Source organism: Moschus berezovskii, chromosome 9 (assembly GCF_049115385.1).
Source record: "Moschus berezovskii isolate FMDL1 chromosome 9, NW_MosBer_1.0, whole genome shotgun sequence".
NCBI classification, from domain to species: Eukaryota; Metazoa; Chordata; class Mammalia; order Artiodactyla; family Moschidae; genus Moschus; species Moschus berezovskii.
Window position 1 is genome coordinate 99,434,814 of NC_142468.1, and position 70,750 is coordinate 99,505,563.

Genomic DNA, 70,750 nt, shown 5'->3' on the forward strand with positions numbered 1-70,750 from the left:
GAGCAAAGTTGTAAAAAAATTGAAGTTTATTTTGGCAATTCCAAATACCTCCTGTCTGAAATGGCAACCCACTCCAGTGTTCTTGCCTGGAGAATCTCAGGGACGGGGGAGCCTAGTGGGCTTCCTTCTGTGGGGTCACACAGAGTCGGACACGACTGAAGTGACTTAGCAGCAGCAGCAGCAGCCCTCTCTTCCGTCTGAACTGAGGAATCAATCTCACTCTAGCTAGCTGTTTTGCATCCATATCAATTCTCAAAAGAGTGTGTATCTTAAAGAAAATGGGATTGTAAGCATATGTCTGTGAATTGCAAAGCGTTGTCCCTTGTACTCTTGCCTGGAAAATCCCATGAATGGCGGAGCCTGGTAGGCTGCAGTCCATGGGGTCTCTAAGAGTCAGACAGGACTGAGCGACTTCCCTTTCACTTTTCATTTTCATGCATTGGAGAAGGAAATGGCAACCCACTCCAGTGTTCTTGCCTGGAGAATCCCAGGGACGGGGGAGCCTGGTGGACTTACGTCTATGGGGTCACACAGAGTCAGACACGACTGAAGCGACTTAGCAGCAGCAGCAGTAGTCTCTTTAAAGGGCTTCCTTGTTGTCTCGGCAGTTAAGAATCTGCCTTCAATGCAGGAGACACAGGAGACCAAGATTTGATTCCTGGGTCCCCTGGAGGGAGGCACGGCAACCCACTCCAGTATTCTTGTCTGGAAAATCCTGGACAGAAGAGCCTGGTGGGCTACAGTCCATGGGGTCACAGAGACTCGGACATGACTGAAGCAACTGAGCACGCACATCCCTTTAAAGGGGATGCAGAATACGAATAGAGACTTGGAGAATATTTTCCAAGCAGGAGGCTTTGGTTTCCTGAAATCCTAGGCTGCAACTATACTGATTCTGCAAGATGGTGCTTTCCAGGATCTTGTCTTCCTTATGACACTTCCCCAAACCCTGTGAAACATGTTTTCACTTCTGACTACACACACCCCTTCTCAGAAGCCATTGCCCTAATTATTGTCATTGTAATTGATCTTGATTTGTCATTAAGAATGCTATCATAAGGAGCTCCAGTTTTGAAATATTGTTTTAATCAGTCAAATATCAAGATTGAAGCTGCCATCACAAGAGTCATCCTATTCAAATTAGGGCAGAGAGCTGCTTGAAAAAGTCTCCCCTTTAAATTAGCTCTCTGTCTTCATTTACCATGAAGAGTATGCCTGATGCTGTGGAGTCTCTATTCTAATTCTCAACTCTCTGAACATGATGCCTCAAAACAGGCCTAATAATCCATCCCTCAGCCCTGTGAGAGTCTAATGAGATACACTTATTGAGAGCATTTCTGAGAATGTCAAGTACTATGCCAAATATAGCACAAGGGGTAGGTATCTTCTCTCTTGTGATACCCTATACCTGGCTCAAAAGGCCTAACCAAGATGGGAGGACCAAGATTCAAGGTACTTCAGTGTACAGTTGGCCCTCTGAATCCACCTTCTCTGCACCCAGGGATTCTATCAACCACAGACACGGATTAAAAATACCTCCCCCTCCCAATTTTTTTTCCCCAGAAAGTTCTAAAAAGTAACACTTGAATTTGCTTTGTGCTGTCAACTATTTCCATAGCATTTACATTGCATTTACAGCTATTTACATAAAATTTACCTCGTTTAGGTATTAAAAATGATGTAGAGATAAGTATATAGTTTAGATACAAACACTGTGCCATTTTATACAAGGTACTTGAGCATGCTTGCATTTTGGTATCCTGGGTATGGAGGATCCTGGACCAATACCCCATGGATACTAAGGGATGGTGATATTAAGCTTAGGAAGAGTGGGGAGAGGCTATAAAAACTGTATCAGTGAAATTGAATCCAGGTCATTAGTTCTCACAAGTTGGATCACTGTCTATTCTTGATCCCACCATGTTAATTTCCTCTTCCAGCATTCCTGGGCCTTTCCCTCTAAGCATCCTCAGCACCAGCCCTTCTAACCATAACTCACCCTATTTAGATCCAACACTCCTGTCACTGGTCGTAGTGGGGATCAGTTTATGGATGTGCAGAGCAGAGCGTGTGTCTTTCCCTTTTCCTTAGAGCCAAGAAGTCTGCAGCCGTGAAGGAAGGACAGAAGAGTGACAGTCAGTGGGAGGTACAGCCCTCCAACTGATTGGCAGTGGTTGGCGGGGAGGGGATAAGACGGGCTTACGAAAAGAACCAGTACTGCATCTTTTCATCTGGAACACTTGGGTTTACTCTGAGAACAGCCTGGAGCAAAGGAGTCAGACTTCAAAGCCTGACTTGTGGTGCTGGCCTTGGCCCGGTATCTGCAGTTGGGAGCCCTGGAACTTCCTGTCTCCCTGCAGTCTGTGACCTTCACTACATCCTCACGGCAGTTCATCCAGCCATTCTTGCACTGAATGTTGGTGGTGCTGCAGATACTACGGATGTTCCAAAGATCTTCATGAATGAAAGTGTTGAAACGCTTGCACTGAGGTGAAGTCATCATCCGTCTTTGCATCATCAAGTTGCAGTAGCTGTCATTGCCTCCTGTCTCATCAGGGTCCACGTGTTGCCGCAGGAATCGTTGGTACATGCGATCCTGGCCATAGGAGGGCTGTACCAGCCCCAACCCCAGCAGGGCCAGCAGCAAGAGCAGAAGAAAGGCCTGGGTCCTCTGGAGAGCTATCACTGCCTTGGAGATGCCTAGAGAAGACCAAGGGGCAAGAAAAGTCATCCCAGGTTTAATCGGAAGCGAGCAACCCAAAGCAGCAAGGAGAATTTTTGGAGCAACAGACAGGCCCTTTTTCTACACATCCAGTCTAAGGGTTAGGCCCAGCTGAGTTCCTAGTTTGATACATACAGTTACTACTGTCCTTTGTTTTCAAAGATGCTGCTTCATGATGGTGGATCACACTGTGTATGATTATAACGCTGATGAGGTTGCATCTTGTTCCACCTACAGCCTATTCTTAACAATAATGATCAGAATTAAGCATAACTATCATTCGTTTAAATGCCACCTTCTCAGTTCACAGCCACGTTTTGTCTGTGCACAGAAAGACCCAAAGCTCTATGTCACATTCCTGTTTCTGCTGCTGCAGATATGCGATGTGGAGTTAGGAGAGGGAACTGAAGGAGTTGTGGGAAGCAGGTTGGCAGGAAGAAATGATGCTCAATTTCCTCCTCACCCCAGGACCACTGGATAGAAATTCTGAAGATACACTTAGCACTTGGGTAAGAGCTTCATCACCACCATGTACTTTGTGTTGTCTGTCCCCAAACTAATTGTGCACAATTCTGTCTCCTTTCTCTCATTCTCTTCTTTGTGACCAACAACATGGTTTAGCAACACAACTAGCTACGGAGATTTTACTTTTTATACAAGAGTATGAATGGCCTCAGGCACAGTAACCAACTGACCTAGTAAGACAAGGGAAAATAATATGATCATAGTTCAATGTAGACATCCGTGGGTGTCTCTCAAGCTTCTGCCTACAACAGAAAATTAAATGATCCCCAATCCCCACAACACAAACTTTTAGGTTAGAGTTTGCACCAATGGCTTGCTCTGCTGACATGTTTAAACTCAGTAAGAACTTCTTTTGATATGGTTATCTGAAAGACCTAGTTTTACCACACTAACTGTATGATCTTGGAGAAATAACTTAACTTCTCTCAGTATATTTCCTCAGAAGTAGAATAAGCGTAATGAAAATGCTACCAGGACTCCCTTGTGGATCAACCGGTAAAGAATCTGCCTGCAATGCGGGAGACCTACATTCGATCCCTGGATTGGGATGATCCCCTGGAGAAAAGCTACCCACTCCATAGTCTGGCCTGGAGAAGAAAGAGTTGGACACAACTAAACGACTTTCACTTGTACTTCAATGTTACCGAGAGTGTGGGGAGTCCAGCTGCTCACCGTTTAGGAGGCAATAAGCAGGCCAGATTGGTGGAAAGGAAAGTTTGCTTTATTTCAGATGCCTGCAACTGTATGGGGAGGTTGGTGGACATCCATCCAAAGGCTGACTCCCCCTACCCCTGCAACCAGTGGGGCAAGAGCTTTTACAGACACAAGTAGGGGTGGGAGGCTACATGCAGAAACAGCATAGTCATCTCTGACAGTCATCTGCAGACTGGTTATTGGTGGTCTGACTAGCAACATGTTGGTTGTTTCAGGTACAGCTAGTCTTCAGTTCCAGCATCCATCTGTTCCCATTTCTCTGTGGCCAGTTCTCAGAACTGTGGCAGCTCATGTCCCTGGAACAGTCTGGTCACTGTGACGTTAACTTCTCCACCTGGTGTTTTAGTATCCGTAAGACAATTCACAGGTTGTGGCTCAGAATGTTATCTATAGCCCTTGAGAATGAAATAAGGGTCCTTGACTACATTATTATTTAGTCTCCTTTGACTGTTTCCCTTTGTTTCCCTGTTTCTCATTTCTCTCATTAAGCTTATTCTTTGACTAAAGTTTTCCACAGACGAAAGGCAGGCAGAGGACATGGTGTGGGGGCAAGGTCCATAGGGTCCTTCTCCTTAAAGGAATGTTGTAAAGAAGAAATGATAAATCAATGTAAAGTGCTTATTACAATGCCTAGCCTAAGTGTTCTGTAGGTGTCAGCAATGATCATTTTCAGGATTTCCATTTTTCTTGGTTTCCTTTGTTCCCTTCAATCTGATAAAGTACCAGCTACACTGAATTGCAAGCTTCGGAGGTGGCACTAGTGGTAAAGAATCCTCTCGCCAATGCAGGAGAGGCAAGAGATGTGAGTTTGATCCCTGGATTGGGATGATCCCCTGAAGTAGGAAATGGCACCCCATTCCAGTACTGTTGCCTGGAAAATCCCATGAACAGAGGAATCTGGTGGGCTGCAGTCCATGGGGTCACAGAGTCGGGCACAACTGAGTGACTATCACTTTCCAATATTCGTGCCTGGAAAATCCCATGGAGAGAGGTGCCTTGCCAGCTACAGTCCAGGGTGGCAAAGAGTCAGATGTGATCGAGCAATTAATACACACTACCACTGATTGGGATTCCCTGGTGGCTCAGAGGGTGAAGAGTTTGCCTGCAATGGGGGAGACCTGAGTTCAATCCAAGAGATGTGGGTTTGATCCCTGGGTTGGGATGACCCCTGTAGTAGGAAATGACAACCCATTCCAGTATTCTTGCCTGGAAAATCCCATGGACAGAGGAAAAGCCTGGTGGGCTACAGTCCATGGGGTTGCAAAGAGTTGGAGACGACTGAGTGACTTCACTGATTGGAGAACCAGAAATAAAAAATTCAGGTAGTCTATCAAACATTGTTAATACCTTGCTTCCTAAGGATTTTTTGATTTTTATAGTAAGACAAATTTTCCAATAAAGAGGTTTGGAAAATTCTTCTTCCTGCTCTGGAAAGAAATGACAATGTTTTTGCTTTTGAAATAGATGAATCAGTAACCTACTCTTCCATCCCTTCCTCCATAAATTGAATACTTTCAGTGAGGCTGGGCTCTGTGTGGCACCAAGACACAGGCCTATAACCCAAGTATTGAGGAACCGGGGCTTTTGGTCCATTTCAGGGCATGTAGGTAGCAGGGGAGGCCACGATGGGGAATACTGTGACCATGATAGGTATTCATAGAATGGCAGAACTAGCAATGCATAACTGTAGTTTATTAACTACTTTCTAAGTAAGATATCCAGGCATCTGTTGATGAAATTAGGTAACACTGAACTCATGGATTAATTAGCATATTTTACAGAGACTGTCTGTAAACTTAATCTTGTATTTATTTGAAAATATATCAAGTTGAAGAACAAAGGAAAAGCTTGAAATCTTTGTATGACCTTTCCAAGACCTCAGAGTTGCTGGATAACAGTTAATAAAATATGAAAGAGAAAATAATGTAGTAATCAGTCTTTTATCTTTATACGAAATAATCATGAGAATATCTTGGGAATGTTCCAGTCAAAACAATATCAAATTACTTTCTACTTAAGGTAAGAAGTGGCTACCCTGAATGGGTTTTGTTATTTATGTAGGATTACCAATGTGTGGGTGGGTGTGTTTGTGTGTGTGTGAGAGAGAGAGAAAGAGGGAAAGAAAGTGTAATTAATCTGTTGGTATTTAGTACTAAACTCTTCTTCCTAAGGCTTAACATTTGTAAAAGTAATATTGGTTTATTAGGTGACAGCAAAAACAATTTTCTCCTCCTAAAAATTCTGTTTAGGGACCTTTGGAATTTTCCCAACAATTTCTATAAGATGAATTTAACATTTTTACCTTCACAGAAAAGTAAAGTCCACTCCTTGAATGCCTGATCAGGAACTGACTGACAAGGAAAAAGGCATTGCTTTCCCATCCAACCCTTTCAATTGAACAGGGAAAATGGAGAAAGATCAATAGACCAAGAATCAGTGAGAAGACTCAGAGACATTTTTACTAGTGAAGTATATTCTAGAGCAGAAAAGAAAAGGTCAGCAGCTAATTTTCTGGATTCCTAGCAGTGAATGTTGCCGCGGTGTAAGGGGGAAATGCTATGAAGGAAGAGCAGAGCCGGCTCTGGACTACTTGCGTGGAGGGACAAAGGACTCATCAAAGTGGACAGGCCAGCCCTTTTCACAGCCGATAACGATGACTCTGTAGGCTTTGGTGGCTTTGTAATGGCATGGAGGCCGGGTGGACCCTCCTTTATGCTTGCAAATGGTGACCTGGAAGGGAGACTTGCTTATTCTGAGATTGCCTCTGTAAGGTTTTCCATTCTTATCTTTACAGATGTCCTTGATGTCGTTCTTGTTGCCGTGAACAAAGGTGTTGATGCCTTTGCAGGGTTTGGTCAGGTGTCGTCTCTCCATCATCGTTTCACAGTATTTGTTATCCCGGCCCTTTGGGCTGCGATCATAGTGCTGGGTCAGGAATTGTCTGTATCTGCGGTCATCCTTAGCCAGGGTCAGTGGGGTCAGACCCAGTCCCAGCATGAAGACCAAAAACAGGGGGCTCAGGACCATCACCATCTCTTCCAACAAAGGCTCCTGCCAAGGGCAAAAGGAGATGTAATAGCGGCACAGAACAGAATTGCCAAATTAGGCTAAAAGGACAAGGATTTTTCTCTCTGGCAGGGTGTCATGAATCAGGTATCCTCGGTCACTAGATATATATTTTTCTTTTCCTTTCCTCAGTAGTCTCGTATGTCTTTTCAATTAATTCCTTTGGAACATCTATAAAAACATTTCCTGAATACAACTTCCAAGCACAACCACTGTTTCCTATCACTGAGGATCACTGAAAATTTACCTTTCTATCAGTTGTTGAAATTCAAGATCCACTCACATTCTTTAATTCATTTATTAACTAATTTAATAATAAGCACTACATAAGCCACTATTGGGTACCAGGCACTGTGCTGGGTCCTAGAACACAAAGACCATTAAGACACATCCAGTGCCTCGCTAATCCAGGATGTAGCACCCATGGGGGAAGGATGGGAGTGCCAATTTACTGAGAAGAGACAGTAAGATTGTAAGAATGGGTTAGCATAAGAACGGCCATCTTAGAGACCGGAAAAACCAATTTTACTGAGTATGTGACTTGAGGGAAGAAGAACTAGATAAAACCTGGAAGACAAGTTAATCTTTTTTTTTTAAGTTAATCTTAAGTACCAAGAATGTGCTTGGCTGCAACACTGAAAATTAGGTAAACAGGTCTGATAAGTTTATCTCGTTAAGACACCAGGATAGAGATATGCACAGCTGTGTGTGTGTGTGTGAAAAATTCCTGTGAGTTAGGTAATTTAGAAATATCATGATTTGAAAATGCTATATAACCCCTTGGCTCTGAGTGCTCGGGGTCCTTGTTGAAACCCGCTGCGTCGGGCAGACACTTGGACCCCAGCTAGCTGGAAATAAACCTCGCTGTGTGTCTTGCATTATCGTGAGTGTCCTCTGTTCCTTTGAGGGAAGGGCGACTCCGGACCCTAACAAAGATATACTCTGAGAGCTAAGAAGAACTTTCAGGAAACCTTGAGCCCAGGGAAGGGCTGTCAGAGAAGATTGGTGAAGACAGGATTCCTGAACAAGTCAATCCATCAGTTGATTGTTTAAAGAGTAGTGAGAGCAGTTTCACCCTGAGGTGAAAGTAAGCAGACTTAATTCCCCAAGAAGTAGGCTTCCCTAGTGGCTCAGTTAGTAAAGAATCTGCCTGCAATGTAGGAGACCCGGGTTTGATCCCTGGGTTGGGACGATCCCCTGGAGAAGGAAATGGCAACCCATTCCAATATTCTTGCCTGGAGAATTCCATGGACAGAGGATATTGGTGGGCTACAGTTTATGAGAGTTGGACTGTGAAGAAAGCTGATCACCAAAGAATTGATGCTTTTGAACTGTGGTGTTGGAGAAGACTCTTGAGAGTCCCTTGGACTGCAAGGAGATCCAACCAGTCCATTCTAAGGGAGATCAATCCTGGGTGTTCATTGGAAGGACTGATGCTAAAGCTGAAACTGCAATACTTTGGCCACCTCATGCGACGAGTTGACTCACTGGAAAAGACTCTGATGCTGGGAAAAGTTGGGGGCGGGAGGAGAAGGGGACGACAGAGAATGAGATGGCTGGATGGCATCACCGACTCTGTGGACATGAGTTTGAGTGAACTCCGGGAGTTGGTGATGGACAGGGAGGCCTGGCGTGCTGTGATTCATGGGGTCACGGAGAGTCGGACACGACTGAGCGACTGAACTGAACTGAACTGAACTGAAAGAGTTGGACATGACTGTGCGACTTTCACTTTCACTTTTTCATGATTTCTTGGCAATCACACATGCTGCAAAATTCTTATAATGGGATGAAAGTTTGACCTTAAATTTATTCTTAGATATACTATAATCTTTATGAATCCTAAATTGAAAGATAAATGGTATAGTGTCATGGACATTAATTATTAATTTTTATACCGTGCTTTTCTTGTGTGTAAGTCAGTAAACATATTTTCATATTAAATATTTTTGTAGCCCTTAAAGAGGCCATCGGTTGTAGCACTAAGGCTGTCACGATGCTAAACAGTCCTGGGAGTACAATTGTGACTCTAGAAATATAAGAGCGTTTCCGGTTCTGCAGTTTACATGGAAAGCCATGTGACAGGCTGAGTGAAATGAACTCCCTTTCTAATCAGCATCTGGCATTGATCTTTATCTGTTTATCATGACTAGAGACAAATTTAGTATATTGCCAAAGAATTATCAGATTATACACTAAGAAATTCTTTGGTCATTCCTCAATATTGAAATAGTCCCTGAAAAGTTTTCCATTAAGCACATAAGAGTATCATTTGTAATAGAATCAGCAAAAATAATTTGGGGAGGTTAGCAAGAAAGTGGTAGACGATTGGGAGAGTCACACTTAAAAGAATAACAAGCTGTCCTACAGGGCCACTGCTCCACCACAGCTGCTGGGCTGCCATGCTCCCCGTGCGCCAAGCTCTTTACATTTACATGGTGTTTTCAGGCTAATGGGTGCGTATTTTCTTCCTACTTTTTGGGAAGACACTTCTCTTGAATTGTAATCAGTTAAGTCTCTTGCTCTACAATGGACAAAATATTGCCTTTTAACATCAAAAGCAGTTGTAGAATGGCTGGCTGTCAAGGGTGGAAGTATCCTTAATGGTCACACTGTGAACAGAGGCCGGAATCCCAGAGTTCAAAAATCTAGTAGAACCTGAGCTGGTCGTACCCAAAAGAGTCATTAGGTGGCAGCGATGGATAGAAATGTTGTCTCCCTCTCTTGAAGGAAACGGTGGGTCCTTATAGGAGTCAGTACTGTACAGGGGATATTGCTGATCACAGAAAGGGGTGTGAGCTGGCAGGCCCAGCAACAGTCTCTGTCCAAACACTCTATGCTTTCGACATGTATTATTCACCTTGAATCATACTGCCTGCCTCACAGCAGACCCTCAGTAATAGCTGTTTTAATGACTGATGTCATTTTCCTCTCCAGGTCTAAACTTATCTATGAAATGAGAGTTGCTAGCTATAAAAGTTTGAAATTCCATGACTCTCATTAAGCATAAGGGAGCCGTTCTAGTTTCACTAGCAAAAGCCCAGTGAGCATGGAATTGTAAAGATAAGTGTGTATAGATTGAGTTGGTGTCACAAGGCACCAGCTGAAAGAAAGAGATGTCAGGGTGATCTGAGCCGTCTCACTGGTGTGCATCATCCTTTAAGGCTCAGGGTGTAAGCCCAGCCCTCTCCACCTCTAATTAAGGCACTGACCCTACCTCAGGGTTGGCACCCTGAAAAGGCACTTGTTTATTGGGAGGTTGAAGGTCCTCATGTTCCAGTCTGGGGAGGTAAAGGAATATCTTTATTTCTGATGTACAAAATTTGCACATTCATCCTGTAACAACTCAGCTAAATTTTGCTCAGGCTTATCGCAATCTTGGGGGCTTCTCCAGTGGCTCAGTGGTAAAGAATCTGCCTGCAATGTAGTAGCCTCAGGAGACTGAGGTTAGATTCCTGGGTTGGGAAGGTCCCCTGGAGGAGGACAAGGCAACCCATTCCAGTATTCTTGCCTGGAGAATCCCATGGGCAGAGAAGCTGGAGGGGCTATAGTCCACGGGGTTGCAAAGAGTCTGACACAACTGAAGCGACTTAGCATGCATGTGATTTAATCATGACTCCCTGAGACATCCAGAAACCAAACCCTACCAAACAGGCACCATGGCCACCTCTATTTAACATCTACTCCCCAACTCATACCTTCCACACTCATGTTTGCAATTCTAAATTTCCCCCAAAGAAGGGTAAAATGTAATTGGGAAAAAACAAATAAGAGACAGAATATTTGTGGAAAAAAACAAATAAGGACAGAATTATTTATGGCACAGAATCTGCATAGGCCAAAAGTGCAGGTCAAGGATTGTCAGACTCATTTAGACAGATCCTTCTAGACCCAAGCACATAATCATCAGGTCCTTCTAGACCCAAGCACTTAATTGTCAGTGGAGTTTGTCCCAAATGTTCTTTATACTAACTTTATCCTGTGTCTCAAACCAATCCCTTGGTCTTTATAAAAATTAACATTCTCTTCCTCTCCCCACAGGCAATATTTTGTACTCAACAGATCCATCAAACTTTATGCACCAAAAAATTACCTTGACATTGGATTATGAGTAACTAGTCAGTGTACCTTCCTTTGAACTTTGGGTGTATTCCGCTTACTTTGTTTTCAAGGAGCATCCAAGAACTTCTCTCTTCCTTTTTTTGTTTGCACTGTATGATTTGTGGGATCTTAGTTCCCTGACAAAGGAATGAACCCACACCCTTGGCAGTGAAAAGCAAAAAGTCCTAAACACTTGGACGGACATGGAATTCCCCCAAAACTTTCTTAAGGAAAGTGATAGCAGGGAAGGAGATAAGACTGAGCATGCACACATGCGCGTTATAAGAAAACAGTGCTAGGACTTCCCTGATGGTCCATGGCTAAGACTCCAAGCTCCCAAAGCAGGGGCTGGGTTCCATCCCTGGTCAGGGAAGTAGACCCCTCATGCTACAGCTAACAATCCTACATGTGGCAACTAAAAAAAAAGAAAAAGATCTACAATGCTGAAGCTAAAAACAAGGATGGACGATCTCCCATGCCTCAGCTAAGACCCAGTGCAGCCAAATAAATAATAAATATTAAAAAGGAAAGAAAGAAAACAGAGCTAAAAACATACTTCTGTTTTCCCCTTGTTAAGCCACATACAGTGTCTGTGTCTAGGGTGGGGTGGGGCCTTCCAGATGCACTTCAGCACCTGTCTCTCCTTCTTTGGGGATTTTATCACAATTTAGGAATCTCTCCTAAACCTCCGCTTGCTCCCAGCTGCACTAGTTTGCTTTTATCGACATATAGAATATCCCCTAAAGAAATCTGTTCTCATTTTAGACTTTGGAACCTAATTCATTTTCTTCTGAATTCATAAGCTTGGGCCCAGAGGCTTTAAAAGGTTGGGGGAATAGGGTCATTGAGATGGATGGACATCTAGAAGTAGCATATAAACAAATAAACATATTTAAAACAATAGATTACTCAAATGGAAGAATCTTACAAAAATCTAGACGTTCCCTTCCAACTGCAGAGGGATTCCAGCTGTTTGTTCCTGGAGACGGGTTCCAGCTGAGTGAACCTGGAGGCCCCTCCTGGTTCTGATCATACAGTGATCAGATGGACAGGGTGGAGAGACTAGATCTGAAAATCCTCAGTCTTGTCAGAGACACTCAAACCAAGGACACTGCTCTTGGACAAAACATGGAGAGTCATTCGCCTCTTCCTTGGGCCCAATTGGGTCAAATATTATCTCACTTGAATGGATTAGAGATTTGTTCTAGGAGGCAAAATTTGATAAATGTGGCCGTTTGTCCCCAAGTTGGCTTTTTCTGTCATCCCTGGTTGTTACTCCTGCCCAAGACAGGATTGAGGTTTCATTGTTCCCGTGCAATGATCTGGATCCCAAAGATGTTGTTTCTTGGGCCAGCTCTAAGAACTGCCTTGCAAAAGCCTGCAGAGAAGATGGGGTCCCCCAGGAGGATGCTGCTCCACTGTACTTTCTCTTTACCCACAGAATCTAGTCTCATGAACAGGTGCTTAGTAGGTTTTATAGAACTGGGAAAGCACTTCTAGAGAAGGTTATGTGACAGCTGTTGGCACCCTGCACCTGACATCAACCTCCCAGCTATTAACCTTCAGAAACATCCTTATCCTGGGCTTCTGTTTCCTTTCTTCTTTACCTGTCCACAAATGACTAACTGTGAGCACCTGATATTTTGTTGTAAAATTGTCTAACTCCACCATCAACGCAACACTGACTTGTATCCGCTCACAAAATGGCTATGTTGCCTGCATAGAAAGTGGACCCAAGGACACCAGGATCAGATCTTATGGTTTCAAATGTCAGGTAGTGTCAGGGGGCGTTCAACTTTAAGGAATGCTATATGTTGTTTTCTCCCTTTATGTGCTGTTTCTCAAGGGCCCTCTGTTCATTATCAGATCCTGGAAAACAGGAACGAGCAGAGCTGCACGCGGTTCTCAGGACTGAAGTCAGGAGACAGAGCGTACGCGTGGATTCCCTTCAGTGACCTTTCACTTCACTGCAGACTGTTCAGTCGTGTCCCTGTTACTCAGGGTACGGGTCGCCTTCTGACCTGTGCCGATTGTTATTCACCTGCTTCTGTTTTTGCTCAACTTCATCTTTGCTGCTTCCTTGTATAAAAATATATAAGCACACGCTGCTACAGATAAAGCAGCCTTGTTTCACTGGAGACTTGGGTCCTCGTGTCCGTCTCTTCGTCAACTCCAGTCCCCAGGTCCCGGTGTAAAAAGACCATAACAAGGCAGCAGCAGGAGGCCAGCTGTCTCACAGACCCCCAGCAACCACCTTCACTGGTGTTGGATCTAGGACACTGCTCTCTTATTAAAAATTACCAACCTTCTCTTGTCATTCACCCACCTCTACATTTTCAGTCTCCCTGTATTTTAGCCGTTAGCTAAAGACATGCTGCCTACCAGTAAAACAAATGCACTTGACATCATCATAATAATTATAATAACCAGTGTTACCTTGCATTCTATGAAAAGCTCATATATTTAACCCTCACTAGAACTATGTGAGGTGGGTATTACGTAAGTCAGTTCTTCTTATGAGGAAACTCTGAAATCAAACAGCAGGGGAACCTTAATGGAAACAATCCTTTCTCTTTTTTTACTAATAACTTTCTTGCTTCGTCCAGTTTCTGCCTATAAAACCCTTCCACTGCAGGCTCCTTGGAGCACCTCTCTTATTTACTAGATGAGATGCTGCCCCTTTCGTCAATGATTCAACAAAACCAATGAAGTCTTCAAATTTACTCAGTTGAAGTTTGATTTTTAACAGAACAAAGAGAAGTAGCAGGATGTGGGGCCTCTACTGGCATCCAACAATGCGTCCAAACACTCACTTTCCTCTTCTCAGCAAACACACTGTTTGAGAGGAGCACCTTTTTTAATTAATTGTGCATCACTTTTAAAATATAAACTGAAGAATTGAGTTTTGGAATGTTTTCAACCATTACAAACCACACAGCTGGGACTGTACTGAAGGAGGATGCCAGACGAAGTTACATCAGTAAGGAGGAGAAGTTTGATGCCAGGGTATAAAGCTGCAAAGGACAGGCTAGCTCTGTTGTTTGGTGGCAATGCTCCCAGGGATATGAAGCTGAATCCTTCTTAGTTTATCATTCAGAGAACTCAAGACCCCTTAAGAACATAGCCAAGGGTACTCTTTCTGCTGTGTGTGAGAGTAACCCCAAAGCCTGGGTTACAGAAACCATTTTCCAGGACTGGTTTTTCCATCACTTTATCCTAGATGTAGAGAAATATTGCTTGGAGAAGGATGTCCCATTCAACATTCATTTGCTGCTCAGCAGTGCTCCCAGACACCCCCTATTCATGGCTGACTTTCATCTCAACATCAAAGTAGTGCATCTGCCACTGAATACTACATTGCTCATCCAACCTAAAGACTAGGGAGTTATACTGACTTTCAGGAAATATTATTTATGTCATATTTTTCATCAGGCAGTAAAGGCAAGTGACAAATCATGAACAACCTTGTGCCAATTTTGGAAGGACTATATCTACAAAGTCATAAAAAATTTTGACTTTGCTTGGCATGAGGTTCCAATGTCACTGAGAACGGGGTTTGGAAGCACATTTACCCCCAGTTTGTTCACAATTTGTGGGTTTGAGAAGGTGAATGAGGAGTCCAAAGAGGTCTTCAATGACTTAGTGACCCTTAGTGAGAAGCTGGACTTAGATCTGCAAGAAGACAATTTCACTGAATTCCTTGCTGTGCAACACAAGGAGGTTACTAATGATGACCTGATGGAATTAGAGGCCCAGAGAAAGGACAAAGAGATACAAGATGAAGAAGGAACTGAAGAACTGATGACATTCACGACACAAGAAATGGCAAGAGGATTTTCTTTACCTGAGGAGGCACTGTTAGTTTTGAGCCACAGGACCAGAACGTAGAAAGACACACAAAGCTTGCAGAAACTGTTCAGAATGCCATCCGATGCTACTGTGTCATTTAAGATGAGAGTAGAAGACATCAGTACCCAGACATCACTGGATCATTTTTACAAGAGGGTAGGTAGAATTGAAGCTGCAATACTTCGGCCACCTGATGCAAAAAGCTAACTCATTAGAAAAGACCCTGATGCTGGGAAGGATTGAAGGCAGGAGGAGAAGGGGATGACAGAAGACAAGATGGTTGGATGGCATCACCAACTCAATGGACATGAATTTGAGCAAGCTCTGGGAGATAGTGAAGAGCAGGGAAGCCTGGCATGCTGCAGTCCATGGGGTCGCAAAGAGTCGGACACGACTGAATGGCTGAACAACAGGTAGAATTGAATCCAGCAAGGAGCCAGAACCTGTGTCATCAATGTCAAGTATGAGTGAAACTGCAGCCTGCCCTCCATCTCCTACTGCTGACGATCCTTCAGCTGAACCATCTCCCACCTCCTCTCCCTCCTCCATCAGTAACTCTTCTAGTCTGTTCACGCGATGCCAGCCCTGTGTGCCAGCTGTTGTACTGTACTACTCTACTTTTCAAGGTACTGCACTGTAAGATTAAAATTTGTTTATCTTTATATAAATTTGTGTGAAAAGTATTATAAACCTATTATACTATAGTACTGCATAGCAGGTTGTGTCAGTTGCCTCCCTCAGCTAACTTTTTTGGACTAATGAAAAAGAGGACCTACAAACCTGCTCTCAGAATAGAACTCCTTCCTATGTAGGAGACATACTCTATTTTGAAACTACGCCAACATCCTGTTCTTTATCAAACTATCAACTTATTCATTTGTTTATTATATCAGTGTAGCCTCGTGGTTTCTCACTTTTTTAGTTGTTTATATAATCCGTTATTTTCATTATTATCTTGATGCTCAAATTGTCATAGATTTGGCCATTGGGAGCCCCTTAAACTGACTTCTGTGCCCTTTTGACGTGTTCCCACCATTCTTTGGGTATTTCCTTGCTTTCTGGCTAAAGATATTCTAGTCTCCTCTTCTGTGCTCCCTGTCCCAGCCCTGAGGGCAGCCATTTCTTCAGGGAGCCATTTCTCCAAAGCTCTTTTAAGGATAGTACATGGTATTTAAATAAAAGCCAAGTTCTTGCTAAAAGCTAAGCATGCTTGTCACTCTTGGGATGTTGCTATTACCAGACTCTTTGAGTGAACACATCGAGGAAATGTGTATACATAAATTCACACACATTGACAAAAGTTGAGATTGCATCAGAACCAAGAAAGCAGAGGGGGATTAAGGATTAGCCTTTCTGGAGAATGAAATTCATATTCAGGAAGCAAGAACACAAGCCAGATCAGATTGTAACGAGGGAAGGCATTGAGACCGTTAAATGCAAAGCTCAAAGCAGATCAGCCAGTAGGTCAAGAGGCTTAACCTAGTGACTTCTTAAAAGCCTCCACTTAAATAGATGTGAGACTTGACTCCTAAACTCCATAAGGCTGACTCTGTTCATCTTAGATGCCTGTCTTGACCTCCCCACCCATGTGGCTTGTCTCTTGACTAAAGCCCCACCTATGGAGAAAGAGCAGTGTTGTACTGGTTGGAACTGTCTTAGTGATTAACACCAGGAAGAAAGCAGAAGATGAAAAATGTGACATTTCTGAGCAAATGACTTTTTTCGAGACCTTGCTTCCTTGGTGGAGCCAGCATGGGGTGCCTTTTAAGGAGAGGAAGGAGTGCTGTTTGGACTAGCAGCCTTCCTCCTGAACAGCGGCCCTGTGTCCTCACCCTGCCTCCTTGCTCCTCACTCTAGCTACTCTGGTATAAGTGCCCTTGATGTTACCCCAGTGTGAATCCCCAGGCCCCTAACTCAACAGGTGGGGTGAGCAGCAAAGCCTTCTCCCACCACAGGGCACAGCAGGAAGAGGTAGAAGGGGAAATCCGAGGCTAGAGGAAGAAGGGGGTTATTTCACAATGAGAAACTGAAGCCCTTTGGGGGTCCATCCCCAGGGTCAGATTCCCATGCACGGCACACCAGGCATCACTGTGTAGTGAGAACTCTGCCCTGGGGAGTTGGGGACCTGACTCCGGTTTCTGCTTCTGCGCCAAGACACAACTGTCTGACCTTGGGTCCACCCTGACCCTTGTTCTCCTCAGGTGTGTAATGGGATGCCAGCAGGAAGGTTCTTTCCATTGCTTGTGTCTTGTCCATCCTTGAGTTCAAGGTAACTGTCTATTTATTTTTTTTATAAATAGAAGTGTTTTGCATGGTATTCAAGAGACGTCTCCCAAGGCCTACATTTTATTTCTGTGTTATCCATGGTGCCACAGAGAAACCTGCAATTTTCTAAACACACAGTGCTCTGCCATATGTGTGTAATGTCTCCGGCCTTTTTTTCTCTCTGAATTGCCTATCCTCTACCCCTAATTGGAGGGGAGACCCTATTTATGCTTAAAACTCTCCCCAGGGAAATCTTTGCTCTGGAACCTTCCCTGATGCACCCTCACTCCACCCCTTTCTTCTTGTTGCTTCATAATAACTCCACCCTCACCTCTCCTGGAGTTTTTCGCAAGGTCTGGTTTACATTATGACTCTAGAGGTTGCATCTGTTGGGGAGAATTCTCAGCACTTGGGTCTTAATCATAGTTCACGATTTACTTGCTTAGCTCTTCTCAGGAGAAGACAAGTGTGTGGCTCTGGGGGAAGAGTGCAGATCGAATGTTCCTAGATCCCTCAGGTGCCCTGCCCTCCTCTCTTACCAGCTGTTACTTTTCACACAGGCGTTCTGGTCAACAAGTAATGCCCCTGTGATAAGCCACCAGAAGAGCTGGCACAAGTGGCTACCCCTCATGTGAGGGTGGGGTCACTGGGGCTTGCTCTGGGGTAAGAAGGGTCGCTGGTGGTAGGGGCTGCTGCTGCTGCTGCTAAGTTGTTTCAGTTGTGTCCGACTCTGTGCGACCCTATCATAGACGGCAGACCAGGCTCCTCCTTCCATGGGATTTTCTAGGCAAGAGTACTAGAGTGAGTTGTCACTGCCTTCTCCGGCGGTTGGGTCTCCTAAAGTAGCTGAAGCCCAGAGACCACTGAACAACCCAGGTTAATTAGGTAATTAGATAAGCAGATCTTCTCCAATCAGGAGCAGCAGACACCCATCTTTCTTTTCTCAGATACCCTGGGCAAGATCTGACCTCACTTTAAGAAGGACCAGGGCTGGGAACTGGAGTGGGAAGGGACAGGTGGAGAATGTGTGCGTCCTTGGGCTGAGGAAGCAGTGATGATGTGGAGGCAGGAGGTGGGAGCGGGAGACGGGCCAGCCCGTGTGTGCCTGAGTCCTGACCATGGCCGCGCCCGCGGGTCACAGGGGTCAGGGCCGCCCCCGGGAAAGGGCAGCCCGTGGGCAGGTGTGGGAGCCCTCCCCGCTTTATCTATTGACTGCACCTCGTGTCTTGTGGGATCTTAGTTCCCAGACCAAGAATGGAACTTGGACTCTTGGCAGTGGAAGGACAGAGTCCTGGCCACTGGCCCAGCAGGGAATTCTGGGAACCCCTTCTTTTCCGGTTTGGGCCGCTGGGTGTATGATGGGGGGATGGACAGGAAGAGACACGGGAAGTCTTGTAAAATGGGATCATCAACAGGAACCTGCACTGCCTCGAAAGCTTTTTGCAGTTGACTTGTCATGAGAGGTAAAATGTTGGGGTGTCAGCAGGAGGTGGAAATTAGGAGAAGATTGAACAATGTTTCCCTGGGGAAGGGGCTGCTCAGTAAAGGTTGATAAATGCAAAGCTCTGTGACAGGCTTGATGGGCCACTTGGGCTGTTTGACTCCTAGGGAACTCCCAGATTACCTCCATCCACAGTGACCTCTGTCTCCATGGAGTTGGCTTCAGAGAACCCAGAATCCAGAGCCCCACTCCTGAAGAGGAGCCAGGAAAACTGTTTAACCTGGGAGCGGGGCAAGTGCCCTACCCGAGAGAAGAGTGTGGGACATGTGGGTGGGCCTGGCCACAGCCTCTCTAAGGAGGTTCCTTGGGGCCTGGAGCCCAGTGGTGTGGTAAAGTAGTTTGAACCTTCCTGGGCTGCCTCTGAATTTAAGGGGATTTCAGGGGTTAATTTCCAAGCATTCTGCGAAGGGGACAAACGTGCACTTCCCTTCACTTTCTCAGCTGGGCCTGGGATCAGCCAGTACTGATGTGGCTTCGTGACGTCTTAGGAGTCTTACCTTGAACACCTGCTTCTTCTAACTGGTCAGCATCTCCCTGCCCTACTGTTTCCTCCTTCCCTCCCCCGTGTCTTTTCCCTCCTGTCCTCTCTGTGTGCCCGCAGCTGCTAGGACCACATTCCCGAAACCCAGGGCTCTGTCCCCCTCACCTTGTATCCCTGTCGTCTGTCATTCATTCCGCCCCTCATGCCTCCCGTTCCTTGCTCCGTCTCCTCTCCCTCACGTCGATCCCTCTGTGTCCCCGAGTCCCTGCGTCCCTATTTGTTTCTCTGTGTTTCATCCCATCATGATGTCATCCCCATCTCCTCCAAGCCCCGTTTTGTGCCCCCGGCCCCCAGCATCTCTCTCCTCTCTCCCCTGTGTGTCCTCGTCCCTCCACATCGAGTCCCCCTTTGTCCACCGTGTCCCTCACCTGAGGGCGCTCTTATCTGATCAGAGCCCATCCCTTCTCCGTCTTCTCTCCTCACCCACGTTCCTCACCTCGTCAGTGAGTCCTCCTGTTGCAGCGCCGGCTCAGTGGGACACAGCTTCCCTCCACTGGGCTTCAGATCTCTGAAGGCCTCCTCTCACCATGAACTTCTTAAGAACTGGCTTGGCCTGTGGTGCTTTTATTTGGGTGTGGGCTGGGGAGCAGCCCTGGATCAGGAAGTGAATCAGGTTCATGCTTTTCCACTTACATATTCCAAGTGAGTGGATACCTATGGAGCTAGTACACCTGCCTAAATGTCTTAAGCAATGAGGAATCTTGAATCCTCACACTCAAAGAGTAGATCTGGCCCTAGCCACAAGATTTTAATGAGTCTGATAAAACACCTGGCCTAAGTGTCTACCCTAAATGAGAATTGTCATTTATCATCTCCTATACACCCTTCTGGTTCTGATTCTGGGAAAAGCCATCACTGTGGTGGTAAAGATTGCTTTTTTCTGACCTGGGATACAGATGGAATAACCTAGAAGGTTACTTTGTGTGGCTTCCTGTCATCAAGAATGAGTGATGGGAGAGGGGATGATGACACAAGGCAGAGAGTGATGGGGCAGCTGAGTTGACTGTTGGAGATGCTGTGTCCATGTCTGGGAAGAGACATGGACACACCTTCTGCTGAGACAAGGAAGGTTCATTGCCTCATGGCCAATGTGACTCCAGCCTTGCAGTATCCCAAGCCCTCCTTCTATTACTCCAAGGCTGTTGGAAGAATGAGATCATATCATGCCACTCTTTTTTAAGCTGAAGTCAGTGGTTTCTGCTGAGCCCTGAAAATTTCCAAACCTAGGATCTCCATGCAATAGCTTGAGTCAACAGATCTACCCAGAGGAATAAATCCTTCAATGGCTTCTCTGGAAAAGATGCTTAAGTGCAGCTGCTGTGTGTAGGATTACCAAGAACAAGAATGAATGACCATACGCAGGGTGAAAGGAATGGAAATTGCTATATATCTTGGCCTGGAAAAATAGCTGATAAAAAGGAAGTCAGCAGCCCCAGACTCAAGGACAGTCATACAAATTTGATGACAAGCCACCTCTGTTCTATTCCGAGTGAAGTCCTGCGAAAGATTCAAACTGTCTCTCAAGCAATCACTTGAATGCTGCTCCTGATCACAGTGTGCGAAGAGTTTTCCCTTCCTCTTCCTCACTGATTCCTGAGTGCAGCTCTGTGATGGAGGGAGAGTAGGAGCTGTCATTATCTGTCCCCTTTTCTGTCAGTCTACATTTCCAGCTTCTAGAGTCTGTGCCCCTTCCTGACCCAAATGTGAATGAGCCACTGTATTCTCATATCTCTCTATTTCTCACAAATCTCAGACATGAAGGAGGGGATAAGCTTCTAGAGCAGAATATAAGCACATTAAAGAAGGGCACAAGCATACACACAGAACCTTGTGGGTAATTCTGTAAAGTTTATTGTGTGTGCCCTGGGAGTTTGACCAGGTGGTGCTCGGGTAGAGAACTTGCCTGCCAGTGCAGGAGACTGTAAGAAATGTGGATTCAATCCCTGAGAGGGTGGCATGGAAGCCCAGTCCAGTATTCTTGATGGAAAATCCCATGGACAGAGGAGCCTGGTGGGCTACAGTCCATAGGGTCACAAAAAGTTGGGCAGGACTGAAGCGACTTAGCATGCATGCAGGGAACTTCATTAAAAAAATTTTTTTTTAATTTTTAATTGGAGAATAATTGATTTACAATATTGTATTGGTTTCTGTCATGTATCAACATGAATCACCCAGCTGAGCTAGACTTAAAGGAGGCTGGGGTCTTGTGCCATGAGGACTAAGGCTGATAGCCAGGGTGGATGTTAGGCCTGGACTATGGTTGTAACTGTGAGCTTTGGCCAATGAGCATGGCCCATAGTGCTGACCCAAAGTTTCGATGATCTCATGCAAGTGAACTAGAACCATGTGGTATTGTCCTGTGATCACGTGCAACAGTGAAGATTGTGTGACCACAGGACAAGGTGACCACAGACTTTGTGTCTGATCATTGGGCAGTTTGTATAACGAATACGGTGCATTTCCTATGAGGTTCCAGGAGGTTACAGGCATTTGAACTGAGCTATTATGACAATTCATCCCGAGTGATGTAGGACAGTTTATATTTTTGGTGGTACAAATATGAGCCACATGAGCAAGCATTGTGTGGAGAAAAGTACTTCATCCTTTGCATACCATCCTATATCATTGCAGCATTGCATTGAGGGTCAGTTCACTTCAGTTGCTCAATCATGTCCAACTCTTTGTGACCCCATGGACTGCAGCACTCCAGGCTTGCCTTCAGCATCTCCTGGAGCTTGCTCAAACTCATGTCCATTGAGTCAGTGATGCCATCCAACCATCTCATCCTCTGTCATCCCCTTCTCCTCCTGCCTTGAATCTTTCCCAGCATCAGAATCTTCCCCAATGAGTCAGTTCTTCGCATCAGGTGGCCAAAGTATTGGAGCTTCAATTTCAGCATCATTTTGTACTTATACAAAATACATGTATATGTATGGCTGGTTCATTTTGCTGTACAGTAGAAACTAGTACAACATTATAAAGCAACTATACTCCAATAAAAGTAAATTAAAAAAAAAAAGAGAGAAAGCAAGTCAGGAATCCTGCTGTATAGGAACCATGTTTCTATATTCTGCATCCTGGCAATGAATAACACACTCCCCCCTCGCTCACCCAGAAGGCCCCTGACTGTCACTGTGGTTCTAGCTCCTTTCCCCTCTGCTCCCCAAAGTCTGTCCTGTATCCTGGGCACTAACTTCAGCTCTAGGGCTCCTTGTCTTACCCAGTATCACTGCTGTGACTCCTGTCACAGCAAACTGATCCAGCTAGTGGTCCTGTGGCTCGGGGGCAGCTGGTATACTCCCATCCTTGGGACTGGAGATATAGAACAGTCCCTGTGGGTGGGGCCAGCAGAAGCACGAGGGTTCTGAGTCTAAGACCTGAAGAAACCCGCAGATCAGCACAGGGCCCACTTATGCAATGAGCCTCTTTGTTTCATCAACTGCCAATCTGCATGAACCCAGGGACACACCACAGTTGCTTCTCTTGTAGCAAATCTAATTCCAGGTTCCTGTGCAGGGCACAGCTCTGCCAGTGGATCTGAACTTCTTAAATGAAAAGTATCACTGGCTGAAGAATGGCCTTAGATTTTATAACTCAGCTTGGGGGAAACACACTGAAAGACTCAAGTACATAAAGGCAGGCTCAGTACACAGAGCAAATAGAGCTAGGGAGGTTTGTTTGCACAAGCGTAACCCAGGTCCTCCTTTCACTTTAGTGATCGTCCTGGTTCCCTCTCATGCAAATGTTTATCTCCTCACTTCCCTGTGCTAGAAACTTGAACTCTGAGATTCTCATTGCTCAAAATCTTATAAGTAATCCAAGCAGTTTGTGATGCATAGATGCGTTTTTGTTGTTGTCATATTTTTATACTCTCCATGCATTAAATTCACTTTCTCTTGTTTTCACCCTGGCCTGCTTATTGCGATCACTTCCTGTGAAGTAGCATAATCTAAAAACACCCAGAGGAAAGTCTGTAAAATCTGTCAGGACTTTTCTACTGTAATATTTTTTTTCTTTAAAAAAAAAATTGAATTTACACAACAGTTGAAAGGAGAGTTCCATGAGCTGTTTTTTCTTGAACTAATTGAGACAAATAAAGATGGATGCCTACCACCGCCTTCCTGGGTTTCCCTCATAGCTCAGTTGGTAAAAAATCCACCTGCAACGTAGGAGAGCCCAGTTCGATTCCTGGGTTGGGAAGATCCCTTGGAGAAGGGAAAGGCTACTACTCCAGTATTCTTGGACTTCCCTTGTGGTTCAGCCGGTAAAGAACTCACCCACAACACAGGAGACCTGAGTTTGTTTCCTGGTTTGGGAAGATCCCCGGGAGAAGGGAAAGGCTACCCACTCCAGTATTCTGGCCTTTAGAATTCCATGGACTATACAGCCAGATAGAGTCAGACATGACTGGGCGACTTTCACTTCACCTTCACCTCATCTCCTTCTTCTCCCTTCCACTTGCCAAATAAAGCAATGTGTATTTTGTACAAACAAGGGCATTCTCCTACTTCATCACAATCATCAAATAGCCATCAAAATCAGGAAATGATCCTTGATTCATGACTACCTCTAATCTTCAAAGGCACACTCACATTTTGCAAATTTCCTCAATAGTGTTCTTCAGAGAAAAAAAAATTCCATTTAGAATAATCTGCTGCTTTTAGTTGTCATGTCTATTTTTCTTCAACTTGGAGCAATGCTTCAGTCTTTTCTTGACTCTGATGATTTTGATAATTATTTTGAAGATATACCTCTCTATGTGGGTTTGTTTGGTATATCCTCATGACTAAATTCAACGTGTGTGTCTTTGATAGAAATGTCAGGGAATTGTTGCCTTGTCATTCGTATTGTACCTTATTAGGTGGCACATGACATTTAGACATTTGCCCTGTTAAATATGTGATTCACTTTGATCATTTATTAAGGTAGTGTCTGCCAGGTTTCTAGATATAGTGACTATTTTCCCTTTTGTGATTAATTAGTGTTTGGGGAGACAGTACTTTGGAACTATGACAATATCCTGTTCTTCATCAAACTTTCAACTTATTCATTTATTTATTGTACAAGTGTATCCTCATGGTTTCTCACTTTTTTAGTAGTTTATATTATCTATTATTTTCATTGCTTATCTTGATGCTCAAATTGTCACAGATTTGGCCATTCAGTTCAGTTCAGTTCAGTCGCTTAGTCGTGTCCAACTCTTTGCGACCCCATGAATCACAGCACGCCAGGCCTCCCTGTCCATCACCAATTCCCGGAGTTTACTCAAACTCATGTCCATCGAGTCGGTGATGCCATCCAGCCATCTCATTCTTTGTCGTCCCCGTCTCCTCCCACCCCCAATGCCTCCCAGCATCAGAGTCTTTTCCAGTGAGTCAACTCGTTCCATGAGGTGGCCAAAGTATTGGAGTTTCAGCTTCAGCATCAGTCCTTCCAATGAACACCCAGGACTGATCTCCTTTAGAATGGACTGGTTGGATCTCCTTGCAGTCCAAGGGACTCTCAAGAGTCTTCTCCAACACCACAGTTCAAAAGCATCAATTCTTCGGCGATCAGCTTTCTTCACAGTCCCACTCTCACATCCATACATGACCACAGGAAAAGTCATAGCCTTGACTAGATGGACCTTGGTTGGCAAAGTAATGTCTCTGCTTTTTAATATGCTATCTTGGGAGCCCCTTAAACTGATTTCTGTGTCCTTTTGACATGACCCCATCATTCTTTGGGTACTTCCTTGCTTTTTGGCACAAAATATTCTAGTCTCCTCTTTTGTGCTCCATGTCCTAGCCCTGGGGTCAGCCATTTCTTCAGGAAGCCCTTTCTCCAGGGTTCTTTTAAGGATAGTACATGGTATTTAAAAGCCAAGTTCTGGCTGAAAGCTAAGCATGCTTGTCACTCTTGGGGTGCTGCTATTCCCAGACTCTTTGAATGAACAGATAGAGGGACTTGATGAATGTGAATTCACACACAGATTTGCATCTCCATTTTATATCAGCATTGACAATTATGACTAGTCATTGTCTGTTCACGTTTCAGTCCACCACCACAAGTTTCCTTCTAGTTTCTTGTCCTCTGCATTAGGAACTCTCATTCCTAAATGGGAAAACTGGGTCAGATTTGTCTTTAAATAATTGTGTATTCCTAAAGAGTTCACAGTGGCATGAAGATTGTTTTGAGCTGAAGACATTTGGGAATTAATTGGCAAGCACAGGATAGTGCTTTCTCTGTACTCCCCTTATATCTCTGAATATACTGAAGGCATTTAATTTTATCATAGCAAGATAGGAAATTGTGTGAAATTGTATATTGTGTGAAAATACACAAAGTCCGTTTTTTGCTGATCTGTGATGGGAATTGAGTAGGTTAATGATCGGGGGGATCGGTGTAGGTGAGAACTGTCCCCTGTCTGTGTATATATGTATTTCTGGACTAATGTATGTGAATGATTTGTCCCACATTCAGTTGTTTATTTGCTCAGTCATGTCCAACACTTTTGAAACCCCATAGACTGTAGCTCACCAGGCTACTCCCTCCATGGGATTTCCCCTGTGAGAATATTGGAGACGGTTGCCATTTCCTTCTCCAGGGTATCTTTCTGACCCAGGGATCAAACCTGCATCTCCTGAGTTGGCAGGCAGATTCTTTACCACTGAGCAAACCAGGTAGAACTGAATGCAATTGGTGAATAGATTCATAAAAGCAACTTCGGCGCTGTGAAAAACATAAAAGTCTTAAGAAAACAGATTTGATATTGAGATCTTACATTGCCTTCCTTCCTGGGAAATATAGCAGATTTTTAGAAGAAGAAATACTTGCAAAGAAACAAAACAATTTTTAACTGAGGGAGATCTTAGAGGTCATCTTTCTACATACTTCCATTTCTCAGAAAATAATACTAAGGGCCAGAGAGATCACATGACTTAGCCACAGTCAGCGCAGGGGCAGCGAGGGAAGTCTGCTGGCCCAGCTGGTAGAGGGAGTGGGAGTTCCGTGATCACATACTTTCCCTCACACACGTGTATGCCAAGTGGGAGACACCCTCTCCTACTCATAGAAAAGAGCCAGAGCCCTGCTGATGTCTGCCTTTCTAGCTTCCTCAGGAGAAACAGAATTACCTAAAACATAAAAACAGTTGAATTTGGGGCAGATCCAGGAAAATGAGAGAGATTAAGAATTAGCCCTTCTGGAGAAGTGAAACGCTCAGGTCAGGGAACGAAAACATAGGCTGGATCCGATTGCAATGAGGGAAGGCATCAGAACTGTTTAATTCAAAGTTTAAAGCAGGTCAGCCAATAGGTCAAGACACTGAACTTAGTGACCCCATGATAGACCCCACTTAAGTAAATGTGAGGCTTATCCCCTAAACTCGATTAAGTTGACTCTCTTCACCTTAGATGCTGGCATGACTTCCCCATCCATATGGTTTGTCTCTTGACAGTAGCCCCCACCTAAACAATATCTCCCACCACAGGGCACAACAGGAAGAGCTAGAAGCCTAGAAGAAGGGGATTGTTTCACAATGAGAGATTGCAGGTCTCTTGGAGTCCATTCCGAGAACAGGTTCCCCACCAGCAGCACACCAGGCAGCACAGTGTAGTGAGAACCCTGCCCTGGGAGTCAGGGACCTGAGGCTGGAGCTGAGCTGATGTTCCAGCTGCCAAGACGCATCCTTCCGACCTTGGGACCGCTCTGGCCCTCAGGCTACTCGGGTGTATATTGCTTGTGTGCAGTTCATCCTTGAGTTCAAGGTAACTGTCTATATCTTTTATGAGTTGAAGTGTTTTTCATGGCATCAAGAGCCTTCTACCCTGGCCTGCATTTCATTTCTGTGCCATCTCCTGCCTCCTCCTGGCCACATCGAGAAATTTGCCCTTTTCTTAACACACGGTGCTTTGCTGAATGTGACTAGTATCTCTTTCTAGCCTTTTTTTCTGAATTGCCCTTCCTCTGCTCTTAATGATGGGGTGGGAACCCTGTTTATGCTTAGAAGTGGTCCCCAGGGAGCTCTTTGCTCTGGAACCTTCCCTCATTCCCCTCACTCCACCCCATTCCTCTTGCTGCTTTCTGATAACTCCACCCTCACCTCTCCTGGAGTTCTTCTCAAGGTCTGGTTTGCATTATGACTGGAGAGGCTGCTTCTGTTGGGGAGAATTCTCAGCACTTGGGTCTTAAATAGAAGTCCATGATTAAGTTGCTTAGCCCCTCTCAGGAGAAGACAGGTATCTGGCTCCAGGGGAGACTGCAGATCTGACGTTCCTAGATCCCTCAGGTGCCCTGCCTTCCTCTGTCACCAGCTGTTTTCTTTCACGCAGGCGACCTGGTCAAAAATTAACGCCCCTGTGATAAGCCACCAGAAGAGTTAGCACAAGTGGCTATCCCTCATGTGAGGGGGGAAGAAGGGTCGGTGGTGGTAGGGGTTGGGTCTCCTAAAATAGCTGAAGCCTAGAGACCACTGAGCAACCCAGGTTAATTAGGTAATTAGATAAGCAGATCTTCTCCAATCAGGAGCAGCAGACACCCATCTTTCTTTTCTCAGATACCCTGGGCAAGATCTGACCTCACTTTAAGAAGGACCAGGGCTGGGAACTGGAGTGGGAAGGGACAGGTGGAGAATGTGTGCGTCCTTGGGCTGAGGAAGCAGTGATGATGTGGAGGCGGGAGGTGGGAGCGGGAGACGGGCCAGCCCGTGTGTGCCTGAGTCCTGACCATGGCCGCGCCCGCAGGTCACGGGGGGTCAGGGCCGGCCCTGGGAAGGGCAGCCCGTGGGCAGGTGTGGGAACCCGCCCTCCTTTATCTGTTGACTGCACCTCGTGTCTTGTGGGATCTTAGTTCCCAGACCAAGAATGGAAACTGGACTCTTGGCAGTGGAAGGACAGAGTCCTGACCACTGGTCCAGCAGGGAATTCTGGGAACCCCTTCTTTCCCGGTTTGGGCTGCTGGGTGTGTGACGGTGGGATGGACAGGGAGAGACACGGGAAGTCTTGTAAAATGGGGATCATCAACAGGAACCTGCACAGCCTCGAAAGCTTTTTACCCTTTTGCAGTTGATTTGTCTTGAGAGGTGAAGTATTGGGGTGTCGGCAAGAGGTAGGAATTGGGAGAAGACTGTACAGTGTTTCCCTGGGGAAGGGGCTGCTCAGTAAAGGTTGATAAATGCAAAGCTCTGTGACAGGCTTGATGGGCCACTTGGGCTGTTTGACTCCTAGGGAACTCCCAGATTACCTCCATCCACAGTGACCTCTGTCTCCATGGAGTTGGCTTCAGAGAACCCAGAATCCAGAGCCCCACTCCTGAAGAGGAGCCAGGAAAACTGTATAACCTGGGAGCGGGGCAAGTGCCCTACCCGAGAGAAGAGTGTGGGAGGTGTGAGTGGGCCTGGCCACAGCCTCTTTAAGGAGGTTTCTTGGGGCCCGGGGCCCAGTAGTGTGGTATAATAGTTCTAACCTTCCTGAACTGCCTTTGAATTTAAGTGGATTTCAGGGGTTAATTTCCAAGCATTCTGTGAAAGGGACAAATGTGTATTTCCTTTCACTTACCAATCCGGGCCTAGGATCAACTAGTTACTGATGTGGTCTTGGGAGCCTTCCTTGAACACTCACGTTGGTCCTCCCATCACCCCTCAGGAGAATGCAGACCAGGGAGATGGATAGCTCAGTCATGCTTAGTGACAGGATCCCCGAGCTTGGAATCCCAAGGGCTTGTGTATGTCAGTTGCGTTCATATCTTCTGGGACTCAAGACATCATCCTCTTGCTTCTCATTTGCCTACAGCTTGATGTCCTTCCCAACACCATCCCCTTCACACTCAGGCTTTTCAACAGTCTTCTTGGAGAGATTTCAGAATGTCAGGACTTCATTCCTCTGTTCCACAAAAGTCCACCTATATCCACCCTCATCAAAGGAGGTTCTTTAATAAGAAGATAAAAGTTGTATTCTGTGTTTGGAAATAAGGCTTAAAGTATATGCTCAGTATGGTTTCTAAATGGTTTTGGATTCTTATGGAGGAAGATAAAAGAATAGATGAAGCAGGGAGCTTCTGCACAGAGATGTAGAAGAAAGGAGCAGGGGAGTAAGCTCAGGGAGGGAGGCTAAGACCTGGAGACAAGAGCATAGCTTTGAGAAAGATACATCCGTGCCCCTCCTGTGCCCCTAAATATCCTCAGACCTAGCAAACCTTTTCTCACCTGATTGTTGGAGAATCAGTTCTTAAACATTTATGTTCAAACGCTTTCAGTGTCTGAAGCCAAAGGGAGGAACAGGAAAGGAAGAGTCTCCAGTCGAAGGAAGCTTCAGCTGGAGATCCCTGACTCTGCCTCCCTCCCCGCAGCCTCTTGCCCAGTCTGCTTATGACCTGTCACCACTCGCAAGGTCAGCTTTAGACACTCTGTGGAGTCTCAAGGAGTCAGTCACCTGAGCGATTGAACAGCATGCACAGCCTAAATACAGAGTTTCCGGGAAGAGGATCCTGCAGCAGGATGGAGCTCTGTAGAAGACAGGAAGAGCTAGAGCTGGGAGAAGTGCTGCACATTATCTCAGCTTAGCCTCCACCCCGTCCTTTCCACTCTCTACGTAATTAATTGCTAAAAGCTAGTCTTTCATCTCCTGAGCCCACATGCTCTAGAGGCAGTGCTCCACAACTAGAGAAGCTTGTGCACCACAACGAGACGTCCCTGTGCTGCACAAGAGAAGCCCGTGGGCCACAATGAGAGAAAGTCTGCACAGTAATACAGATCCAGCACAGTTAAAAGCAAACAAGCCAAACCAACAAACAAAAAACTTGTCTTTCATCTCAGGCTTAGAATCGCATGTGGAATTTCTGGATGGAAGAAAATGAGTTAAAAGATGTCATCTTGGTGAGGTTAGCCAGTTTCCCTCTGGGGGAAATTGGGCATCTGGATTGTAGAGGCGACCAGGGTGGGTGAGGTCAGGGGCAGCACTGACTTCAGATATATCTTTGGGTCTTCCTTCTTTTCTCCTCACTGCCCTCTCCTTCCAATCACTGGTCACCTCTTTGCCTGCCTCCACTTTTCCATCTTTTCTCCTTCTAATTATTCTCTGCTTCCTACTTTCTGCATGTGACAAAGAACTCTGGAATATTAATGAGTGAGTGTATGTGTTTGGGGGGCAGTCCTTGAGATTTTACAAACCTTCCTTGTAAAATAAAACCCTCACCTTCTACATAAACCCTTCTTTGCAGTTTTAAAGATCATGTGGAAATGAACAAAACCACTCAGATGGGAACAAGAAGAGCCAATTTATTCAGTTTACTATAGTCGGAAATCAGCCACTATCCCTTTTATTTGTCAAAGACTCAAAAGCAGGGAAGTGGGAAAGTTTTATGGTGGAAAAAAGAAGTTTTCAGATGTGCTCCAATTGGAGGCTGCTGGCATGGAGCTGGAAGTGGGCTACCTAGAAGCAGGACAACCTACAGTCAGAGATGCATATTTGATTTTTCCAGTAAGTCCTAATATGGGGAAGCAGAGACAAAAATTAGGAAGCTTTAACTTAGTAATCTAGTCACAACTGTTTGAGGCCAATAGACCACCTGTTTTGCTAACTCTTGCAGCTGCTGTTAATGACACTACCTTTGCCCTAGATGGAATATTGTTGTTTGGCTTCCTGGACTGGCTTACAACATAGAGTAGGTTTCCTGGATTTATATTGCTGCTGATTATGGATCAGAAGTTTATCTCAAATATAGTCTGGCTGTTGTCTGTTCATGTATTTTGGTCTCTCAGTCCCTCTTTGTGTTCATTCTCTCACTTCCAAGAGGTTGGTCAACTTGTGAAAAGCAAGAATTCCAGATCTTCATTGCTCAGGAAAAGTTCTGTTAACTTCATATTCAACTGCATTGTAAGATCTTCGTGATCTTTCTATTTTTGTAGATGATCATCATGGTGATCATCTGATGAGAGAGGGGCTGCACATAAGCATTTAAGGCTCTACAACAGACCAGCATAATGATCACTATCACTAAAACAAAGGAAATTTATAGTCTGTCTGAGGTGCTTCAAAACCAGAAAGTCCAGCTGTCCAACCCAGGCCAAGAGACATATTCCATAGGTCACGAAGCTCAATCTTAGACATCCAAATAGCTTTTCTTTAAAGACAATGGGAGGCCTGTTAAATTTGCCTATTTCATGGACAAGTACAGCAGGAAGTATTAGTACTGGCCCAGGCATCACCATGACTAGCCAACAAGAAATCTTAAGCAATGTGATTGTCCGTCACTACTCGTGCCAGTGAGTTGAGACTGACCTCTAATCCAAGGCAAAGGTTAGTGTCATTAACAGCAGCTGTGAGAGTTAGTAATAGGTTTATTATTTTTTAAGAGTTTATATTAAAGTGTAGTTAGTTTATAATGTTGTGAAAGTTTCAGGTGTACAGCAAAGTTATTCAGTTATACATACGCATATATCTGTTCTTTTTCAGATTCTTTTCCCATATAGGTTATTACAGAGTATTGAATATAGTTTCCAGGCTATATGATAGGTCCTGGTTGATTACCTATTTTATTTATGTATAGTAGTGTGATTTTTTTTTTATCCCAACCTCCTAATTTATCCCTTCCCCTAGTAGTAGCTTTCTTAAAGTTTTTCTGTTTGTTTGCCAACCAAGGTCCGTCTAGTCAAGGCTATGGTTTTTCCCGTGGTCATGTATGGATGTGAGAGTTGGACTGTGAAGAAAGCTGATTGCCAAAGAATCGATGCTTTTGAACTGTGGTGTTGGAGAAGACTCTTGAGAGTCCCTTATACTGCAAGGAGATCCAACCAGTCCATTCTAAAGGAGATCAATCCTGGATGTTCATTGGAGGGACTGATGCTAAAGCTGAAACTGCAATACTTTGGCCACCTCATGCAACGAGTTGACTCACTGGAAAAGACTCTGATGCTGGGAAAGGTTGGGGGCGGGAGGAGAAGGGGACGATGGAGAATGAGATGGCTGGATGGCATCACCGACTCTGTGGACATGAGTTTGAGTGAACTCCGGGAGTTGGTGATGGACAGGGAGGCCTGGCGTGCTGTGATTCATGGGGTCACGGAGAGTCGGACATGACTGAGCGACTGAACTGAACTGAACTGAACTGATGATTCCCACTGATGGGAACACTGTTCTGATTATTCAAATAAAAATGAGCCAGTAACTCACCCAAGTATTAATAATCCAGAATGGTGTCATCTTGGCTTCATACCTAAGTTGGAATTTCCAGTCTTGGTGATTTATAGAATTACAGACAAGTCTTGGAATACTATTCCTAATGATCATGAGGTGTTAGTCTGAGGCAAACAAGACCAGGCATCCTGATCACAAAGGAAGTAGTATCCAGGAGAGGTATGTGGAGATCCAGGGGGAAAAGTGCTGTTTATGACATGAGGTTGGAACCAAGGCCTTACGTAACATGTTTGGATTTCTACTAGTCTCTTTCAGGTTTGGCTCACCACCCTACAAAGATTGTTGAGTTAAAATTTAGAATTATCTAGGGTCTGAACAGTAGATTTTATTAACTGAGGGTCTTTTTTGGGAGAGAGTGCATGCTTGGTCACTTCAGTTGTGTGAAGGACTCTAGCAGAGTCACCAGTTGACTTGTTTGGAATCCATTGTTCAAGTGGGTGCAGGTAGAAATGTCATTGACTGTGATCACCTGTGGCCTTATTTGATGAAATTGGAATTGCTCAGAGGGCTTTATCATGGGAATCTGGTGATTGTTGGTATATTCAGCAATCGGTAAGACTGAGAACAGTCTTGTGGCTATCACTTGGGATCATCTGAAAATGGCAGTTGAATGAGTATTTCCTTTTCTTTTTAACTTCACTGAGATATAACTGACAAATAAAATTGTAAGATATTTAAAGTTTACAATGTGACAATTTGATATATGCAAGCATTGAGAAAGAAATCCTTCCGTTGAATGAATTGACATGTATCACCTGACGTATTTATCGTTTTATAATGAGTCTATCCTGACCTAACAATTATAATGTCAGGAAGAAAAGAGAAAAAAGCTCTTTACAGGTGAATGACCGGAGAATGCAATGGCACCCCATTCCAGTACTCTTGCCCAGAAAATCCCATGGACAGAGGAGCCTAGTAGGCTGCAGTCCATGGGGCTGCTAAGAGTCGGACACAACTGAGTGACTTCACTTTCATTTTTCAATTTCATGCATTGGAGAAGGAAATGGCAACCCACTCCAGTGTTCTTGCCTGGAGAATCCCAGGGATGAGGGAGCCTGGTGGGCTGCCATCTCTGGGGTCGCACAGAGTTGGACACGACTGAAACGACCGAGCAGCAGCAACAGTAGCATAGGTGAATGACAACAAGCGATCTATAGAAAATAATAAGAATTATAAGCAAGCAGATAAAAACAAACAAACAAACAAGAATTGGATAGAAGTTTTGGCCCAACATGTTGGCTGGAGGCTGTCCACTATCTGTGATCTTCTGTTTGTTCCAAAGGTCTTAGGCTAGCTGTCTACATCTGAAGATCAATGGTTTCTGAAGGATCTCTGAGAATCCTCGGTTTGAGATCTTGTACTGAAACAACCGTCTAATTACATGGAATTATAAATCACTTTAGTTGTGAATTGTGAAGCCAGTAATTGATTTCCTATAGTTTTACTGCTGTATTTGTTGTTAACAGTGTTTGGATAAGGTCCCTTCCTATGAGGTTCAAGAATAATTTTTCTCTGATGTCTCTTTCAATAAATAAAATGCTCTGATTGAAAATAATGAAGAAATTGTTTAGAAAGATGTTGTGGGAGTGTGGCCTTAATCTGTTGGTGACAGGACTGGGTATATAGCACAAGAGTCCCTCACGATATTTTGCCATATCTGCATATGGTAGGGGTGAGTCTAGAATTGGAGGTAAAATTTCAAATGCGTGTGTGTTAGTTGCTCAGTCATATCCAACTTTATAGGATCTATGGACTGTAGCCCGCGAGGCTCCTCTGTCCATGGGACTCTCCAGGCAAGAATACCAGAGTGGATTGCCATTCCCTTCTCCAGAGGATCTTCCTGACCCAGGGATCAAACCCAGGTCTGCTGCATTGCAGGCAGGTTCTTTACTGTTTGAGCTACAGGGAAGTCCCAAAGCATGTGCCTTCCAGTTATCAATTCATAGGGGGATAACCTATGTATTCCTAAGAGAGTGGTCTGTTGGGCCGTAGAGATAGTGGCTGGGAGAAGCTGTGGTCAAGAAAGCTCAAGGGTTTCTGAAAATATTGCTAGTTTATTTTGGCCACACCTTGAGGCTTAAGGAATCTTAGCTTCCAAATCAGGGACTGAACCTGGGCCACCACAGTGAAAGTGCTGGGTCCTAACCACTGCATCGCCAGAGGATTCCCAATAATGCTCATTTTATTTTATTAAAAAAGCTTTTTTTATTGGGGTATAGATGATTTACAGTGTTGTGTTAGTTTCATGTGTACAACAAAATGAATGTTATACATATATCCACTCCCTTTTAGATTCTTTCCCATATAAGCCATTACAGAGTATTGAGTAGAGTTCCCTGTGCTATATAGTAGGTCCTTGTGAGTGTGAAAGTTACTCAGTCATGTCCGACTCTTTGTGACCCCATGGCCTTTACAGTCCATGGAATTCTCTAGGCTAGAATACTGGAGTGGGTGGCCTTTCCCTTCTCCAGGGGATCTTCCCAACCCAGGAGTGGAACCCAGGTCTCCTGCATTGCAGGCAGATTCTTTACCAGCAGAGCCACAGGGAAAAACATACAGTTGGCCCTTGTTATCTGTTTTATATATAGTAGTATGTACAAGTCAATACCAATCTTCCAACTTATTTCCTCCCCACCTTATGCCCTGGTAACCGTTTTTTCTTTTCAAAGTCTGTAACTCTGCTGTTGTTCAGTCGCCAAGTCCTGTCCAATTCTTCCTGACCCCATGGACTGCAGCATGCCAGGCTTCCCTGTCCTTCACCATCTCCCAGAGTTTGCCCAAGTTTATGTCCATTGAATCTGTTATTGTTTTATAAACAAATTCATTTGTACCTTTATTTAATATTCCACATATAAGAGATGTATCATATGATATTTGTTTTTCTTTGTCTGACTTATTTCACTCAGTATGACAATCTCTAGGTCCATCCACCAATATTGCTAATTATAATTTAAGGATGCTGTTAGTCCTTTACAGCATTTCCAGAAGATTGTGAATGAAAAAAGGACAACTTTCTTTATTTCTGTTTTTGCTATTATTTATTTGTTTTTTTTTTTGTTGCCTTCAGTTTTTGAGTAAGAGGTAACACCATAGCGAGTTCTTTTATAATTGTTCCCACAAAACTTGTGCCTCAATCACTTGATATTAAAGTTGGGATGCCCCAAGAAGAAGACTCTAAATCAAGCAGCTCTTTTAGCAACTGTAAAGCTGTAGCTCTTGGGCAAAGTGAAAATGGCTCGGTTGTGTCTGACTCTTTGCAACCTCATGGATCATAGCCTGCCAGGCTCCTCTGTCCATGGGATTCTCCAGGCCAAAATATTGGAGTGGGTAGTCATTCCTTTCTCCAGGGGATCTTCCTGCCCCAGGAATCAAAACTGGGGTCCCTTGCATTGCAGGCGGATTCTTTACCAGCTGAGCTACCAGGGAAGCCCCTTTGGCAAAGATACAATGCTCTTAGATACAACTCATCCTGAAAATCTACATAAAATAACTAAAACATTTAAATCCCATGGAGTGTAGAAGTTAGGTGAGTTTCTAAAGGTATCCAAAGGGCAATTAAGGCTTTGGTTCATGACCATGTCCAACCTTTATAATTTTTCCAGAATTCTGTTGCTGACAGGTAACAATGACCCTGTTGGGACTCAGGGCAGGCCAGCACAGAATAGATCAAAGTGACATATTGATTATTTTGAATTAAAATTACAAAGAAACAACCAGTGCAAAAAGGACGCTCTGATACTCTTCTTTGTCTCCCAGAAAGCAATAAATAAATATCCCATGTGAAAGGTCTCCTCCCTGTCTAGGAGGCAAAGAGACATCTTTATGCCCAGAGATAAGGAAACCAGGGCTGAGAAGGCTGTAAAACTACCCTTGTTATTTCTTTGCTAACCAACTGCCCCAAGCCCAAACTCTGTTTAGATTCTTTACCAAGACTAAGTTTCTTAGCTCTGTCCATTCCTCACCAATTTATTGTGTTTTTTTTTAATCTCAAAAGTATAAAAGCTGCCTGCCTTGGACACTTCTTAAAGGTCCTACTTCTTTTATTATTAATTAATTAATGTTTATTTTTGGCTGAGCTGGGTCTTAATTGCTATGCACAGGCTTTCTCTAGTTGCAGAGAGCATGGGGCGGCCACTCTCTAGTAGTGGTGCTAGGGCGTCTCATTGTGGTGTTTCTCTTCTTATGGAACACGGGCTCTAGGTTCACAGGGCTTCAGGAGTTGTAGGTTGCTGTTTTTGCTAAGTCGTGTCTGACTCTTTGCAAACCTATGGACTGTGGCGCACCAGGCTCCTCTGTCCTTCACTATCTCCCAGAGTTTGCTCAAATTCATGTCCACTGAGTTGGAGATGCTATGTAACCATCTCATCCTCTGCTGCCCTCTTCTTTTGCCTTCAGTCTCTCTCAGCATTGGGTAGGGCACAGGCTCAATTGCCAGGAAGCATGTGGGATCTTCCAGATGAGGAATTGAACTGGTGTCCCCTGCATTGCAAGGTGGATACTTATCAGCTCCTACTTCTATGAGACCTCTGTATATACAAAGTAAATTTGTCCCCCTATTCCTGTTAATCTGCATTTAACCTACTTATTAGAACAGCCAAAAGAATTCAAGAGAGGTAGGAGGGACATGTTCCCATCCCTGGCAATTGGCACAATCAGCATGATACTGCCCAGACTCCTCTTCTCTGGAGGCTGTGGCAGCTGAGAGATCCTGGGACATCTGACAAAAGCTGGCAGAAAGTGGGATTTCCTATCACAACAACCTCCGGGATATCTCCCCACAGGATTAAGTGGAAGGGAAGTTGTGAAAGTCCCTTTTCTCTCTTTCTAAATTTAAATTACCTGGAAAAAATACTTTCAGAATTAGTTTCATGGACATAGTGACTCTGGCATTAAGCCTTTTCTTCTTAGAGATGGTCACTGTTTGTCTTTGTCTTAAGGAGGAAAAAACCATGGGGCAGAACACTGGCATAACCCTATAGCCAGATGTTCAAGCTGGACTCACAGACTGGGAAGTTAATGGTTCTCATCAGACTGGCATCTGTTTGGACAAACTTTGCTGTGGGTCTCCTATGTAAAGACAAGCTGAGGTTTTTCCTTTCGTCTTTTTCTATATCCTGAGAGCTTGGCTTTGTAACCAATGAGAATATTCTCTCTGGTCTCCACCATCCCGAGTACACTTACCAGGGTGCAACTTGGTGGGTCAACCCAAGAGCCAGCTTTTAGGGGAATTTTTCAGGAGTCCAAGTCTAAAAGGGGTTTTTGTCAGCTTAACTTTTGTTGCTTTCTCAGTGTTCAAAACATGCCATTCCAATAGCACCATTACCTGGCATCACAGATTAATGGATCTGTCATGGAGGCGTTTCACACTCTCCTGGGAAACTAGAGACACCGTTTTCACTGTGCCAGGGACTACCGCCTGTAGCACTGAAGGCTTTTACCCTCTTAGACTAACTCTGGGGGTGAACTTTCTGGGTCTTGTAAGGGCTGCATACTCTATTTTGAGATGAGGCATATGCTTTTGGTAAGACATGGAAATGCATTGATTTGAGTTGCCATCTAAGATGAAGATCTTACTCATCGATGACCAGATGATGGATCTTTTGAATTGGTTATGTATATATTTTTTAATTCTAGAAAAATCAATGAATGTAAGTAAGGAGGAAAAGAGAAATTATAAAGGGACATGAAATTAAAACCACAAACATCAAGCTATAGATTCAATTTCAAACCCATCAGTCATGAAACCAAGAGGGAGCAAACACTCCAAGCTGAAGACAGAAGTAGTCATCAGTTCAGTTCAGTCACTCAATTGTGTCTATTTAAGAGAAAAAAATTGTTTTAGCAAACTCTCTTTCTAAAACCAAATTTAAAAAGTGGATAAAAGGCAAGCAAAAAATGTATACAGGCATACCTTGAAGATATTATGTCTTTGTTTCCAGATTATTACAATAACGTGAACATTGGAATAAACTGAGTCACATGATTTTTTTTGTTTCTCGGTGCATACAGAAGTTATGTTTATACTGTACTGTCTATTAAGTTTGTGAAGCATTATTTATTTTTAAAAAAGTGTATACCTTAATAAAAATATGTTATTGCTAAAAGATACTAACCATCATTTGAACCTTCAGCAAGTGATAATATTTTTGCTGGTGAAGGATCTTGCCTTGATAGCTGACCTGGGTGGCGGCTGCTGAAGTTTGACATGTCTTCAGCAATTTCTTAAAATAAACTGACAATGAAGTTTGCAGCATCAAATTACTCTTCCCTTCAAGAACAATTTCTCTAGCATACAATGTTGTTTGATAGCACTTTACACACAGTTGAACTTCTTTAAAGATTGGAGTCTGTCCTCTCAAACCACTGCTTTATCAACTATGTTGGTGTGTGTGTGTTTGTGTATGTTATTCGTTCAGTCGTGTCCGATTCTTTGTGACCCCATGGACTGTAGCCCACCAGGGTCCTTTGTCCATGGGATTCTCCAGGCAAGACTACTGGAGTGGGTTGCCATTTCCTTCTCCAGGGGATCTTCCCAACCCAGGGATTGAACCTGGGTCTACTGGATTGCAGCCAGTTTCTTTACCATCTGAGCCACCAGAGAAACTATATTTGTATTATAATCTAAATCCTTTGTTGTCATTTCAATAATCTTCACAGTATCTTCCCCAGGAGTAGATTCCATTTCAAGAAACCATTTCTTTTGCTCACTCATCAGAAAGCAACTCCTCGTTCGTTAAAATTTCCTTATGAAACTGCAGCAATGAAGTCACATCTTCAAGCTCTACTTCTAATTCTGTTTCCGACCTTGGGTGGCCTTGGCCAGCAGTGGCTTGAAGCAAGATCTCAGATCCTCAACCAAAGATTGAAACCAGGCCTCAGCAGTGAGAGCACTGAATCCTAATCATTAGACCACAAGTGCCAGCAGACAGTGAGAAGTCCCTGGCTTATCTGCTTTATAGAAATGAATTTCAACAAAGAGATGGAAGATAGTGAAACAGTGAAGTGTTTATTAAGAGGGAAAACGATACATGTGAATAGATATACACTAGTGGGGTGGGATAGCGATGGGGTGGCTCAGAGAGACAGTCTCACTCTTGTGGTGGTTTAAATCACTTGCATGGAGCATTTCTTCCTGGTTTCCTCTGGCCAATCATCTTGCTTTGTCTGACTCTGAGTCTCTCTGTTATAAATTCAGAGTCCTCTCCTGTTTGTGCAAATCTCTTAGCCAAGACGGATTTCAGCACAGAGGCCTGTGGGAAGGTTGACACCACCTATTATGCAGTGGTACGCCCTCTTTTTGGCCTCTGAGGAGCCTTTCTGCAGATGTGCAGTTGAAAAGCTCTCCTTTACCTCAAGAATGGGAAATATGCAATCTCTTTATCTCTCTCTCTCTTTTTTCCTTTTGTGCCAACAAATGTACGAACAGTCAAAGTTAACGGTTTTTTCAATAGTCATGTATGGATGTGAGAGTTGGACCATAAAGAACACTGAGCGTGGAAGACCTGATGCTTTTGAACTGTGGTGTTGGAAAATACTCTTGAGAGTCCCTTGGACTGCAAGGAGATCAAAGCAGTCAATCCTAAAGGAAATCAGTCCTGAATATTCATTGGAAGGACTGGTGCTGACGCTCCAATTCTTTGGCCTCCTGATGCAAAGAGCCAACTCATTGGAAAAGACCCTGATGCTGGGAAAGACTGAAGGCAGGAGGAGAAGGGGACGACAGAGGAAAAGATGGTTGGATGGCATCACTGACTCAATGGACATGAGTTTGAGCAAACTCCTGGAGATGGTGAAGGACAGGGAAGCCTGGTGTGCTGCAGTCATGGGGTTTCAAAGCATTGGACACGATTGAGTAACTGAAAAACAACAAATGGAATATACCCAATTAACAATGTTGTGATAGTTTCAGATGAACAGGGAAGGGATTCAGCCATATATATACATATACACATATATGTATCCAAGCTTCCCTTGTAGCTCAGTTGGCAAAAAATCTGCCTGCAATGCAGGAGCTGCTGCTGCTGCTGCTAAGTCGCTTCAGTCGTGTCCGACTCTGTGCGACACAATAGATGGCAGCCCACCAGGCTCCCCTGTCCCTGGGATTCTCCAGGCAAGAACACTGGAATGGGTTGCCATTGCCTTCTCCAGCAATGCAGGAGACCTGGGTTCAATTCCTGGGTCAAGAAGATCCCATGCAGAAGGAAATGGCAACCCACTCCAGTATTCTTGCCTGGAGAATCCCATGGACAAAGCAGCCTGGCAGACTACAGTCCATGTGGTTGCAAAGAGTTGGTCTTGACTTAGGGACTAAACCACCAACCATACATGTATCCATTCTCCCCTAATCCCCCCTCCCATTCAGGCTGCCACATAATGTTGGGCAAATTTCCATGTGCTATACTGTAGGTCCTTGTTGGTTATGCATTTAAAATATAGCAGTGTATACGTGACCATCCCAAACTCCCTAATTATCCCTTCCCTCCAGCAACCATAAGTTCCCGGTCTCTTTGTCTCTTATCTGGGCAGGACTCAGCTCCTCCTTTCTCCTGCCATGATCGTTACTTGGAGTATCTATCCACAGAGGATAGACTTCAGCTACTCAGACTGGTGCCCATCTATCTCAGTTCTTTTGCTATTTTTACCACATCTGCAGTGACTCCCTCCATTAGGAGGGAGTCTTCATCCCCTAAAGTATGTAGGTTAATGAGAGCGTATCCTGCTTGATAACGTCCAGTTTCAGTTTTAAGATATGATCTGTCAACAAGTAAAATTAGTTCTGGGTTATCAATAGGAGTCTAGAAATCTGAGATCCAAAATTTCTCTGTCTGAGATAAGATGATCATGAGGCTCCCCTTCTTTTGGTCAGAGAAGAAGAGTGGCAGGATTCAGGGTGCTTCAGTGGTGAACAGTATGTGAGATGTGAGAGTAATGGGTTCTAAAACCTTAGCTGGACCTGCTGGCTGGATATTTATACAAGGCCTCCACTTGGCACCATCTTCCTCACAACATGATGATTGGGTCCAAGTGTGGGTGTCCCACAGCAGACAGGGAAAACCAGGCAGAAGTTGTCTTACCTGTTATGATCTGGCTTTTTATTTATTTATTTTTGAACTTTTTATTTTGTATTGGGGTATAGCCGATTAACAATGTTGTAATATTTGCAGGTGAACAGTGAAGGGACTCAGCCATACATATACATGTATCCATTCTCCCCCAACCCCTACCATCCAGGCTGCCACACAACACTGTGCAGAGTTCCATGTGCTATACAGTAGGTTTTTGTTGGTTATCCATTTGAAATATAGCCATGTGTTCATGACCTGCCCAAACTCCCTATCTCTTCCCCTCAGTAACCATAAGTTTGTTCTCTAAGTCTGTATCTTTCTGTTTGTAAATAAATTCATTTGTATCATTTCTTTTTAGATTCAACATGATATTTTTCATTTGACTTACTTCACTCAGTATGACACTTTCTAGATCCATCCATGTTGCTGCAAATGGCATAATTTCATTATTTTTAGTGACTAAGAAATATTCCATTGTGTATATGTACCACATCTTCTTTATCCATTCCTCTGTTGATGGACATTTAGGTTGCTTCCATGTCTTGATTATTGTAAACAGTGCTTCAGTGAACATTGGGGTGTATGTATCTTTTTGGATCTTGTTTTTCTCTGGATATATACCCTGGGGTGGGATTTCAGGGTCATATAGTAGCTCTGGACTTCTCTGGTAGCTCAGATGGTAAAGAATTCACCTGCAATGTGGGAGACTTGGGTTTGATCTCTGGTTTGGGCAGATCCCCTGGAAGAGGGCAGGGCAACCCACTCCAGTATTCTTGCTTGGAGAACCCCCATGGACAGAGGAGCCTGGTGAGCTAAAGTCCATGGGGTCACAAAGAGTCAGACTCAGCTGAGTGACTGAGCACAAGCACAAGCACGGCAGCTCTATTAATGGTTCTTGATGGTTTCCATAATTTAATTAAAAGCTTAAGGGTGGGAATTCCCTGGCAGTCCAGTGATTAGGACTTGGTATTTTCAATGCAGGGGCCCAGGTTCAATCCCTAGTCAAGGAACTGGGATACCACAAGTCACTCCACATAGCCAAAGAACAAAACAAAACAAAATCAAACAAACAAATAAAAAAATAAATAAAAAACAAATCCAAGGATTTGTCCAGATTGCCATACACAAACAGGCAAAATGAAATCTTACTTTGGGATGCCTAGGGGGTAGACTATTGAAGAACCTTATTTGGGTCGCTGTAATTCTGAAATCTTGTTGGACCAACTCCCTGAAATTCCTCTTGCACTGGAAAAGTGACACAAGAATGACTGTTTTCATGCAGCCATGCCCAACACCTTAGTGGGACTCCCCTGGCGAATACAAACCATCCTATTGGGCACCTTCAGGGCAGGCCCTGTAACTTATTTCTGTACTTCACTGAGGTTGAATGAATGAATGAGTGAGAAAATTCTAAATTGGTTACTGTGAGTAACCAATGAAGATCTGTAGAGTTGATATGAAGGTTATTTTAAACTGAAGATATTTGAGACACAGCAGGTGCAGAAAGAAGCTTTTTCTGAGCTTCCCTTTCTGAATAAAGGCAGAATCTTCTGATAGTAAAGCTGCTATACATCCCTGTAGTGGGGGTTTACACCCAGGAAGAAAACAGATCACTCACACTTGCATTAGACAAACATTAAAACAAATTATTTTCTGTCCCATTTATTCCCATAAAAGCTCATTTATCTTTCTTTTAAAAAATCCGTTTATTTCCTATAGAGTCCCTATTTGCTCCCCTCTCTCCCATTAAGCTGATGTAAAGTATAAACCTTTTCCCAAGCAGTTCAGGGAACCACTTCTGTGTTCTTCCATGTGCATGGGCATAAATTTGTCATTTCTCCTTCTGTTAATCTTAAGCCATTTTGTCAGTTAATTCACAGAGTTCTGGACTGTACATAAATGAGTATAGGAAAAGTTTTCCTTCTAACACCCCTCAAGATGGTGTGAGTACAATCTAAAGACTAAGAAACAAACAAAACCTGGGTGGTGAGTGAATTACGAAACAGGAAACTAAAAGCTCACACGTTACCACATCTTCTTTGGCCCCACTTCCCCTTCCAAATTTAAACACATTAGAAAAGAAGGTTTACTTTGCCAAAAATTTCTTGGATTTCATGTGGCAAAAGAATTTGAAAATTTTCCCTTCAAGAATTCTATTGGTCCAGGAGTTAAAAATTCGACTGCCAATGCAGAGGGCATGGGTTCAATTCCTGGGCCAGGAAGAGCACACATGCCCCTAAGCCACGACTGCTGAAGACCACGCGCCTAGAGCCTTGCTCCACAGCAAGAGAAGCCACCAAAATGAGGAACCCACGCACCGCAATGAAGAGTAGCCCCACTCACTGCAGCTAGAGAAAGCCCTCACACAGCAGCGAAGACCCAGGGCAGTCAAAAAGTGTTTATTTATTTATTTTCTTTAAAATCTCTTTAAAGAAAAAATTCTGTTCTTTCCATCAAGTTTTCTCTCCTCTCTCTTCCTCCTACCTTTCCCTCCCCAGGGATTTGAAACTTCCTGCTGTTTTCAGCTCTGGATTTTAGCAAAGCAAAAGCCAGGCAGTTATTGACTCCACCCCCTGTAGAAAGCAATTCCAAGATCACCTAGTTTTACTTAAACAGATTCCTTGTGGGAGGTTTTAACCCCACTCTTTGTGAATAATAGCAGGCTTTCTAAGCACTGTCTGCATCTTACCTGGCCTGTGTACTCAGTAGCACAGTCTTGTCTGACTCTTTGTGACTCTATGGACTGTAGCCTGCCAGGCTCCTCTGTCCACGGGATTTCCCAGGCAAGTATACTGAGGTGGGTTGCCATTTCCTCCCCCAGGGATCTTCCTGATCCAGGGACTGAATATGTGTCTCCTACGTCTCCTGCATTGGCAGGCAGGTTCTTTACCACTGAGCTATCAGGGAACACTGCTTCTTACCTTATTTTGTCTTAAAAACAATTCTAAGAGAAACATGTTATTATCACCCATTTTAGAGATGAGAAAACTTTCCCAGTGCTTAAGGTGCTAAACCAGGATTTGGACTTGTTACTGAGTCCAAGGTTGTTCTGTTCACCATATGATAGGACAATAAATCTGAGAGACTAAGTATTGAGACACAGAATACGACTTTGTTGCGGGAGTGTGTAATTTCCTTGGTTATGTCTCACCGCAGCAAAGATTTGAAATGGCAGACCAGTGTTACAGCTCAGTTATAGCTTAGTTTTATTAGGCAAGCAAAGGATAGTACACCCTCGAGGTGTGAGGGCAGGCAGACCCCAAAGGTGAGGCCTCAATCTGTCTTGGCTTCCTCCTTGCATTCATTTGTCTCCTCTCCACTGAGCCTGCTCCATGTAAACTGGGCTGACCAAGAAGGGGGTGTGTTTGTTTCACCTGAAGTTCTCACTCCAGTCTGCAGGTTTTCTTTTGTTTCATTTTTGCGGGCTTTTCCCTTTCTTTATCTTTTTTTTTTCTTTTTTTTATTTTACAATATTAAATTGGTTGGTTTTGCCATATATTGACATGAATTCGCCCCGGGTTTACATAGGTTCCCCCTCCTGAACCCCCCTCCCACCTCTCTCCTCTCTTTATCCTCCCTCTGAGTCATCCCCGCACGCCAGCCCCGAGCATCCTATAACGTGCATCGACCCTGAACTAGTGATTCGTTTCACATATGACAACATACGTGTTTCAATGCCATTCTCCCAAATCATCCCACCCTCACCCTCTCCCACCGAGTCCCAAAGACTGTTCTATACATCAGTGTCTCTTTTGCTGTCTCGTATACAGGGTTATCATTTGCATCTTTCTAAATTCCATATATATGCATTAGTATACTGTATTGGTGTTTTTCTTTCTGGCTTACTTCACTCTGTATAATAGGCTCCAGTTTCATCCACCTCATTAGAACTGACTCAAATGTATTCTTTTTAATGGCTGAATAATACTCCATTGTGTATATGTACCAAAGCTTTCTTATCCATTCGTCTGCAGATGGACATCTAGGTTGCTTCCATGTCCTGGCTATTATAAACAGTGCTGCGATGAACATTGGAGTACATGTGTCTCTTCCAATTCTGGTTTCCTCGGTGTGTATGCCCAGGAGTGCGATTGCTGGATCATGTGGCAGTTCTATTTCCAGTTTTTTGAGGAATCTCCACACTGTTCTCCATAGTGGCTGTACTAGTTTGCATTCCCACCAACAGTGTAAGAGGGTTCCTTTCTCTCCACATCCTCTCCAGCATTTATTGCATGTGCACTTTTGGATAGCAGCCATTCTGACTGGTGTGAAATGGTATCTCATTGTGGTTTTGATTTGCATCTCTCTGATTATGAGGGATGTTGAGCATTTTTTCATGTGTTTGTTAGCCATCTTTATGTCTTCTTTGGAGAAATGTCTGTTTAGTTCTTTGGCCCATTTTTTGATTGGGTCATTTATTTTTCTGGAATTGAGCTGCAGGAGCTGCTTATATATTTTGGAGATTAATCCTTTATCAGTTGCTTCATTTGCTATTATTTTCTCCCATTCTGAAGGCTGTCTTTTCACCTTACTTATAGTTTCCTTTGCTGTGCAGAAGCTTTTGATTTTAAATAGGTCCCATTTGTTTATTTTTGCTTTTATTTCCAATATTCTGGGAGGTGGGTCATGAAGGATCCTGCTGTGATTTATGTCGGAGAGTGTTTTGCCTATGTTCTCCTCTAGGAGTTTTATAGTTTCTGGTCTTACATTTAGCTCTTTAATCCATTTTGAGTTTATTTTGGTGTATGGTGTTAGGAAGTGGTCTAGTTTCATTCTTTTACAAGTGGCTGACCAGTTTTCCCAGCACCACTTGTTAAAGAGACTGTCTTTTCTCCATTTTATATTCTTGCCTCCTTTGTCAAAGACAAGGTGTCCATAGGTGCGTGGATTTATCTCTGGGCTTTCTATTTTGTTCCATTGATCTATATTTCTGTCTTTATGCCAGTACCATACTGTCTTGATGACTGTGGCTTTGTAGTAGAGCCTGAAGTCCGGCAGGTTGATTCCCCCAGTTCCATTTTTCTTCCTCAAGATTGCTTTGGCTATTAGAGGTTTTTTGTATTTCCATACAAATTGTGAGATTATTTGTTCTAGTTCTGTGAAAAATATCGTTTGTAGCTTGATAGGGATTGAATTGAATGTATAAATTACTTTGGGTAGTATACTCATTTTTACAATGTTTATTCTTCCAATCCATGAACATGGTATATTTCTCCATCTATTAGTGTCCTCTTTGATTACTTTCAATAGTGTTTTATAGTTTTCTATGTACAAGTCTTTTGTTTCCTTAGGTAGATATATTCCTAAGTATTTAATTCTTTTCGTTGCAACAGTGAATGGAATAGTTTCCTTAATTTCTCTTTCTATTTTCTCATTATTAGTGTATAGGAATGCAAGGGATTTCTGTGTGTTGATTTTATATCCTGCAACTTTACTGTAATCATTGATTAGCTCTAGTAGTTTTCTGGTAGAGTCTCTAGGGTTTTCTGTGTAGAGGATCATGTTATCAGCGAACAGTGAAACTTTTACTTCTTCTTTTCCAATTTGTATTCCTTTTATGTCTTTTTCTGCTCTGATTGCTGTGGCCAAAACTTCCAGAACTATGTTGAAGAGTAGTGGTGAGAGTGGGCACCCTTGTCTTGTCCCTGACTTTAGGGGAAATGCTTTCAGTTTTTCACCATTGAGGATAATGTTTGCTGTGGGTTTGTCATATATAGCTTTTATTATGTTGAGGTATGTCCCTTCTATTCCCACTTTCTGGAGGGTTTTTATCATAAATGGATGTTGAATTTTGTCGAAGGCTTTCTCTGCATCTATTGAGATAATCATATGATTTTTATTTTTCAGTTTGTTAATGTGGTGTATTACGTTGATTGATTTGCGGATATTGAGGAATCCTTGCATTCCTGGGATAAAGCCCACTTGGTCATGATGTATGATCTTCTTAATGTGTTGTTGGATTCTGATTGCTAGAATTTTGTTAAGGATTTTTGCATCTATGTTCATCAGTGATATTGGCCTGTAGTTTTCTTTTTTTGTGGGGTCTTTACCAGGTTTTGGGATTAGGGTGATGGTGGCCTCATAGAATGAGTTTGGAAGTTTCCCTTCCTCAGCAATTTTCTGGAAGAGTTTGAGTAGAATAGGTGTTAGCTCTTCTCTAAATTTTTGGTAGAATTCAGCTGTGAAGCCGTCTGGACCTGGGCTTTTGTTTGCTGGAAGATTCCTGATTACAGCCTCTAGTTCCGTGCTTGTGATGGGTCTATTCAGATTTTCTATTTCTTCCTGGTTCAGTTTTGGAAAGTTGTACTTTTCTAGGAATTTGTCCATTTCTTCTAGGTTATTCATTTTATTGCCATATAATTGCTGATAGTATTCTCTAATAATCCTTTGTATTTCTGTGTTGTCAGTTGTGATCTCTCCATTTTCATTTCTAATTTTATTGATTTGGTTCTTCTCCCTTTGTTTCTTGATGAGTCTGGCTAGCGGTTTGTCAATTTTATTTACCTTCTCAAAGAACCAGCTTTTGGCTTTGTTGATTTTTGCTATGGTCTCTTTTGTTTCTTTTGTATTTATCTCTGCCCCAATTTTTATGATTTCTTTCCTTCTACTGACCCTGGGGTTCTTCATTTCTTCCTTTTCTAGTTGCTTTAGATGTTGAGTTAGGTTATTTAGTTGACTTTTTTCTTGTTTCTTGATGTGTGCCTGTATTGCTATGAACTTCCCCCTTAGCACTGCTTTTAGAGTGTCCCAGAGGTTTTGGGTTGTTGTGTTTTCATTTTCATTCATTTCTATGCATATTTTGATTTCTCTTTTGATTTCTTCTGTGATTTGTTCATTTATTCAGCAGCGTGTTGTTCAGCCTGCATATGTTGGCATTTTTAATAGTTTTTCTCCCGTAATTGAGATCTAATCTTACTGCATTGTGGTCAGAAAAGATGCTTGGAATGATTTCAATTTTTTTGAATTTACCTAGGCTAGATTTATGTCCCAGGATGTGATCTATCCTGGAAAAGGTTCCGTGTGTGCTTGAGAAAAAGGTGAAATTCATTGTTTTGGGGTGAAATGTCCTATAGATATCTATTAGGTCTAACTGGTCTATTGTATCATTTAAAGTTTGTGTTTCCTTGTTGATTTTCTGTTTAGTTGATCTATCCATAGATGTAAGTGGGGTATTAAAATCTCCCACTATTATTGCATTGTTGTTAATTTCCCCTTTCATACTTGTTAGTAATTGTCTTACATATTGCGGTGCTCCTATGTTGGGTGTATAAATATTTATAATTGTTATATCTTCTTCTTGGATTGATCCTTTGATCATTCTGTAGTTTCCTTCTTTGTCTCTTTTCACAGCCTTTGTTTTAAAGTCTATTTTATCTGATATGAGTATTGCTACTCCTGCTTTCTTTTGGTCTCTATTTGCATGGAATATCTTTTTCCAGCCCTTCACTTTCAGTCTGTATGTGTCCCTCGTTTTGAGGTGGGTCTCTTGCAGACCACATATATGGGGGTCTTGTTTTTGTATCCATTCAGCCAGCCTTTGTCTTTTGGTTGGGGCATTCAACCCATTTACGTTTAAGGTAATCATTGGTAAGTACGATCCCGTAGCCATTTTATTTATTGCTTTGGGTTCAAGTTTATACACCCTTTCTGTGTTTCCTGTCTAGAAAAGATCCTTTAGCAATTGTTGGAGAGCTGGTTTGGTAATGCTGAATTCTCTCAGCTTTTGCTTGTCTGTCTTTTCTTTATCTTTTAACCACAACATTTTGGAATCCTTTTTCCTATTCTAACTACCATTGGAAGGACTGATGCTAAAGCTGAAACTCCAATACTTTGGCCACCTCATGCGATGAGTTGACTCACTGGAAAAGACTCTGATGCTGGGAGGGATTGGGGGCGGGAGGAGAAGGGGACGACAGAGAATGAGATGGCTGGATGGCATCACCGACTTGATGGACATGAGTTTGAGTGAACTCTGGGAGTTGGTGATGGACAGAGAGGCCTGGCGTGCTGTGATTCATGGGGTCACAAAGAGTCGGACATGACTGAGCAACTGAACTGAACTGAACAACTTTATTTGGACAGTCAGCTGACCAAGAAGATGGCAGACTAACATCTCAAAATAAGGCCCCATTTTGTTGGGGCCTGGATGCCAGATTCTTTTATGGATCAGAGATGAGGGGTGAGGTGAGGAAACAAAGTTGAAAGTGAAAGTGTTAGTTGCTCAGTCATGTCTGACTCTTTGTGACCCCATAGACTGTAGCCCACAAGGCTTTTCTGTCTGTGGAATTTTCCAGGCAAGAATATTGGAGTGGTATTGCTATTCCCTTCTCCAGGGGATCTTCCCTACACAGGGATGGAACCTGGGTCTCCCACATTGCTGGAAGATTCTTTACTGTCTGAGCCACCAGGGAAGCTAAAGTAGAAAGACCGTTTATTTCTTGCAAATACCTTCTAGAATAGCAAGTCCCAGATAGGAATATGTGAGTTTCACTTCCTTAAAGACACTAGTGTTAAAGAACCTGCCTGCCAATGCAAGAGACATAAGAGACACAGGTTCAATCCCTGGGTTGGGAAGATCCCCTGGGCAAAGGCATGGCAACCCACTCCAGTATTCTTTCCTGGAGAATCCCATGGACAAAGGAGCCTGGTGGGCTACAGTCTGTAGGTCACAAAGAATTTGACATGACTGAAGTGACTTAACACACAAACACAGCCTTTTTGCAGGTGGTGTGAAATGGAATATCTCCTGCCATATCAATAAGCAAGGATGCCACAGGTATGTGCAATTCCGGCCATCCCCTCTCCCGCAAATGTGAATTTCTGAGCCACCCCAGGCAAGCAGTAGGCAAGTGGCACCATTGTCTACATAAGGAACTTAAGAATGTCACAGGTCTTTACAGGTGGGCAGGGCCAGGTTATCTTCCTGTGAGCTAAACAAACACACTTTAGTTTAAGGGTCTGACTTCCCTGGTGGCTCAGACAGTAAAGCATTTGCCTACAATGCAGGAGACCTGGGTTCGATCCCTAGGTTGGGAAGGTCTCCTGGAGAAGGAAATGGCAACCCACTCCATATATTCTTGCCTGGAAAATCCCATGGATGGAGGAGCCTGGTAGACTACAGTCCATGGGGTCACAAAGAGTTGGAAACGACTGAGCGACTTCACTTTAGTTTAAGGGTGTGGGGATGGGCAGGAGTCTCTGAGGCAGGCCTTTATGTATGCTATAATAACAAAATCAGCAAAAAAAAAAAAAAAAAAACAAGGATTAAAGTCACGATTCAGTCCAGTAGGGAGTCAAAATTAACCCTTCCTGGTTACAGACCGAGACAGTGTAAACCTTGAATACAGAGATATTTTGATAATTCACACTCCAGAGGGAGTAAAATTATCCTCCATAAAAAAGTAATAACTGTATATGTCTATATATATCTGAGTCACTTTGCCATATCCCTAAAACTAACACAACATTGTAAATCAACTATACTTTAAAGTGAGTAAAAAGTGAAGTCGCTCAGTGGTGTCCAACTCTTTGTGACCCCCATGGACTGTAGTCTACCAGACTCCTCCATCTATGATATTTTCCAGGCAAGAATACTGGAGTGGGTTGCCATTTCCTTCTCTAGGAGAGCTTCCTGACCCAGGGATTGAACCCAGGTCTCCCGCATTGTAGGCAGACACTTTACCATCTGAGCCACCAGGGACGTCTATACTTTAAAAGTAAATGAATAAAAAACCAAAATTGTCTCTCAGCAATACGGGTCTCTTTCTTGGAGGAAATTCTACTGCTAAGAAATATGATGTTCTTTGTTTCTTCTCTAAAGGGGACTTTGCATATTGGCTTATCTCAAATTCCTCTCCTCCACTCTGGCCTACAGGAGGAGAGATCACTGTAGATAAGAACAGTCACACACTCTCTTTCAACAATCCAGGAGTGTAGAAGAGGCCAGAACTGGGTGAGGTCACACAGAAGCTTTCTTTCCCTCCTCCATGTTCAGGTACTCTTCTCCTCTCCAGATCTAGGGAGCCTTCCAGCTAGGGGCAGCTGGACACCTCTCACCCCCTCGCCACCCCCTTCCCCTTGCCACCCCTTCCTTTTGCCAACCCTTCCTCTTGCCACCTGCGTCCCCCTGCAGATGCTGATGGGAGTCTTGAAATTATGGCCAAAGCGACTTTAGGATTCCCAGGGAGAGAGAAGACATCCCATGCCTTCTCCTTCCCATGATTACTTGTTATGTGACTTTTGCTAACCTCCTCAAGCTTCCCAGGTGGTGCTAGTAGTAAAAGAACCGAACTGCCAACACAGGAGATATGAGACATGGGTTTGATCCTTGAATTGGGAATATCCCCTGGAGGAGGGCATGGCAACCCAATCCAGTATTCTAGCCTGGGGAATCCCATGGACAGAAGAGCCTGGCATGCTACAGTCTCATAGGGTCGCAAAGTGAAAAGTGAAAGTGACAGCCATTCAGTCATGTTCGACTCTTTGTGACCCTGGAATTCTCCAGGCCAGAATACTGGAGTAGGTAGCCTTTCACTTCTCCAGGGATCTTCCCAACTCAGGTCTCCCGCATCGCGGGTGGATTCTTTACCAGCTGAGCCACAAGGGAAGCCCAAGAATACTGGAGTGGGTAGCTTATCACTTCTCCAGAGGATCTTCCTGACCCAGGAATTGAACTGGGGTCTCTTGCATTGCAGGCGGATTCTTTACCAACTGAGCTATCAGGGTCGCAAAGAGTCAGATACAACTGAAGCGACTTAGCACACATGCATGGACTATTTAGTGTGGAACATGGACTTGGTTGGAGTCTGAGCATCAGTGCTATAGTGGCTTTCTCTGCTCCTTTATAGAGAGAAAAGTTCTTATTGGCAAAGGCTCACTATCCCCAGCAGCCCCCCAAAGAGAATGTGCGTGCGTGCTCAGTTGTGTCTGGACTGTAGCCTGCCAGGATTTTCTGTCTATGGAATTTCCTAGGCAAGATCTGGAGTGGGTTGGTATTTCCTTCTCCAAAGGATCTTCCCACCCCAGGGACAGAACCGGAGTCTTACTACTGGGCCAGGTGCCCTGGGCAATTCCCCAACCCTTCCTCACATGACCTTGTTTTCCTGTGGACTGAGACCAAGATGCTCCTCCCACCCTTCTTGGAAGCCAAGCCCCCTTTCACCGGTATAAGGTCCACACCTCTGGAAGAGAATGATGCAGAAACTGCCTTCTCTCTCTCAGACATCAAACTAGAGACCCAGGTAAGCAGCCCAAGAAGTGGTCTAAGGAGCTGCTTCTGCTTGAGGGTCTGAGAGGGAGGATCCAGGGTGAGTGAGGCTAGCCTCAGAATTGGGCTGGGCAGACAGGGACAGGGAGCAGAGCTGCGGTCAGGAATGGAGCACGCAGGCTGTAGAGAGCCCACGGGGCTGGAGAAGGAGAAGCCTCCAGGTTGGGGGAGGCTTGAATCTCCCATAGGAATACAATGGCATCCTTTATGGTGTGGTGTCAGACACAGGTCAGGGACTGAGTTTCCCTTGTGCTGGAGGACAACAGGGCTCTGTCAACTGTGATCCGGATGAATACTGGTGGCTATCTTGGGGTACAACTTGGCTTATTCAAAATCTGACTTATTTATTTAGTGGTTTATTCAAAAGGGTCCCCTAATGAGCTGCATGAGTGCTGGGTACAGAAGTATTTTATTTTCCAAATATATTTCATATCAAAAGACTTTCTGTATTCAAAGACAGGACTGTCGGGATTTTAGATCATTTTTGGGGTCACCACCCAGAGGGGAGGACAACACCTCTGTAGGGAGTGGGAGTCAAATGTTTGTGGGAAGAGTATATGTGAGTGTCTCCTTACCTAGAAAAGCTCTTAGGAACAGGGACATTTTTCTGGTTGACCGGCAGGGAGACTGTAAGCCAGGGAGGCTACAGGTGGGAGCTGGGGTTCTCTTGCTAAGGCGATGCTTTTCCTCCTCTGCCCTTCTTCCCTAGCAGGTTTCTCCGGGGGAGTGAGGTCATCATGGCTCTGAAGTCCCTGGTCCTGTTGTCACTGCTGGTCCTGGTGCTGCTGCTGGTGCGGGTCCAGCCTTCCCTGGGCAAGGAATCTGCGGCCGCCAAGTTTGAGAGGCAGCACATGGACTCCAGCCCTTCCTCTGCCAGCAGCTCCAACTACTGCAACCAGATGATGAAGAGCCGGAACCTGACCCAAGGACGATGCAAGCCGGTGAACACCTTTGTTCACGAGTCCCTGGCCGATGTCCAGGCCGTGTGTTCCCAGAAAAATGTTGCCTGTAAGAACGGGCAGACCAACTGCTACCAAAGCTACTCCACCATGAGCATCACAGACTGCCGTGAGACCGGCAGCTCCAAGTACCCCAACTGTGCCTACAAGACCACCCAGGCGGAGAAACACATCATTGTGGCTTGTGAGGGAAACCCATACGTGCCAGTCCACTTTGATGCTTCAGTGTAGGTCTCCACCTGAGGCCAGAGCAGTGAGATGCATCAGTTCATCACAAAGGCACCTGCCTCTCCCTCATGTTTCCTTGCCCTGGGGGCAATAACTCAAGTTAGTTAAAGCTTTTATCTCTGCACACCTTACCAGAAACACACAAACAGGATTCCCTGCATGAGGGCAATAACTCAAGCTAGTTAAGTCTTCTATCCAACCCACGCTTGTTCCCCTGGCCTGAGTCTTGCCCCTGGTGGTTTGGGGAGGGGGGGTGGGCAGGGTGAGGGGTAGGTTGTGAGATGGGACCTGTGTTAACCAAATCACTGCTTCTTTCAATAAAACATACTTGCAACCACCTGAGTTCCTGATGCTGTCCCCACCTGGGTATTGTTCATGTGATTGCTCTCTTGCCAGGGGTAAGAAGCGTGAATCTGGTTATTTGTGGTGAGAGGGGAATGGAATCCTTAAATGCCACCTCTTCTGACTTATGGTTTTCACTGCCCTAAGATAATTGCTCTCCTTGTAGGTTCCTGGACACCCAGTGTAAACGTGTGGGCGATTTTAGGATCTATAGACTGAAGTGACTTAGCAGCAGCAGCAGCAGTCTGGGACACTGTCATGCTGGGTGAGCTAACAGAGGGTGAAGCTCACATATAAAAATCTCTGGCACAGAAGGAAAGATCATGTGACCCAGGGGGAGACCATGTTTGGCCTCAGGAGCAGAGGAAGACTATGAAATTATGACCTAAGGTTTCCATTTTCCTTTTTTTGAGGGAGCTATTACTAAATCAGAAAGATGGTCCTCTCTTACTTGCAAACTTGGAATCCTTCATTCAGAAGCTAGAAAGGACCTCAGGGATCACCAAATGCAGGGAGGATTTCAAAAAAGTAGATGTCAGCTTGTGGACCAACTCTAATTAGAAGTGCCTGCCTAGAATGTGTACAAAAATGCCCAAACAGTGATATGATGGAGCAGTGGTCTCTACCAAAGTCTCCACGGAGGTGAGTGTATATGTGCCACCCATTGGCCATCCCTACCTAAAGAAAGCCCTGCCTTTTACAGGGGGAAACCTGAGTCTTAGAGAGGTTAAGTGACCTGCTCTTGGTGGCTGCTAGTTCGTGTCAGATTGAGACCAAACCCTGGGTGTCCTGGCCTCGCTGTCATTGCTCTTTCTGCTACCAGAGTCCCCTCAAGGTGAAATCCCCCAGTGTCCCTCCTTCACTGAGAGCTGTGGAGTCACGGCTTTCCCTGCCTGAGCTGCTGGGGGCTCTCACAGGTTCCCAGTGCACTTGGCTGCGAGCCTGCTCACTTCTCGACAACCCTTTATTATATCCATTGAAAAGACTAGACTCGGCTTTTGTCACCGCTTAATCATTTCACATGACTTCCTGTTTATACTTGCATCTGGCTCTAGACAAGGTCATAAAACTGGAGAAAGATCCTACTGCCAACCAGTTTGACCAGTTCAGTCATCACGTGTACTACATTTATAAATGGTGGAATTGATTGTGTGTTTTTAGGTAAAGTGAATGCTTAACCCTGGGGTCTATGGGGGATAGGGGCGGATAGCTGATTCGGTGGCAGCAGAGATCTCACTCCTTACAGTGAGGATGGAGGAGAAAATAAAAGGGAAACTTTGTTTCTAGATCTGTTTTCTTTAGATAGAATTTTTCTTAAGTTCTTCTCACTATTGTTTCCAAACCAGCAGTTCCTCTTTTTCCCTCCTCCTAGAGCTAAGAGAATATTTTAGTGGTGGTTCCAACACTCCCTTGGAGTTTTGCTGCATCTATTCTGCACAGTCACCAGCTCTGACTCCTTGTTCCCTGCAGGTTCTGGGCCAGGGGACCATGTGAGCCTCCATCTGGGGAATAAAGTGATAGGTGGTAACAGATGGTCGGTGCAGCCCTGCACAGCCAGGGAACCAGAGGGTGTCGGTGGGGGTGGGGCAGGAAGTGCTCCGAACAGGACACCGAAAGGGGAAAGATCAAGTCTTGTTCTGGAGACATCAGGCAGTGTCAAGGAGAAACAGCAGTTTTTGGGAGACAAATCAGAGATCTCTTTGCGGGGGACCGCCCTGGCAGTCATCGGTTAAGACTCCAGGCTTCCACTGCAGGAGCCTGGATTCTATCCCTGGTCTAGGTACTAAGATCCTGCATGCAACGTGGTGCGGTCAAAAAAAAAGGTTTCCCTTCTGTGGGGGAGCCTTCAGTTCAGTTCAGTTCAGTCGCTCAGTCGTGTCCAACTCTTTGAGACCCCATGAATCACAGCACGCCAGGCCTCCCTGTCCATCACCAACTCCTGGAGTTCACTCAAACTCATGTCCATCGAGTCGGTGATGCCATCCAGCCATCTCATTCTCTGTCGTCCCCGTCTCCTCCCGCCCCCAATCCCTCCCAGCATCAGAGTCTTTTCCAGTGAGTCACCTCGTTGCATGAGGTGGCCCAAGTATTGGAGTTTCAGCTTTAGCATCAGTCCTTCCAATGAACACCCAGGACTGCTACCCCATAAATAAAGGAGTACAAACCTCTTCCAGAAGACTAACCCAGGCAGATTAATCTGAAAACTGAGGTGCTAGCTAACATGTGAAGTCTCCATGTATCTTCATCATGACAGAAATGACCATATCTAGTGATTCTTCTAAAAAGGATAGTGTTAATTTTCAGAAGATTCTTCAAACCAAACAAGCTCCAGGAATTCTGCATTCTTGGTGGACAGGTAAAATGCCTCCCAGCACACTCCTTGCTCCTGCAGTCTTACCTGTACTGACAAAACCACAGTGTCTTCTGCCTCTTTCGACAGGTTGATTTTCTCCTGCCTCTCTCTGTGGTAAATTTCCCTTCAATTCCAGCAGCCAATAGTCTTCCAGCCTGAAACAGATCAGTCATCCACACCTTAACTGAGTCCTTCAGTGAACAGAGTACAGGACCAGCACATCAGGTTTTCTTTCCAAGTGCCGCCTCGTTAGTATTTTGCACTTTGAGCTTTCTCTCTAATAGGAAAATGAAAGGCAGCTCCCAATCCCCACTCTTGCCTCGTTAGCCTGATTCAGCTCTCACAGAGCAAGTGGGAGCACTAAGGAATGCTCATCTTGCTGTCTGTGATGAAAGGCACTTCAGTACTGGTTTGGGGAACTGATCACGAATGTGAGACAGCCCTCCATGTGCATGATTCATGATGCGTGATGGAGGTCCTGGTAGAAGGTATAGAATGAGAGTGAACTTCCTGTAGACTAGACCATGACACTCCTGGAAGCACTTCACAACGGTCTCCCAGGAGCTACTTTCTAGGGGACAAATTGCAAGCACATCTGCAAAGCATTCAGTAAATTCCCACGTACTTTGGGTTTCTTTGTGGCTTGTAACAAGTGTAGGTAGGATAGTTTCATCTCGCTCCCTCAATGCCTTTGAAATTTATTCAAGTTGTTAGGTGAATCAATGGTTCATTTCTTTTTATTGCTGTGGATGTTCCACAGCTTATTTATCCATTCACCTGTTGGACATTTGCAGTGCTTCCATTCTGGGTGACTATGAAGATAGCTGCTTTGAACATCTAAGTACATATTTCTGTGTGAATTGGTGGAAGAATAAACACATACATCAATGGAACAGCACAGGGAGACCAGAGACATAACCACACAAATACAGTCAAATGATTTTTCTTTAAATTCACTTTTGGCTGTGCTGGGTCTTTATGACTGCATGCAGGTGAGTGGCGGCGACTCTCTCTGGTTGCAATGTGAGGGCTTCTAGCTGCGGGGCTTCTCTTGCTACAGACCACTGCTAAGGTGCCCGGCCTTCAGTACTTGTAGCGCTCGGGCTCAGTAGTCGCGGCTCATAGGCTATAAAGCAGGGGCTCAGGAGTTGTGGCGCACAGGCAGCAGCTTGTAAAGAAACATATTGAGGAAAGAACTGATTTTTTTAAGAAAATCCCTTGTTATATTAATTTTTGAAGGAATTGCAAGAGTTACATAGAGACTGTAAAAACAGTAAGTGCTGGGCACCATACTACTGAGTTTAGGTAAAATACCAGGCTTGCCATAGAGGCTGCCCACCAAATCCCAAAAGCCCGAGAAAAGAAGATGGAATTCTGGAAAAGCAGAGTTCTATTTCTTGTGAGAAAAACAAAACAAAACACATGTTTCTCCTACTCCTGAGTGACCTGATTTAGTTATAACCCTCCAGGTAGTCAGCAGAAGTAGGCACGCAAGTGTGCCATCATTTCGGATCTTATTTTCTCATCTTATTTTACCAGCAGGGAACTAGGCACGCAAGTGTGCCATCATTTCTGATCTTATTTTCTCATCCTATTTTACCTCCCAGTCTCATCCATACTTCCTGATGCCACATTGTAATTCCCTCTGTCTTTCTTCTAATCTCCTGTGCCTTCTTCATCGCCTGTACTGTCCCAGCTTCAAGGTTTCCACCTATCCAAGGTCTGACTGAGAACAGATCCGCGTGGTGGGTCTAGAACTTAGAAGCTGCTGTCTGTGAAATCCCCCAAACCACTGGTAGACACCACAAAACAGTTGTCCTAAGAGTAGGGAACAGGTTAACTTTATGCATTGTATCCTCACTTCAGAAAAGTTGTCAAACTGAATTTAAAGAGCTAAATATAAGGATGCCTTAACAGATACAACTTGGTGACTAACCACCTCCACCATCACTTAGTTCCTTGGGATGCTTATGAAACTTCTTTTTATAATCTCTTTTGCAGGTTGAATTATGTTCTTCCAAAATTTATATGTTTAAAGCCCTATATTGTTGGACACGTGAGATGCATTTGAAGTGAAGCTCTTTAAAGAAGTGAATAAATTAAAGTGAGCCCTTCAGTTCAGTTCAGTTCAGTCGCTCAGTCGTGTCCGACTCTTTGTGACCCCATGAATCACAGCACGCCAGGCCTCCCTGTCCATCCCAACTCCCAGAGTTCACTGAAACTCATGTCCATTGAGCTGGTGATGCCATCCAGCCATCTCATTCTCTGTCGTCCCTTTCTCCTCCTGCCCCCAATCCCTCCCAGCATCAGAGTCTTTTCCAGTGAGTCAATTCGTTGTATGAGGTGGCCAATCCAGTGTGACTGGAGTCCTTATAATAAGAGGAAATTTGAACACAGAGAGACACCATGGGTGCCAGACTGCTGTGGCAAGTCACTGTGGTGGGGTCGGGAGAGCAAGACAGATAGTTGAAAGCTGGCTAGAAAGGGGGCTATTTGAGGATTTTTTAAAGAGGGCTAAAAAATCTTTCCTTGAAGTTGCAATCATTCAAAAGGAAGATAGAACTACTTTTATGATATACCAGGAATTTCATTAAACCTCTTTTATATATATGCTTGTGTCTACATTAGGTCATTCAGGTCTTGAAACTGTTGTAGCCACGTGTTCTGGGAAACAAACTCAGTCAGGACAATGCAGATAGTGGAGTGCAGTTTACTACACCAGAGGGCCCAAGGCAGAGTCTCCTCTTAGCCAAGGACTCTGACCAGTTTTTTGTGAAAACCTTATATACCCTAAAAGTGTACTTGCTCAAACCCACCCCCCCAAATTCCTTGAAACTAGTCTGAACAAAGTAAAAGAGAGATAGGACCAAAGTTAACCCATGATTCATGTGTCACAAGACTAGATAAACAGTGGACATTTATCAATAGGCCTGTGGTCATAGCCTGATAAACATAATGGAATTTACCACTGTGTTCTGTTACAGAGACAGTTAGCATATTCTTTTAGGCAACAGAGAGTCCAGGTACAAGTCCTGAGGCTCTTTTATCGTGGGGTCTGGTTTTCCATTGGTATGACATTTCTATAGACACCGGGCACAAAGTTCAGAGTCCATTAGGAGGGTGACCATGCGTGTAGCCTAATGTTCGCAGCCTGGCCCAAGACTGAGTCCAGCTCTGTCTGTTTCCTCCTTCAGAACCACTCTGAGAACTAGTAATAATCACTTTTTGTTAAACATTCCAGTTTTCTTGATTGTTTTTTCCACTTAGCTTAAAGATACTATTGACTGGGTCTTTTTCATATTTCTATACCTGGTGATTTTCAGGGTGCCAGACAGAGTGGAGTTCGGTAGATTCTATAAATGAAAGTAAGTAGACATAATATCTTACCTTAGTGTCGACTTAAAAATCAGCCACAACCTGAAAGTAGAGAGGGTTTTACTTGATGCGAATGTTTAGGACCCTCAGCCTGGGAGACAGCATCTCAGTAGCCCTGAGAGACTGCTTTGAGAGGCGGGAGAGGGAGTCAGGCTATGTACAAGTTTGCAACAAAGCAGACAGGCAGTCGGAATATCAAAATTATTGTTAAGTAAGGAAGACCAGGTATCAAGTTAAAGATTTAGCATCTTTTATTTATTTATTAGAACCCCTCCAGTGAGAATTCCCTGGCGTTTGAGTGGCTGGGACTCTATGCTTCCACAGGAGAAGAGAGGTTTGATCTCTGGTTGGGGTACTAAGATCCTATGTGTGCCATGGTCAAAAAAAAATAAAAAAAGAAAGAAACCCACTGGTGTCAGGCATCGTACTAGGAATTGTCAGTCAATGCACTAGGAGTTAAGGATCTAAAATTACAAATAATATTGTTTTTTTTTCCTACACAACGATATTGTGCTTTCATACAAATCAGCTTGGCAAAAATGCTGGACCATTATACTGTTATGTTTTGCCAGAGACAAATAGTTGAGCTACAAAGACTCATATACCATAGTTTCTGGTGAGAGAGTGAAATTAAACGATCAATGTTTCAGTTACTACCTGTCTGTAACAAGTTATCCCCAAACTTGGTGACATAAAACAATCACTTCTTACGCTCCCAGTGATCCAACAGTTCAGATAGGACATAGTGGAAGCAGCTTGTCTCTGTTCCAATGTCTGAGGCTGCAGATGGAAGACTCAGAGGTTGGGAGCTGGAATCATCTGAAGGTTTATTCACCCATATGTTGGAAGGTTCATGTTGGCTGATACCTTATCTGGACCTGCTGGCTGGATTTTCTATACAAGGCCTCCACGTGGCACCATCTTCTTCATAGCATGATGATTGGATCCAAGTGTGGGTGTCCCAAAACATAGAGAGTCAGGCAGAAGCGGTATCACCTGTTATGACCTGGCTTTGGAAGTCATACAGTGCCATGCTCACCACATTCTGTTCATTAGAAGGGAGTTTCCAAGACTAAGCCATATTCAAGGAAAGAGAACACAGACCTTTCTGATAGAGAAGAGTCAATATCACACTCTAAGAGGAGCATAGAGAGTGAGATATATTGACATGTACATCTTTGAAAAACACAATCTGCTCCAATCAATTAGCAAACAAAGAAGAACAAAGAACATCTCTTATCACCCAGTTATACAAGGATTAGGCTGCAACCCACTGCATTTGCTCTCTGGGGAACTGAGGATGAAAACCAGGATGAGATACTCTGTGCTCTGAATAAACAGGCCCCTGGATAGTTATCGCAGGAATAATGTCAGTGACTCCTGATTCTTGCCCCTTCTCATACATAAAAACCACTAAAATCATTAATTTGAGATGTCTGTTCTTGTGATTAACAGTAATCTTTTACCAAGACGGATGCTTGACTGTTTCCCTGGTGGCTCAGTGGTGAAGAATCCACCTGCAATCCACCCTGTAGAAGGAAATGGCAACCCATTCCAGTATTCTTGCCTGGAAAATCCCATGGAAGAGAAGCCTGGTGGGCTACAGTCCACAGGGTCACAAGAGTCTAACATGACTTAGGGATCAAACCACCACCACCACCGTGCTTGACTGCATGCATTCCTTAGCCAAAAAATTCATGTATAAACTGATTCTTCCCCTACCACTTTGAAACAGTTCCTCAGAACTAACTGAGTGGCTGTCTCCCAGGCTCTAGTCCTCAGTAAGACCATGAATACAACTTAAACTCTCAATTCTTATGCTGTGTGTCTTTCTTTCAGTCGACAAGTTTGGAGAAAATGTGGCAATATTTGGCAAAATTAAAATATATATGACTTGGAAATTCTACATCTAGATATACCTTGGTAAAAACTTCTGCACACAAAGAAATGCACAAAGATATCACTGCAACTCTGCTTATTAGAGTGGAAATTTGGGAGCATCCCAAAAATCCATCAACAGGCAATTGATAAATAAATAATGGTTTATTAACACACAGGAAAAAGCATCAGTAACAATAAAAGAACAATAAGATATATTTTAATACTGATGAATCTTAAAAAAAACACTGCTGAATGAACAAAAACAACAACTTGCAGAATGATTTGTATTACATGATAATATTTATATAAATTATTTTAAAATTGTACTTGGAAACTATATTTTGTTTATGAAAATATCATACATGAGGTATAAGTATAAAAAACAGGACTGGAAACACCATAAATTTATGATTTCATTTGAGAAGAGTTAAGAGGAATGGAAATGGAGAGAGGAACAAAATGGACTCCAATGTTTTTATATGTATATTTTTAAATAGTAAGCAAATAAAAAGCAATATTTATTTGTGTGCTATATATTAGTTTGTATTTATCTACACTGCTTAATTTTTGAAAAGTAATTAATCACATTAAAAATGAAAGGAGGCAATGAGAGAGGGCAGGGTATGATAAAATCTATCAAGAAGAGTGAGGAGCTCCAGAAGAATTCCCCTCCTCAAGAGCATGTGCTCTCCCCTCCCTTGAGGTTCTCGGGCCTTGCTTCTGCCACCCACACACAGGCTTCCTCTATGGGCTTGCCTTATATGTAAACATCACCTTTTCTGTTTCTATTAGCCCTATGTAGATAGTGTACAAGGGATAGGATACCCACTCCAGTATTCTTGGGCTTCCCTGGTGGCTCAGTCAGTAAAGAATCTGCCTGCAACGCAGGAGACCTGGGTTTGATCCTTGGGTTGGAAAGATCCCCTGGAGGAGGGCATGGCAACCCACTTCAGTACTCTTGCCTGGAGAATCCCCATGGAGAGAGGAGCCTGGCAGGCTGCAGTCCATGGGGTCACAAAGAGTTGGATGTGACCAAGCACAGCACAGCACAGATAGTATGGCATTTTCAAAACAACAACAAAAAACCCCCAAAGCATTACAAATTAAAAACAGTATTGAATTTATCAGTGAAACGGTTTTCAATTGTATTCTTCTCCACCACCACCCTCCCCCACCGATGGAACTAGTTAAAATAGCTTTCTAAGTCAATAACTAAAGCAGTAAGAGGGGCATAATGTTTTTATTGGCTCCACCTCCTGTATTCAATACAAAATTTTAAAAGTACAATGTCATCTGACCTGATACTCAAATTCTGTTTCCATACCATGTGGGTAGGAGAGATATATGAATTGTCTACTTAGCTCATTTTCCCTGGGAACTGTGGCATCTCTAAGCCAGCACTAATGGTCCTGGAACCAGGTTTGGCCCTGGGATGCCACTAGAGACATGGACTCTAAAACCCCTCAGGGTTTCCTGTCTGTTGAGGCTTATATCTTTGTGGGGCTCCCATATGTACATGTGTAACTAAAATTGTTGTTTTCTTCTGCTAATCTGTCTTTTTATTACAGAGGGGTCTAAGCGAAGAACCTAGAAGGGTTTGTGGAAAATTATTTTTTCTCCCTTACTCCTAAGACCTAAATTCTTAATCCCAGTCCTTCAACTTCTAAATCAAATACCTATTCTAGGACAGAGCTTCCACTCAAACAAGGGTGTGGGTAAGTCAGACTCACCAGTGACAGACTGAATGGGCCTTTCCAGAGGACCGGGTCCAGGGCTTCTCCTTCACAGTACTACTGCCTCTGCCACTCACTCATCCTCTATTGAGGGGCATCCTGTACTGAAGGCTGTTAGAGCCTCCCTGGACTCTACCTTCTAGCTGCCAGGAGCAGCACAGCACCAACTGTGAGTACCAGGAATGCCTCCATACTCGGCTTCCTCCTGCTCCATGACAGCCACGCCCTTCATGATGGGTGATTAGGAAATAAGACACACAAGTCGAAAAAGAGGGACAAGTCGTTAGGGTGAACCACACGCACTTTCTCTTACCAAGTGTTGGAAGCGGAGGTACAAAGGGAAAGAAATCCTATGACACAGGATATCACAGCAGGAACTGAGGCAGAAGATCGGGCACCCACTGGAGTGAGCAGTGTGTCAGGAGCCAGAGTCTAAAGGGTATCCATGAGTCTGACCCCTCAAAGGGACAGCTGAATGAATGTCACAACTCCCTTAGGCTGATTAAACCTGTTGTTGCAGTAAACAAAGATGTATATGATAAAAAAAACACACAAAACAACTGTTCCAAACCCCAATGGGTAGAACAAAAATGTTTTTAGTTTCCCAGTGCTTCCCCCCTCTGCCCCCGCAATCCAGTGATTGATGTTTTCTTTGTTCATTCTAATAGAGAATGGGAGACTTGACTCTAAGTTTACTGTGGATTATTATCACTATTTTTTTTATTACTATTTTTGGTTGAGCTGGGTCTTTATTGTTGCTCCCTGGCTTTTCCTAGCTGTGGTGAGTGAGGGCTACTCCTCCTTGCGGTGAGCGGGTTTCCCAGTGCAGGGGCTTCTCTGGTTTAGCAGCACAGGCTCTAGGCGCAGGGGCTTCGGTAGTTGTGGTGCATGGGGTGAGTTGCTCTTCAGCGTGTGGAATCTTCCTGAACCAGGGATTGAACCCGTATCCTCTGTACCACCAGGGAAGGCCCCTTCAACTATTTATATTTAAAACATTATCTGATTAAATATAGAAACAAATAGTTAAGCTCTAGGATGCCTCAGTTACCAGTGTTAGAGCCTGTGTATGAAATACCGTTAGCACTGTATCAGCGCCGCCTCCAACAAACACAGACAATTATTTCAGGGGAAATATGTAAAGCCATGAGCAGAGTTTGAAGGGATGGAGAATTGTCGTGCCCTTTAATCCCAGAAACACAGGAAGAGTGACATGGCAGAGGCCCCAGGTTGCTAAATAACCTCAAAGTTTGCCTAGGGCCAAAGCAGTTCTTAGAATGTTGGCAAATGCAGGCCTAGATAGCTCCAGGCTGGCAATGACATGAAAGGGATCTCAAACATACTTATACACACACTCATTATAATGCAACCAAAAATGGCTTTATTGCTCTGAACACAGTACAGCAAACGTTAGCCAAATTCCTAAGGTTAAAAATACGGAGGTCTGCACCCTCCTTTACCCTTTTACCTACTACCTTCCTTCAAAACGCAGAGCTCCAAAGCAGAAAAGAATCTGACTTTTTGTTGTTGCTGTTCCAACTCTGGTCTGGTATCCTCATCACTCTAATTTTTCCAATACTCTCCTTTTTCATTCTTTGGGAACCAGGACAATCAATAAAAGACAAGAGAATCAGAGGAGATCATAAGAGAATTTGTGCTGAGTGAGAAGCAAAGTGATCTTTAAACAATCTTATCTAAGTGCACGGGAACCAAATGATAAGGGGGGTCGGTCTTCTGAGGGGGGTCACAGGCGACAATGAAGAATTTGTATTGGGCGTCGTCACGGTAGCGGCAGTCAGGATACCGTCCCGCAATGAAACTGCACTGAGTCAGGTTGACAGGCTTTGGACTCTGGTGACAGTTGTGGCGGCCATTCTTACAGATGAGGTTGGGCAAGTCACAGACAGCAGTCACATCCTGGAAGAAGTCGTGCAGAAAGGTGTTTTCAGGTTTACAGTGCCGAGTGTAGTTATTGACACCATTCATTGCCTTGTTGCATTGGAGAAGCCTTGGCTGTATGTGCTGAATTTCAAACCAGCGAGCCTTGGTGAGATTTTTTGGCACAGCACAAAGTGGACGCACTGACCACCACATTCCCAGCAGCAATAAGAGGAGAGAAGAACGTCCCAGAAGATGTGGCCCCATCTTTTCTGTGCAAGGAGAGAGAAAGTAGATCTTAGCAGTAGAAGCAATAAGAGAGAAATTATTGCTCATAACCATTCAGATTTTTATTCTGCCTTTTAAGATTTCATAGCTCTTTCTTTTTTTTTTTTTTTTTAACCATCTTCTTTCTCACTTGAGTCTCACAATTTTGAAGAAACTAAAGACCAGTGAGGAGGAATTTGAGGTAAGACAACCTTTCCTTTGATTGGTAGATCTTGTTCTTTTCTTTGACCTGCACTCGTGTGTTTGATGCTGCCCATGTCAGAAACCTTGTCTCTTCCTAGGACTTCCTTGGTGGTCCAGTAGCTAAGACTCTGAGTTCCCAATGCAGGGGGCCCAGGTTCAATCGGTCCGGAAACTAGATCCCACATGCCACAACTAAAGATCCTGCATGCTGTAATGAAGATCAAAGATCCTGCATGCAGCAACTAAGACCCAACGCAACCAAATAAATAAATATTTTTACAAAGAAAAAGAAACCTTGTCTCTTCCTTCCTGAAACATTTACCCTCCTTCTATTTGACCTGGATCTCCCAGTTATCTTCACTGCCCACTCTCTCCCCAGCTGTGGGGCTTACCAGGTCTCCACGATGCGGCTCCAGCAGCAGTAGTTAGTCCCAGGGCCAGGAGCTTTTGTCTGTTGTTCTCCTCCCAGTCATGCTAGGTCTGCCTGCGTGGGGAAGGGTTCTGAACCCTAAGAGAGATAAAACTATAGCTTGGAAGATGAATTTCTTGTGGACAGTGTGAATGAAACACTTAGATTTTCAAACCTGCTGTTTAAAATAGTATCAATTACACTCTAGACACAGGGAGAATAAGCTTAATTTAAAAACAGTGAGACTCAAAACACAGTTTTGAGGAACTGATCACTTCCTGATATGAAATGGTATTTCCTTCCTTACTTGAAGCTTCATTTTTTTTTCAAGTTTTAAGTTCCTTAGGAGAAAATATACATGAAAATCTGATGTAATAACTGCCACATACTTGGTATGTGAATTTCAACAATAGACTTGAATGAATTATTCATTTATGTGTATGTTTTTTAGGCCAGCTACTAGGCTACTCTGATTCATGAACTCATGATAGAGATAGGTAAATGGACTAATACATAATATATTAATAAATATAAGTAGCACTTACAGCTGTGATCAAGGTAACTGGAGACAGTAGCTGCTGCTGCTGCTAAGTCGCTTCAGTTGTGTCCGACTCTGTGCAACCCCATAGATGTCAGCCCACCAGGCTCCCCCATCCCTGGGATTCTCCCGGCAAGAACACTGGAGTGGGTTGCCATTTCCTTCTCCAATGCATGAAAGTGAAAAGTGAAAGTGAAGTCGCTCAGTCGTGTCTGAGTCTTGCGACCCCATGGACTGCAGCCTACCATGGGGTCAGGCTCCTCTGTCCATGGGATTTTCCGGGCAAGAGTACTGGAGTGGGATGCCATTGCCTTCTCTGGGAGACAGTAGAAAGGAGGTATTTTTGGAAGTCACACCTGCTCTGAGCTTTGAGGATTAATTAGAAGTTAGGTGAAGAAGATGGCAAGGGCATCCCAAAGAGGAAATTGTAAGAAGAGACCCGTACATATGAAGCAGGGCACATTTAGGGTATTTGCCTGTTAAACCTTTTCATACCTTTTCATTGGGGCTGCAATATCCTTATTCAGAACCTATTGTCTCATAGGGGACTCACATAAAAGTTTCCTACATGGACTCTCTGCCTTTAGTCCCTTTTGCTTCCAATCCAATCCATTCTACACATTACTTCCAGATTAAAATTTCTTGAGCATAAATGTAACAGTGAAACACTCTTGCCCAATACTTTTAATGGCTCCAATAATCTTCAGGGTAAAATTTAGTCTGTTTATAGCAAAGTTACAGGATACAAAGTTAATATACAAAAATTGGTTGCTTTTTTATGTACCATCAATGAACAATTGGGATTTGAAATAAAGACACTAACATTTCCATTAACACCAAAGAAAAATGAAATACTTAGGTGTAAATCTAATAAAATATGTACAAGATTAATATGTTCTGTTCTGTTTTGTTCTGTGGAAAACTATAAACTCTGATGAGATAAATCAAAAGAGTATATAAATAAATGGGGAGATGTTCCATGTTCATGCTGAAAGAAACCGGAACATGTCATCCCAAAATATGGCTCTTTGACATAAAAATTAAATAAGCAAGGTGACAATATACAGCCTTGACGCACTCCTTTTCCTATTTGGAACCAGTCTGTTGTTCCACGTACAGTTCTGACTGTTGCTTCCTGACCTGCATACAGGTTTCTCAAGAGGCAGGTCAGGTGGTCTGGTATTCCCATCTCTCTCAGAATGTTCCACAGTTTATTGTGATCCACACAGTCAAAGGCTTTGGCATAGTCAATGAAGCAGAAATAGATGCTCTTCTGGAACTCTCTTGCTTTCTCCATGATCCAGCGGATGTTGGCAATTTGATCTCTGGTGCCATCATAAGGAACATCATGAGTACATCATGAGGAACGCTGGGCTGGAAGAAGCACAAGATGGAATCAAGATTGCTGGGAGAAATATCAATAATCTCAGATATGCTGATGACACTACCCTTATGGCAGAAAGTGAAGAGGAACTCAAAAGCCTCTTGATGAAAGTGAAAGAGGAGAGTGAAAAGGTTGGCTTGAAGCTCAACATTCAGAAAACAAAGATCATGGCATCTGGTCCCATCACTTCATGGGAAATAGATGGAAAAACAGTGGAAACAGTGTCAGACTTTATTTTTTTGGGCTCCAAAATCACTGCAGGTGCTGATTGCAGCCATGAAATTAAAAGACGTTTACTCCTTGGAAGGAAAGTGATGACCAACCTTGATAATATATTAAAAAGCAGAGACATTACTTTGCCAACCAAGGTCCGTCTAGTCAAGGCAATGGTTTTTCCCGTGGTCATGTATGGATGTGAGAATTGGACTGTGAAGAAAGCTGATCGCCGAAGAATTGATGCTTTTGAACTGTGGTGTTGGAGAAGACTCTTGAGAGTCCCTTGTACCGCAAGGAGATCCAACCAGTCCATTCTGGGGGAGATCGATCCTGGGTGTTCATTGGAAGGACTGATGCTGAAGCTGAAACTGCAATACTTTGGCCACCTCATGCGATGAGTTGACTCACTGGAAAAGACTCTGATGCTGGGAAAGGTTGGGGGCAGGCGGAGAAGGGGACGACAGAGAATGAGATGGCTGGATGGCATCACCAACTCTGTGGACATGAGTTTGAGTGAACTCCGGGAGTTGGTGATGGACAGGGAGGCCTGGCGTGCTGTGATTCATGGGGTCGTGGAGAGTCGGACACAACTGAGCAACTGAACTGAACTGAACTGAACTGACATAAAAATTATTTTGCATTGAAGGCAATTAAGAATGACGAAGTGCAAAACAAGCTTCCCCCCTTTCTGTCCAAAGGCAGAAAATAAATTTCTTTTTACTGGAGAGAAACTGTCATCATCCCAGTGAGGACACCAGTGGAATCTGCAAATGAATCTCAAAAACTATCTTTTTAGCTACTTCTTCACCATTTACTATCCAGAGATAGTATGGTGAGGGGTATACTATCTCTGGTCTCTGGGATACTATCCAGAGACCAACCCCTTTGTCTTGTCAGTTCTTTACAGAGGTATTGTTTCTTTGTCTAAAAGGTATAAAAGCTTCCTGCTGTGTTCACTTATTTGGATTTTCATTTTCTTGTGAACGCTCCCATGTGCATGTGAACATTTCATAAAATTTGTATCCTTTTATTCTATTGATCTTTGTCAGCTGAATTTTCAGACCCAGCCAAGGAACCTAAGAGTGCTAAGGAGAACTTTCTTCCCATACAATGACATTATGCACTTGTCAAAAATGTGTACATCAAGAACAAATTCTAGTGTAAATTGTGGACTTTAGTCAATAATAATGTATTTTTAAAAAAATAATTTTATTTATTTATTTGCTGCATCTGGTCTTAGTTGCATCATGTGAGCTATTTTGTTGTGACATACAGAATTTCTAGTTATCACGTGTGGGTTCAGTAGTTGCTGTGCCCAGACTCCGAAGTGCACGGGCTCAGGTGTAGGCTTAGTTGCTCTGTGGTATGTGGGATCTCAGTTCCTGGACCAGGGATTGAACCTGAGTCCCCTTCATGGCAAGGTGGATTCTTAATCACTGGATCATCAAGGAAGTCCCAGTATTAATGTATTAATGCTGATTCATCAATTGTAACATAAGCACTACAGTAAAGTAACACGTGGTTCCAAATAGGAAAAGGAGTACATTAAGGTTGTATATTGTCACCCTGCTTATTTAACTTATATGCAGAGTACATCATGAGGAATGCTGGGCTGGAAGAAGCACAAGCTGGAATCAAGATTGCTGGGAGAAATATCAATAACCTCAGATATGCAGATGACACCACCCTTATAGCAGAAAGTGAAGAGGAACTCAAAAACCTCTTGATGAAAGTGAAAGAGGAGAGTGAAAAAGTTGGCTTGAAGCTCAACATTCAGAAAACAAAGATCATAGCATCCGGTCCCATCACTTCATGGGAAATAGATGGGGAAACAGTGGAAACAGTGTCAGACTTAATTTTTTTGGGCTCCAAAATCACTGCGGATGCTGATTGCAGCCATGAAATTAAAAGACGCTTACTCCTTGGAAGGAAAGTTATGACCAACCCAGATAGCATATTAAAAAGCAGAGACATTACTTTGCCAACAAAGGTCCATCTAGTCAAGGCTATGGTTTTTCCCGTGGTCATGTATGGATGTGAGAGTTGGACTGTGAAGAAAGCTGATCGCCGAAGAATTGATGCTTTTGAACTGTGGTGCTGGAGAAGACTCTTGAGAGTCCCTTGGACTGCAAGGAGATCCAACCAGTCCATTCTAAAGGAGATCAATCCTGGGTGTTCATTGGAAGGACTGATGCTAAA

General features: G+C 43.8%; 5 protein-coding genes across 17 annotated transcripts in view; 1 reads left to right on the forward strand and 4 right to left on the reverse strand.

Moving 5' to 3' along the window:
- Positions 1-2,700, reverse strand: part of LOC148776641 (epididymal secretory protein E3-beta-like) — a 4,123-nt gene extending 1,423 nt beyond the window's left edge. The window contains exon 1 of the mRNA XM_088840354.1: positions 2,000-2,700. The gene's annotated coding sequence lies outside the window, so the exon portion shown is untranslated. The remainder of the gene's footprint in view (positions 1-1,999) is intronic.
- Positions 2,228-2,731, reverse strand: LOC129563491 (ribonuclease 4-like). Its single transcript, XM_055437253.2, has one exon. It carries the CDS (start codon positions 2,729-2,731, stop codon positions 2,228-2,230), a length of 504 nt encoding a protein of 167 aa, XP_055293228.2.
- Positions 2,732-6,389: 3,658 nt separating this feature from the next.
- On the reverse strand, positions 6,390-22,634 carry LOC129563004 (angiogenin-1-like). 3 transcript variants are annotated; one of them, XM_088840355.1, is made up of 2 exons: positions 22,505-22,611; positions 6,390-7,012 (listed from the first exon to the last, which is right to left on the reverse strand). In XM_088840355.1, the coding sequence occupies exon 2, from the start codon at positions 6,992-6,994 to the stop codon at positions 6,548-6,550; it is 447 nt and encodes a 148-aa protein (XP_088696481.1). In that variant the 5' UTR covers positions 6,995-7,012; positions 22,505-22,611; the 3' UTR covers positions 6,390-6,547. The 3 variants fall into 3 exon arrangements, 2 of the variants coding, with proteins under 2 accessions (XP_088696481.1, XP_055292548.1); XM_055436573.2 differs by lacking the exon at positions 22,505-22,611 and adding an exon at positions 19,721-19,810; XR_016038378.1 differs by lacking the exon at positions 6,390-7,012 and adding an exon at positions 21,156-22,269 and having other exon boundaries at positions 22,505-22,634.
- Positions 22,635-26,962: 4,328 nt separating this feature from the next.
- LOC129562783 (ribonuclease pancreatic) lies at positions 26,963-54,252 on the forward strand. Of its 11 annotated transcripts, none has more exons than XM_088840031.1 (5): positions 43,641-43,916; positions 50,246-50,297; positions 51,396-51,473; positions 52,531-52,761; positions 53,500-54,252. In XM_088840031.1, the coding sequence occupies exon 5, from the start codon at positions 53,525-53,527 to the stop codon at positions 53,975-53,977; it is 453 nt and encodes a 150-aa protein (XP_088696157.1). In that variant the 5' UTR covers positions 43,641-43,916; positions 50,246-50,297; positions 51,396-51,473; positions 52,531-52,761; positions 53,500-53,524; the 3' UTR covers positions 53,978-54,252. The 11 variants fall into 11 exon arrangements, with proteins under 11 accessions (XP_088696163.1, XP_088696157.1, XP_088696161.1 ...); XM_088840036.1 differs by lacking the exon at positions 43,641-43,916 and adding an exon at positions 44,050-44,318 and having other exon boundaries at positions 53,497-54,252; XM_088840029.1 differs by lacking the exon at positions 43,641-43,916 and adding an exon at positions 44,052-44,318 and having other exon boundaries at positions 50,235-50,297.
- A 10,761-nt stretch (positions 54,253-65,013) lies between these two features.
- RNASE6 (ribonuclease A family member 6) lies at positions 65,014-66,663 on the reverse strand. The gene is made up of 2 exons (XM_055436007.2): positions 66,397-66,663; positions 65,014-65,805 (listed from the first exon to the last, which is right to left on the reverse strand). Exon 2 carries the CDS (start codon positions 65,798-65,800, stop codon positions 65,336-65,338), a length of 465 nt encoding a protein of 154 aa, XP_055291982.1. The 5' UTR covers positions 65,801-65,805; positions 66,397-66,663; the 3' UTR covers positions 65,014-65,335.
- Between the last annotated feature and the right edge of the window lie 4,087 nt (positions 66,664-70,750).

Bases quoted from the DNA above. Each gene is read 5' to 3' on its own strand.
- LOC129563004 (XM_088840355.1), bottom strand. From the start codon at position 6,994: ATGGTGATGGTCCTGAGCCCCCTGTTTTTGGTCTTCATGCTGGGACTG.
- LOC129563491 (XM_055437253.2), bottom strand. From the start codon at position 2,731: ATGACTTTTCTTGCCCCTTGGTCTTCTCTAGGCATCTCCAAGGCAGTG.
- LOC129562783 (XM_088840037.1), top strand. From the start codon at position 53,525: ATGGCTCTGAAGTCCCTGGTCCTGTTGTCACTGCTGGTCCTGGTGCTG.
- RNASE6 (XM_055436007.2), bottom strand. From the start codon at position 65,800: ATGGGGCCACATCTTCTGGGACGTTCTTCTCTCCTCTTATTGCTGCTG.